The 67,331-nt window shown below is 37.8% G+C and overlaps 1 long non-coding RNA gene and 2 pseudogenes across 4 annotated transcripts; 2 read left to right on the plus strand and 1 right to left on the minus strand.

The window, feature by feature from the left end:
• The first annotated feature begins 6,828 nt into the window (after positions 1 to 6,828).
• On the plus strand, positions 6,829 to 12,594 carry LOC132630633 (uncharacterized; annotated as a pseudogene).
• A 16,064-nt stretch (positions 12,595 to 28,658) lies between these two features.
• LOC132630437 (F-box/FBD/LRR-repeat protein At3g52680-like) lies at positions 28,659 to 41,005 on the minus strand (annotated as a pseudogene).
• A 1,447-nt stretch (positions 41,006 to 42,452) lies between these two features.
• On the plus strand, positions 42,453 to 48,162 carry LOC132633787 (uncharacterized). Of its 4 annotated transcripts, none has more exons than XR_009579807.1 (5): positions 42,453 to 42,750; positions 42,995 to 43,041; positions 44,746 to 47,408; positions 47,509 to 47,592; positions 47,694 to 48,162. It is a non-coding gene; the product is annotated as an uncharacterized LOC132633787 (long non-coding RNA). The 4 variants fall into 4 exon arrangements; XR_009579809.1 differs by having other exon boundaries at positions 47,744 to 48,162; XR_009579808.1 differs by having other exon boundaries at positions 44,746 to 47,592.
• The last annotated feature ends 19,169 nt before the right edge of the window (positions 48,163 to 67,331 follow it).

A 67,331-nucleotide genomic window follows, 5' to 3' on the forward strand; every position in this document is an offset into this window, starting at 1 on the left:
GCTACACTATGACTTTACTCTCTACTTTATCATTCACTTTACCAACTTTAACGACCTTACCCTGAACTTTACAGGAATTATCATTAAGTCCCCGAAGACAACCGGAGACATCATCCACTTTACGACTTTACCCCGGACTTTACGGGAATCTGCATCAAAGCCTCCGAAGACAACTAGAAACATCACATGGCTACACGGCCTCATCTGCATAAGCCAAACGGCTACACTTTTACTTTACTCTCTACTTTATTACTTTACTTTACCATCCACTTTACCTACTTTAACGACTTTACCCTTAAAATTCCACAAACATCGTTTATCATCGAGTCCCGGAAGACAGCCGGTGGCCTTATTATTATCATTAAAGTCTCCAAATACAACTGGAGATATTATTGCATACTCGGCATACACATCACACATTCATTCAAGTCCCTGAAGACAACCAGAGACAACATTTGACCACACTGCCTCATTATAAGCCACACGGCTTCGTCCTCACTCTCACACTCATATTTACTATCATTTTACACTCTTTATAATTTTACACTTTCAACTTTATTACTAATTTTTACATGAATTTTGGTTTTGACAGAAAGTACAATCTACATACAGAGACGCAGCGCAACATGGAACTTTATCTTACGCAGTGAACTGGGGCAACTTTGCTGAAGAGGAATATCAAACTCACAAGCAAGGGTCACGGATCTACTCTCGAACTCAATTCCGCCTACGTCCACAAACATGTGATGCGTAGGTTATCCAAAATTTTTCTTTCATATCCACCGCTAAAACTCTACTCAATCAACTCCTTTCACAATCTTGCAAGCCTTTTCTACATCCGGTCTCACTATAATTCAACACTAGGGCAAAAAGCGTAGCGTCAGAATCGACCTGTTTCTTTCAATCTTCACACAGCTTGATTCTCGTGGAACCCAAGATATATAGGCAACTCGAAACAGGTCCGACCGTAATCCCTTATGTCCCCGTAATATTTTCCACCAATTCTTCTAACCCATATTTTCGCAAGTTCTTCCAAGTTCGTATTTGTTGGTCGAAACAAAATTGGCTACTACGTCAACTTCTTCGCCCGAAAACTCTTACATCGTCTCCGGTCGAAGAGGGGCATCTGTTGACACCCAATTTTTTCCATCCTTTATTCCAATTTATTTCCTTGGGCTTTTAAATTTATTAACGAGCTAAATGCTTTGTTTTCACTACTATTTTGATTACTATTAACATCGTCACTTTCTTTACTTTGTTACAAATTTTAAATGGTTCGTCATCGTTTCATTTTAGGATTTGTATTCATTAAATTAATTACAAGACAACATTTTGATTAAATCCTTATTTTTCTACATATCAATTATTAATTGGCTTCATATAGTATATATGGTGCTAGTTATTAAATTAGAAGCCCAAAGAATGATTAAAATAGGGGAGAAAAGATTAACATTTTTTAGCCAAAACAGGCCCAATTCGTGACTACCCTTTCAAAATCCGCAGCCCACTTATTTAATTACCCATTTCCCCTCCTACCCAAACTAACCAGCCCAACACCTTATCACACCAGATCAGCCCACACTCCAACACCCGACCCGGCCTACCTTTTTTCCTAAAAACTTATCAACGCTGAACCCTAATCAAAAAAAGATCAGCTGAGCAGCCTCCCTCTCTCTCTTGCCTCTCTCTTGTCTCTCTCCTCTCTCTCTCTTCCATTTTCGACCAAAGCTCAGGCCCTTTCAATCATGGCAAATTTGTTTTGCCATTTCCATACAAGTCTCCTTTCTCTCTCATATTTCAACGAGTCAAGACAAAAACTTGTTTCAGAAGGTCAGATTCTGTTTGCTCTGCATCAAAACATATTTCAATGTTTGTTTTCATTCAAAATTCAAACGGTTAGTTTCATTTTTCCCGCTCTAGATTTAAATCCTAAAGAAGCCCTAATTTTCGCCTACTATAAAAGGACCTTAAGTCCATAGCCGAAGGGGAAAAAAAAGATACGAATCCCTACTCTCTGTTTTTTTAAGTATCCGGTTCAATTAATCAAAAACAGAGATTAGAATACCCGAGCATTTTTCGTTACAAAGTCTTTCCTTTTTAATCTGGTCGAGGACCCAGATTTTTACCACTTTCAATACTTTTCTACTACTACTTTAATCTTGGGTTTGCCCAAATTCCATTCGGTTTCGGGTTTAGTGATTATTTGTGCTTCGAAATTATTCGAAAAAAATCAAACCAAACTTCCTTTAAAAGAGCATTCTGTACTATCGGGATTTCGATTCGAAAGATTGTTCGAGTTTTGAGTTTGTCGTTTTCGAAACGTAGATTCGAGACCCCAACGACCCCACTTCACCGCACCCACAAAAGTTGCTTTTGTCTGCCTCCTGCATATGGCGTGCTGTTTGAATTCAATTTCATGACTACATATTGGTTCCTGCGTTAGTCATCCTACTTGAATGTGGCATTGTTGTTGAATTCATTTCCATGGCTAGAGATTGGTTTTTGCTTTACTGAATATGGTATGTAGTTCGGAGTTCATTTCCCTGACTATGTATTGGTTCTTTCTTCACTTATCTCATCTGAATGTGGCCTGCAGTTTTATGTATATCATAGAAATTATACCATCGCACTAATTCCTTTTTTTTTCTTTTCTTTTGCATGACCATCGCACACGAGTCCGAGAGACTCGCTCATCTCCCGCATTCGGTGTTGGGCTAAAAGCCCAACGCAATCTATCTTCTCTGTCCAGTTCTGCCCGCAGCAGTGTAAACTTTGCTGGGCCGAAGCCCATCAGTCCATCCGCAGCAGTCCAAAAAATGACTGGGCCAAAACCCAACAGTAGCTTAGTCACAGCAGTCCTAAAATGGGCTGAGCCCATTTAACTTCTTTGCTCTTCTATTTTATTTTTGTGCATTTAATTTGTGTTGTATGACTAACGCTTTTGTTTGTTAATCTAGATGAACTTTAGCAAATTAGTGGAGTTTAGTTTAATAATGGGTAGTTAATTTAAGGAAAACTAATAACAATCAATTCCACAAAGTTTCATTTTCTTTTTTTTATATTAAAATTATTTATAGTATCTATAATATTTACTTTTAGAATAATTGATTTTCAATAGCGTAAATTCATATTTTTGAGTTAAGGGAATCATATTTTACTCTTATTATCTTAGAAATTTAAACGTCACAAATTTTACACTAACGTTAGTTTATTTTGAGAAATAAAAAGATAAACTAGTTTTATGGATAACTTTTTCACTTTAGCTCTTTTCCAACACTTACAAATACGTATTTGTTAAAACAACCTTTACATAATCTATATTGAACTAATGGTCTTTTCTATAAAAACTTTAAACTTTACCAATATTAATCTTACAATAACGCTTTTAAATTTGTTAGTCGGCATAATCTACTTTCTTCAAATATTTATAAAATGTTGTACAAACCCATAAGTCCCTTGGTTTATTTATAACTAAAGTCTTTTTATACAAACTATTATCCTTTTCACAAATTCTATTTAAAACAGCATGTTCATATTTTTTACTATAACCTTAGCAGCACCCACAAGATATTTTCTTAAATATGTAAAATATTATATTTGTATTCTTAGCCTAATTAAATTTTAGTCCGGTCGGTTAACCATTATTAATGGAATTTAGAGGATGCCTAATACCTTCCCTCTAGATTAGTTGAACCCGTACCTAGAATCTTTTTGGTTTCGTAGACTTTAACATAAAATCAACTTTAGATAATTACTTTAATTAACCTTAGGTGCCCTAATTCACCATAAATAATTAGGTGGCGACTCCTTAACTTTAATTAACCCCGGAATTATCGGGATGTTGTAAACTATTTTGACTCCGGTTAAAGTAGGGTATAACACATACGATGGAGACACAATAACGTTAGACAACTACTCTCTAGTGGTGTTATTACTATTGACTATGTAAAGTCTAGAGGTAACATCACAGATCCGCTTACAAAAGGCTTAACTACAGAGGTAGTTGAAAGATCATCGAAGGGAATGGGTTTAAGGCTTAGGACAAGTCATCATGGTGGTAACTCTATCTAATAGACTGGAGATCCCAAGAACTAGATTCAAAGAGATCAAACAAAGTTATGAATGACGGTTCGATATTGTCAAATAACTCAATCCATTCTCGTGATGAAGACAATATTCTGGAACAAGGATACAACATTAAGTTTTTTTAACGAGTTAATAAAGCTTAAGTTGTTTAATGGTTTCTAAATTTGGTAGGTATGACCAAACAGTGTATTACGTGATGATACGTTTTAGGAATCACCTATGCGAGTGTGAAGTGTAAGCCATTTCAAAGAGAATGATAAAACGAACACAACCGTAAAACCAGGCAGTGTTCATGGTTGAAACGAACACAACCATGAGAACCATAGACGGTAAAGGGTTGATTGTGTGACATGTGGTTGTCTAGGTATACATCAAAGCTCGACAGTTCAAAGATATCAAATCTACCGATTGACCGACTATACCCGATATATGTTCACTACGGAAAGTTCAAAGGGAAACTTACTTATTCAGATGCAATTAATCCTTGCTTGTAAATCACACACTTGTCCGTGCATTCCTTTTCCTTATAGTCATTCCCCATTCATGTGGGGGATTATTGGATTTAGTTAAGTTGAATGAGAAATATTTCTGAAAAGATGCAACTAAACTGAAAAGTTGCAACTTTTGAGTTGCACCTTTTCACTAAACCAGATCAATGGCTATATAAATCTGTTAAGTCCTTCAGATATTCCTTAAGAAATTTTCTGAACTTTTAAATTCTTCTTCTTCTGCACAATAAAATATTCCAGTTTTATTGCCCTCGAATGGTTCGCTGTTCGCCAGAGTTTTAGGTACCGATACACCGGTGAGTAAAGTCGTTCTATCCTGGGAGGATATATTCCATAACCTCGAGTACTTGAGGAGAATAATTTCCTTCAGGACACACTGTGCATTCAGTGGGCTCGATTTGTTCCTTAAAAATATTTTCATATACTGGTTCTGATAATTTCTAGTTTCTGGTTTTACTTTCTGTTTTTCCAAGTTTTATTGTTCCTGAAAATTTTCTAAGTTACTGTTTCAAAGTATTTTGCTAATACAGATTACTTACACTTCCTCCAGCAATTGTGAATCCTTTTTTTTTTTTTTTAATAGCATTTCTAATTACAAACGCTCCAGCAACATCATCTTTCAACCAACTGAATCCGAGATTCATGGGCGTGCGTGAAGTACTTATTAATCCTTAACAACCAAATCAATGCTCGTCATCTTCGTACAGTATGTATATCGTCCATCAACAAATAGGCAAATCACATCTTTTTTAATGGGAATGAAATGCAAGCACTATGATGAGAGGGAAAATACGACTATAACAATTCAATGAACAAACTGGATTATAAGACCACAGTCAATTAGTCACAAAGTAATATCCTTGACAAATAAAAAACTCAAGAACTAATACAAAATGCTTGGCAGAAAATGAAGAAAAGAAAATGCTTAACTAGTTAGCAGGATAGACTGGGGATTAGGTGAGGGTAAAATTGTGGAGTAAATATATCCTAAGGTCATTCCACTCATCGAATTATGTAGGCTTAATGCATATCCGGCCCCCTAAACTTGTCCCTTTTTTCCATTTTGGCACCTCAACTAAGTGTTGTTTCTATTGAACCCCTGAACTTGATCTCAAGTGTATCTATCAAACACAATCCAACCTACATACATATATGGTGAGATTTTTTTTATATTTTTTTTTAGCCTTGCGCGTGAATATAAATCGCATCCTACGTGTTATGTATTTAATGTAAACTTTGATGTAAATACATTCCGAGTGTTAGCAAATCTGAGTGTCAATTCAATAATGCGCAATAGAATAATTTGGGACACATTTACATTAAATTTTACTCTGTTGATAGGCTAGAATGGAACAACCTGGAAGCTCAAGGCAACGAGCAAGCTCAGATTGTATTACATTAGATTTTACATTAAATACATTCCATGTAGGATGCGATTGACATTCACACGCAAGACTGAAAAAGTGAAACTCACCATATATACTATGTAAGTGAGACTGTGTTTGATAGACACACTTGATGCCAAGTTCAAGGGTTCAATAGCAACAACACTTAGTTGAAGTGTCAAAATGGAAAAAAGGGACAAGTTTAGGGGGCTGCATATGCATTAAGCCAATTAGCCAATTATGTAACTCATTCAATTTTACATTGTATCAATAAAATTATTCAATTTACAGCTTTTTTCAATTACTCAGCCAAATTTGTCATAAGAAAATATGACATGACAAAATAATTTTATTTTATTTTATTATGTCATGTATACATATACCCCACAAATAAACAAAACTAAAGAAACCCATATCTTATTAGTAATGTTTTTTATCTAATTAAAACAAAATTAATATGACATGTCTGATTTTTTTTTTTTTTTTTTTTTTTTTTTTTTTTTTTGTGTCTTTGCTCGATAACACAAAGATGAATTAGAGCCCATTTGGATTGACTTATAAGTTGCTAAAAACAGCTTATGGTGTTTGGTTAACCAGCTTATAAGCCATTTTGTGTGTATATAAACTGTTTTCAGCTTATAAACTATTTTTTTAAATTAAGCCAAATGACCCCTTACTTTGCTACATAATTCCTCATGTTTGAATGACTTTTAACGATAAAATGAGTACATAACCTTTTATAATTTGAAATGATGGACAGTAATTTTCTAAGTGTTTTAGTTTTTTTTTTTTTATGTAATTCTATAAAACTGTTTTGTTGTATTTTTTATTTGACAAAATAGTAGGAGTATAAAGTTTAAATTAAATTTATTAAAAAATGGGGGAGACATTGTAGAACGTGAGAAAATCATTACCAAGTCTTCCACCTTGCGCCAGCAAAGCTCTAGAACCCACAACAAATGGCGTGTGAAAGGATAAGTTAAATCTCCTACATATCTTACAGTACTTGACTATCTAATTTCTTCTTCGTTAAGGCAAATTGGTTTATGTATTATCTGAGACTAATGGTAAAATTCACAATTTGAAGTGTGATCCTTCACTCACAGAGTTCTGAATTCATTAGGAACAATGGAGCAGCCACTGTTGACAGGTTAATCTTGTTCCATTTTCATTAAAGCTTTAAGGTTGATTTTTTTTTTGTAAAATAGTTATACCCTTTTATTGCTTTCCCATTTTATATATAGCTAAATTACTTAAAGATTGAATCTTTCCTGTTAAATTGTATACCCTTTATTGCTTTTACCATTGTACATAGCTTAGTTGCTTAGAGCTTGAACCTTTTTTGTCAATTTTTATGACCTTTTCTTGTTTTAACATTTTTGTATAGCTTTTTTTTTGGTTTCCCGGGTACCCACGTTGAAGCCCGATTATATTTGAACATTTAAGGGCAGTGCTCCCGTCAAGGATTTTTCCATACCTATGACATTTATGCATAGCTTCATTGCTTAAAGCTTGAATCTTTTATGCCAGTTTCTATGCCCTTTTCTTGGTTTTCCTATTTTGTATATCTTAATTGCTTAAAGGTTGAATCTTTTCTGTTAATCTTCATACCCTTTCTTGCTTTTTGTTAGTTTAGTTGCTTTGACCTTTCATCTTTTCAGTCAAATTTTATGCCTGTTTGCTATTTTGCATAGCTTCATTCCTTAAAGCTTGAGGCTTTTCAGATAAATTCTTAAACCCTTTAATTGTTTGCTCTTTTTGCATTCCTTAATTGCTTGAAGCTTGAATCTTTTTGGGATAAGGCACTATTAGCCTCCGAACTGTACCCGAAGTTGCTACGACACACCTTATCTTTTCCTGGATCTTATTACCCCTAAATTTATTTAAAACAGAATATTTACCCCCTAAACGCTAATGCCAACTCTCATATGGGAAAGTGACATACACTCCCTTTGCCATATGTGTATTTATTTGTTTCTTTTCTTTTCTTTAAATTTTTTCAGCTTACGTGTCAATATTTTTTTTTTAAAACTGAATTTTCTTTTTTTAAATTATTTTTAAAAGTCATTTTTTTTAAAAAAATTTAAAATTTGATTTTTTTAAAACCCGTTTTTTTTTTTTTTTTTTTTGAAAAAAAAACCAGCACTAAAAACATGAATTTTTTTAAAATATGGAAGACTTGATTATTTTTTTAAGATGTCTTAAAAAATCTTGATTTTCATGATTTCATTTTCTTAGGACACCTTTATTTTTCAATTTCTTGTCAAAATGCAAAAAAACTGAATTTTTATAAAATTTTGGAAAAATTATTTTTTTAAAATGTGGAAAACCCTTTTTTTAAAACTAAATTTAGATAACTAGATTTATTTTCATATATAGAAAAAAATAATCAGTTTTCCAAATTTAAAAAATGTCCAAATTTTTTAATAAGAAGACTCAGTTTTCCAAATTTATTTCCTAAAAAAACGGATTTTTCATATTTTTTAAAAAAACAATATAGTTTTTCATATTTTAAGAAAATACGGATTTTTAAGAAAAAAAATAAGTTTTCCCCCTTTTTTATGTTTCTCACACTCTCAAAGAGAGTGAAACACACTCTCAAAGAGAGTGAAACACACTCTCCTTGCCACGTCAGCACTTAGGAGGGTAAATATTTTATTTTAAATAAGTTTAGGGGTAATAGAACCTAGAAAAAGATAAGTTGTGTCATAGCAACTTCTGGTATAGTTCAAGGGGTAATAGTGCCTTATCCCAATCTTGTTTTGTAAAATATTTATACCCATTCATTGCTTTCCCATTTTATCAATATTTTAAGTGTCTTAGTTTAGTTGGGCATAAAGTTTAAGGAATAAAAGAGACTTTTGAATCTTGTGGTCCTAAATTAAAAATAGGCGTACTGTACTAAAATGCCTTTTGAATCTTGTGGTTTTAAACGTGCCACGTAAGATGTCTGAATTGTCTACTTACTGAATATAGAAAGAGGCACTCTCTTTGGGACAGATCAAAAAGGAAAGTAGGACACTTAAATTAGGACGGGCTCAAAGATTAGACCTTTCCAGTTAATTTGTATACCCTTTATTTCTTTTACCATTGTGCATAGCTTAGTTGCTCGCAGCTTGACCTTTTCTGTCAATTTTTATGCCCTTTTCTTGTTATAACAATTTTGCATAGCTTCATTGCTTATAACTTGAATCTTTTCTGTGAACTTTTTAAACCCTTTTCTTGCTTTGCCTTTTCGCATAGCTTATAATCTGAAGCTTGAATTGTTCTAATAAAATTTGTATACCCTTTATTGCTTTTTCCATTTTTGCACAGCTTCATTGCTTAAAGCTTGATAATTTTCTCTAAAAATCCTATGCCCTTTCATTGCTAGTCCTATTTTGCATAGCTCCATTGCTTAAAGCTTGAATTTTTTCTGTGAGTTTTTTAACCCTCTTCTTGCTTTGCCCTTTTCGCATGCCTTAAAGGGTTGTTTGGTTTCTGGTTAAGAGGTAAATTTTTCAAGTATTAAAATCAATATGACTTGTATTATGTTTGGTAGCATTTTGGTTGCTGTGTATAAAATTCAGCATACCAAGTATCGTGTTTGGTTACGAGTTTACAATCTCGCATTAATGAGGGAATCTATGTATAATTTTATGCAAGATTTAATATGGAATAGCTAATACTGCCTGCATGACCAAGTAACTAATACCTGCATAATTAAATCGTGCATGACTAGTACCTGCATAACTCTAACCAGCAACCGAACAGCCCCTAATTGCTTTAAGTTTGAATCTTTTTTTTCAATTCTTTCTTGCTTTTTCCTTTTTGCATGACTTAATTTTGGGTTCATGTGACTTTCAAAAAGGAGGGAAAGCAGCAAGCGAAACAGGTCAAAGAGGGAGTGAGGGAGTGAGAGATGGGGTTCTTATGAGAATGTGGGAAGGGCGGGCTCTGTGATACCCACGACTTCCTTGGCTGGATCAGAAGTCAGTGTCGATGAGATTCGGTCTGCTGCTTCTATGTCAGTTCCCCACTCTCCTTCTCTCCATGCCTCAGTGATCAGCTCTCCCCAATCCCAATCTCAGCCACAATATTATGGTAAGTTCCCCACAGACTCATCATTTCATATTGGCTTTTTCTATGTTGAGTTCTGTATGCCCCCTCCATTTTATGTCATATGGTAGTATTTGATTGAACACGAATTTTCTATAAAGAAAAAGAACTTTGGTATACCAAAATACTGTACGCCATTAAGGTTAAACTTAAAGAGTTTAAGGTTAAAGAGTTTCCAAATATAAAAAGGTGTTGTTCTGTTTTGGAACAGACTAAGAAGGGATGAGTAATATATAAAATGAAACGGATGGAGTAACTCTTACTTTGCTGAGCACAAAAGGTCCTTAAGCCTTACTACTAGCTTGGCGCTATTACAATTTCACTTGATTTGCTCGGTTTGATTAAAATATACAACAATTTTAAATTGTTTTCTAGCTTTGGGGCTTTTCAGTTTAATGAACATAGATGAAGAGGTAATAATCGTACCTTCACCTTTGAGTTACGAGCTTCTGATGATAGAATAACAAGATGGAGCTAAATGCATCTTCTTTAATAGGGCTTGACAACCTATTTTTTTTCCCTTCTTCTGTATAAACCCATACCCATATGGTGCTTTCTTATTCATGGTTGCCTGTTGGTTAGTAGTTACTACCAGAATTATTTGGTCTTATGACTTGCATTAAGTTTCAACGCCATGGTTTTAACGAATTTCGTGAGTACATTAAAGCTGTCTGGATACATATTTGCTGTCTGATCTTGGTGGTTGATAGGATGTTTGTGCCCTTTTGTTTTTCCTTGGTAAAGTTTACAGCTGTGAGTAGATTACTTGCACGGCGCAAGTGCTTTAACGCATATGACTTCCTTGCAGTATCATCACTATGTCTTATTTGTAATATCATGTGATAAATGATATTCTCTCTTGTTGCAGAGCAAGGAATTGTTTGTAAGGGTGGGTACTATGGAGATACTGGTGGAACTACCGGTGATCAACGGAGGTAATTACGTAGCATTCTTCTTACCACGGGTCTTTCTTGGGTTACGTAGGCTATATTGAGCATTTGAAATCATTACCACCATTGGTTACACTAGTTTCCTCTTCTGCTGACTTCAAGACACCAATTAAAGTTCTGAAACTAGTAACGAGAAATACAATGAGCTTCCAATATTTGAAGAGTCACAATATGAAGATAATTTCCATATGTTTCTTGATAGTTTTTGTAGTTTTATGCATGTGTGTTTATATTTTATTCCTGTTTGGTTCCTTGAATTTTGCTTTATGGTTGTTTTTGCAACTGCATCTTGATTAACAAAATTTTTGGCAGGCAAGTGCTAGACTAGGTGGAAGTACGAGAGTTGCTTATAGATCATGTTGGCCATCGCTGCTGTTGGGGAAGTCGTCCAGCTCGGACCTGGAAGATTCATGCAATTGAAGACTGCAGCGTCTATGTGGGAACTCTAGAAACTTTCACAGGAGAGAGAGATACAGTTGTAGAGAAGGAGCTGTACCCCGGTGGCAGCATTGATGGAAAGGACAAGGGTCCTGAAATGGGAATATGAGAGCTGGATTTAAGGTCTGAGTTTCCTGTTTTATTTGTACCTGATAAGGAATCAAGGCTGAGAATTCTTCATTCAGAAACTATTGAGAAATGTTCAGGTAATAGGCGTGGTTGGCGGGATAGTCATTTTGCATTGTTAATAGTACAATAACAAAATAATCGCTTGTATAATAAAATGTACTTGATTCTTTATATCATCCTCTCCTCGCGCGTTACTGTTGAACTACTGTCTATGTAATCTTTAACATTTTTCTTTTCATGATTTTGCTTATTTGCTTCACAGTTTGTGATGGTCGAGGAAATATAGTTTGTCCTACTTGCAATGCAGATCAAGAGCCAGGGTTTCACAAGGAGGGTCAAAAGGCCCAGTGTCCGACTTGCTATGGAAGGGGTCTAATTGCTCATAAGGACGGATCTTTTGACTTATAGTTAACTGTTGCACTAATTTTTGGCGTTTTCTGGTCTAGCTTATTCTGTTCTCCTTGACTAACTATAAGATAAAATTCTCGTAAATCTTGTGCTATTTCGCATATAAATTTCCTTCTCTTTCATGGTTTCTGCTGGTAGCATTTCTGGAAACAAATGCAAATCGTGAGGTGGCCGATTTGTGTAAGCGGTTTACTGAAGACATTCTTTTTTTCCTCTCCTTTTGCAGATGCCTGAAGTGTAAAGGTAATGGAAAAATTCCTTGTGCGACTTGTGAGTCTCGTGGCCTCATTAAATGCCAAACATGTGAAGGTGGTGGTTCTCTTTTGACACGGAAAGTAGCTGTTGTTAGATGGTAATCCATCTTTACTTTTTATTTTATTTTAACTCCACTAGTCATACATATTAAAGTTAAGGAAATCACGAGGCTGTCAACTGACGTCTGATCCGTACAAAATACCCAGTCTTTGGATATTAACAAATGCTGTGTACATAAGCTAATTGTTTCTGTCTTCATAGAATGCACTAATCAATCGGTGTAAACTACTGAAACTTTTAAGAGAAGTTTAGTGGCTTTGGCTTGTGAATGATAAAGGCGTACTCTATTTCTTTAGCTAGCCTCGTTGTATGCCCTTTGTTGTACTCCTGTCTAGAGAAAATAAAACAATAGCCTACCAGTACCTTCATGAACTGAAAACTTTGGAGCAAAAAATTAATACCTTGGTGGATCCGTAATAATTAAGTCCAGAACTGATGTCAGTAAATCACTTGCTTAGTTTGACATAACTGTATGCCATGAAGCATGAACGACGAGGACTTTGGTCCTGCAAACAGTGTCTTATCCAATATGATTTGAGGTATCTTGTAGGTTCTTTTGTTCTGGTGTAGAGGGCATGGATTAATGTAATGTGCAAACTGACTTGTTTTTGTACACGGAAAGTACGCTACAAGTGGAGCAGTGGTCAATCTTAATTTAACTAAAATAAAACAACCCTTTCAACTACGGTTAACTCCCATAATTATGTGAGACTCCTTTCCTTATTGGCAGCATCTATTTAGGCACAAAATTTTGGTGCTCCGGTAGACTTGCAAGCAAAAAACAAACGTTATGATTTTAAAACTTGATTTTTTTCATGCTAATTACCTTTCTTAACATTGAAATACTTCCAGTAAATCTTAATCAATCAAAGTGGTTCTGAAATTCAATACAGTAACTTTAAACGCTCCAATATATTTATTATATAGAGATTGATCTTTCATGACAGCAAAAAACTATATACAGTGTGTGTATATATATAGATATATAATAAAAATAATAAAACGAAGAAAAAGATGTGCAAAGACAAGTTAATTAACTATCTAGATTAAGTTTGTTTCAACTGATACGATCTTTAGCTGTTGTTTGTGCTATCAAGATGATTTAATCCTGTGTTTTTGCTGATCCTGGCTCCTTTCCTCCATGATTTCCATGGTAAGAAAATACTTCTCTAAACAGAAAGATTTTTTCAGTAATATTTTCATATACTTATTTTATTTTCCAAAATAGTACTGATCCGGGAAACAATTAGGGGGGTTAGCCGTGGTTAGAAGGGTTATTTTAGTTAAATAAACATTGACCACTATATTAAAAAAATAGACACATCACTAAATTAAAAGTGCACTGGAGGAACTGGACGGATGATGTGCTGGAGGTGAGCTGGAATTTTTCTAGTCATGTACTATTCTAAAAGATAAGGGGACATGAGTTTTTGGCTTGATTTTTCTCCTTGATATTCTCATTCCTGATCAATTGTCCCCAACTGAGGCTTCACTAGGATACACTTATATGGTCTACTAAACAAGGGTGAGGACACCACTAAGGTTGCCAGCTTTGTTCCCAATGGCCTCTAGAGCCTCAATTCCCTTTCATTCCAGTTACCACCAGCAGTGGCGTAGCCAGGAATTCTAACAAGGGGATAGTTCTTATATCAAGGGCATCCAACAACTTTTATATATATATATATATATATATATATATATATATATATATTAAAAAAAAATCATTTTCGCCCTATTTTGGCACGCCTTTGCCTCCGCCCCTGACCACCATAGCTTGCTGATATATGGAGCCTCAACAATGATAACATTTTCTCCACTAGAAGTGCCTATCATTTCCTTGATCTTGAGCGAAGAGGCAGTAAGTACAATGATAACAGAAGCTACAAATGGACTTGGAACGTAGGCGCCCCCTAATAAGATAAAAACATTCAGTTGGTTGCTCTACCGTAGCAGACTCCATTCTAGCCACTATCTCCACAATATTGACCCCATTTTAAGCACTGTTGGCTAGAGAGAGAGGACATCCCTCGCATCTTCTTCAATTGCACCGATGCAAAAAAAAACGTCTGGCAAGAACTGTTCCTTAAAAGCAATGATGAGAAGTATAAGGCCATCCAAGCCCTTGTACCTTAGAAATTGGCAAGGAAACTTAGGACACTATCAAAAGGAAACACTTTAACAACACAATCACTTGGGGATAGTGTTATTCCAATTTGTTGCTGACATACTTGGCTTTTCAGGAACCAAAATCTCTTCAACAATACCACATATCACTAGCCAACATCATTGCCGGGGCCACCGAACTCTCCATCGATCTACTAGTTGGGAAGCATGCTCCAACACGCAACATCACCACCATCAACATCAAACGGGAACCTCCTAATATAGGATACCCTAAACTCAACACAGATGGTCCTTGCATGGGAAATCCTGGTATAGGGGGACTGGGAGGGATTTTCAGAAACGATATGGCGGAATGGGTCATAAACTATATGAAAGGATCTTCCCAAAACTACCAACAGCCTTTTAGGGCTGATTGCACTGTTACAGGACTGCAAATTACTATGAACCAAAACTTATGGCCTCTTGAAATTGCAACAAATCCAACGGCGGTTGTAAAAATGATTAACAATGAACTTTCTTTATAGCAATATTATTTTTAAATACATGCAGAGGCTGGGAGCTCCAGCCACACCTACAGGGAGCAGAATAGAGTCGTTGACGAGATGGCCAAGGAGGGGGCAAAGTTAAAAGCTTTTTTATAAAATGAGAATTTTGCCGGTTCCTCGGGTGTTTGCCTCAGAAGCTGTTTAGACAGATATTCTAGGAACTATGTTTGATAAGAATATTCCGGTTTGTAATAGTACTCCCTCCGTTTGTATACGGTAAAAATCGGGTACGAGGCAAACCGGTGGAACGAGGAACCGGAGGAAGGAGTAAGAGCGTGCCGGATACTATTCGCCTTTGACCGGGGTAATGCTAGGGCCGGAGCTAAGCAAAGAGACCGACGGATCTGCCTTCTGCATCGTTGGAACGGCCAAGCCCGAGGACTCGGGCTTTCGTAGCCGTTGGTCCGATAGGCCGGTGATAAGAGTGGCCGTTATCCCGAGCGGCCGTTTATCCCGAGTGGTCGTTTGTCCGTGTGGCCGTTGCAGACAAGCCGCACGCCAGTAACGTCAAATCATGGTCAACTACCTACCATGCGAGTGTCAGACGGCGCCGTCACTCCAATCCCACCAAATCCGTGCAGAGCAGTCCTTGTTATTATTATTATTTTATTACCTCATATTGTAAGAGAACCATGGGAGTGCCACTATAAATAGAGCACATCCCCCTCCTTGGAGGGGATTGGCTCCTCTTATTTCTTCAAGAACACATGCAATAAAAGAATCATATATATACAATCTCTCTCATTATTCGATTCGGCCAAGGCTACTCCCTTCTCATTATTATTGCATTTCCTCCATCAAGTATCATATATTGTTCATAAACGTTCATATCCTCGGCAAACTCGCATCATTAGCCGCTTTATTAAGGAGCCCTCAAACATTCATTTTCTCTATCTAATATATATCAAGGACAAAGCACATATCCTATACCCGCTTACAAATTTAATTGATTATCCGAATCCGGGGTAAACAGTTTGGCACCCACCGTGGGGCTAGGATAATAGTGGTCTTTGGCCTTGATTTCTACCATATTCACCAAAACCAAAAGCGTCCCTACCCATCTCTGTGAAAACGGTCCAAATGGCTGACGTCGAACAATCCGGTCATATCAATAATACCGAGATCGTGGCGGAAAACGAAGGGAGCGGACTGCGGGCATTGCCGAACCCCGCTGATCCGAACCCCGTTGATTCAAGGGAAGGACTCAACCGGCAAAATACCGTAGATCAAGAGAACGCCGTCCCACCGGCCACCGATCCTCTAAACACTCACCATTCCGTTACGTTGTCCCGGGATCGGGGACAGAGAGAACCGGACGCACCAAACGACGGCGTTAACTTACGTTTAATCTTCGAAATGTTGCAGGAACAGAGGGCGGCAATCGCCGAGCAAGGATTAGCAATTGCCTAACTGCAGAGTGGAAAGGGTGAAGCAGGGCCGGTAAAGGCAAAGGGTACAATTGAAACCGGAAGAAACGAAGCACGGATGGTCGAGAGCGATGGCTCCGGAGCCGGCTCCTCAACTGAGGTCCTAAAGATGCTCGAAACCTTGGCGGAACGGGTGGATTCGACCGAAAAGAGGGTCGAGACATACAATTCTCGGGTGGACCAGATACCGGGGGCTCCACCTTTACTGAAGGGGCCGAATTCGAAAAGGTACATCCAAAGGCCTTTCCCACCGAGTGCGGCCCCGAAACTGATCCCGAAAAGGTTCAAAATGCCCGACATACAGAAATATGACGGCACCACGGACCCGCACGAGCACATGACCTCATATACTTGTGCCATAAAAGGCAATGATATGGAAGAAGATGAGATCGAGTCGGTATTGCTGAAGAAATTTGGGGAAACTCTATCGAAGGGAGCGTTGACGTGGTATGACCATCTACCCGAGCACTCGATCACTTCTTTCGAAATGCTCGCTGATGCGTTCGTGAAAGCACATGCCGGTGCGATAAAGGTTCAGGCCCGTAAGGCCGATATCTTCTGGATAACTCAGAGGGACGGTGAACTGCTACAGGAGTTCGTTACCCGGTTTCAGAGGGAACGGATGGAACTCCCCCCGGTGCTAGAAGAATGGGCCGCACAAGCTTTCACAAAAGGGCTCAACATGCTAAGTTCAGTTGCCTCGGCCAAATTGAAAGAAAATTTGCTGGAATACGAGGCCGTGACATGGGCCGATGTCCACAATCGGTATGAGTCAAAGATTCGGGTAGAGGATGACCAGTACGAGCTCTCTTCGGTAAAGTTAAGAGTGGATAGAGGGTTCGAGAAGTCGAGAAAAGGTTATGAAGCGAAGTCTGAAGCATTAAAAGAAAGGTTTCGGCCGTACTCCCACTTGGAGAGACCAAATTTCAGGTCGGAAAGGTCAAGGGAAAGCCCAAACCACCTCTCCGGTCAGGGTAGCAAGCGGGTTGAGCGCTCGTCAAACAGCCGGGAACTCTCTTTCAGAAGCGACGCCGGAAGTTCCGTCAACAATAAGGGTCCACCGAAAATTTTGGAGTACAACTTCAACATCAACACCTCGGGCCTTGTATCGGCCATCGGCCGCGTCCCGGATGTGCGATGGCCGAAACCACTAAGGTCGGACCCGGGACAGCGGGATCCGAGCTTGATATGCGAATATCACGGGACCCATGGTCACAAAACGGAGGATTGCCGCCAGTTGAGAGAAGAGGTAGCCCGGTTATTAAAGAACGGTCACCTCCAAGATCTATTGAGCGAGCGTGCCAAAAATCACTACAAAGAAAGGGAAGCTCATCGAAGGGTCGAACCGGTTGAACACCAGCATACAATCAATACGATAGTTGGGGGTATCGACGTCCCTCGGGGACCGGTAATGAAACGGACCAAGGTCTCAATTGTTCGCGAAAAATGCATCCGAGACCATTCGACCAGGGGCTCCATCTTCTTCGATGACGAAGACGCGGAAGGCATCGTTCAACCGCACAACAATGCACTGGTAATTTCTGTACTTGTCTTTAAAACTAAGGTTAAACGTATTTTGGTTGATCCAGGTAGCTCGGCCAACATCATCCGATGGAGAGTGGTCGAACAGCTAGGGTTGCTCGATAGGATTGCACCGGTGGCTCGGGTACTCAGCGGGTTCAATATGGCCAGTGAAACCACGAAGGGGGAAATCTCGTTGCCCGTGAACGTGGATGGCACCATTCAGCAAACAATGTTCTATGTGATCGAAGGGGACATGAAATATAATGCGTTATTGGGCAGGCCTTGGATACATAGTATGAAGGCAGTTCCCTCAACACTGCATCAGTTGCTGAAATTCCCCACTCCGGAGGGGGTGAAGACCATCCGAGGCGAGCAGCTCGCAGCAAAGGAAATGTTCGCAGTAGAAAAGGCGGTTCCCCACCCCGAGGGGCCAGCTCGGGAAGAGAAGGGTACAACCGGAGGAGAGGTCCCCCAATAGCAGCTAAAGTATACTGGGCCGGATCCAGTGCATGAAGGGGATGACTTCGGGATGCCCAGATCCTTTGTTATGCCGGATGACTCGGACGCGACCAAGTCAACCGTAGAGGAGCTGGAGCAGATCATCTTGTTCGAGTTCTTACCGGACAGAAAGGTATACCTAGGCACGGGGCTTACCCCGGAGCTCAGGCGTAAATTAATTGAGTTTCTTCAAGCTAACGCCGATTGCTTTGCATGGTCGTATATAGACATGACAGGTATATCACTGGAAATAGCGTCACACAAGCTCAGCTTGGACGGGAAATTTCCCCCGATGAAGCAAAAAAGAAGGCCCATGTCAGAGCAAAAACACGCCTTCGTGAAAGACGAGGTAACGAAGCTTTTAAATATAGGTTCCATCCGGGAGGTGAAATACCCGGACTGGCTTGCTAACGTGGTGGTGGTGCCCAAAAAAGGTAATAAATTTCGAATGTGTGTCGATTATAAGGATTTAAACAAGGCATGCCCGAAGGATTCATTTCCATTACCTCACATCGACAGAATGATCGATGCGATGGCCGGGCATGAAATGTTAAGTTTTCTCGATGCTTACTCCGGGTACAACCAAATCCGGATGCACCCGGAGGACCAAGAGAAAACATACTTCATCACTCGCTATGAGACTTACTGTTATAACGTCATGCCCTTCGGATTAAAAAATGTCGGTGCAACTTATCAACGCCTAGTTAATGGGATGTTCGAAGAACAAATAGGGAAAACAATGGAAGTTTATGTTGACGATATGGTTGTTAAGTCCCTGGAAACAGAGGACCATTTAAAGCATTTGCAGGAAACCTTCGATGTACTCCGCAGATACAACATGAAACTCAACCCGGAGAAGTGTGCCTTCGGCGTTAGGTCTGGTAAATTTCTGGGGTTCATGGTGTCAAACCGGGGAATTGAAATCAATCCGGACAAGATCAAGGCCATCGAGGACATCGAGGTCGTGAACAACATAAAGGGGGTACAGAAGCTCACCGGGCGGATAGCGGCGCTAAGTCGCTTCATTTCGAGGTCTTCGGACAGGAGTCACCGTTTCTTCTCTTTGCTTAGAAAGAAGAACGACTTCGTTTGGACACCGGAGTGCCAAAAAGCCCTAAGGGAGTTGAAGAAGTATTTATCTAGCCCCCCGTTGCTGCACACACCGAGGACCGATGAGCCACTCTTCCTCTACCTAGCAGTCTCCGAAATGGCGGTAAGCGGCGTTTTGGTCCGAGAAGAATCAGGTACGCAATTCCCTATCTATTATGTAAGTAGAACTTTGGGGGATGCAGAGACCCGTTATCCCCATTTGGAAAAACTGACATTAGCATTGGTAAGCGCTTCCAGAAAACTCAACCCTATTTTCAATGCCACCTCATATGTGTAGTAACCACTTACCCTTTAAAAAATATCATGCATAAACCTGAGTTATCCGGTAGATTAACAAAATGGGTTGTAGAAATTAGCGGTTACGATATCGAGTACAAGCCTCGGACGGCCATCAAATCCCAAATCTTGTCCGACTTTGTGGCAGACTTTACCCCGGCCATGGTCCCCGAGGTCGAGAAGGAACTTTTGCTGACCTCGGGAAAGACCACGGGCATTTGGTCTCTACATACGGACGGGGCCTCGAATCTTAGAGGTTCCGTCCTAGGGATTGTCCTTAGGACCCCGGCCGGAGAGGTCATTCGACAGTCCGTTAGAACTGCTAGATTGACTAACAATGAAGCCGAGTATGAGGCTATGATTGCAGGTTTGGAATTGGCTCGAAGCATGGGAGCTGAAACAATCGAGGCAAAGTGTGACTCGCTTTTGGTCGTGAACCAGGTGAACGGCGTATTCGAGGTAAAGGACGAACGGATGCAGCGGCACCTCGAAAAAACACAGGTGGTACTTCATCAATTTAAAGAATGGCCCATGCAGCACATACCGAGGGAGCAGAACAGCGAAGCCGATGCATTAGCAAACTTGGGATCCTCGGTTGAGGGGGAGGAGATCAACCTCGGGGCAACGGTGCACTTATCAAACACGGCCATAGAAACCGGGCACGCCGAAATATACACAATGGGCTTGACCTGGGATTGGCGCAATAAGTACATCGACTACTTGCGTGATGGTAAGCTCCCAAATGACCCGAAGGAGTCACGATCACTACGGACCAAGGCTGCCCGCTTTTGCTTGGTGGACGGTCAACTGTATCGACGCTCTTTCCTCGGTCCTCTAGCTAAGTGTTTGGGCCCCGGTGAAACGGAATATGTGATAAGAGAGGTACACGAGGGAACCTGCGGCAACCACTCCGGTGCAGAAGCTTTGGTTCGGAAAATTGTCAGGCCGGTTATTACTGGAACCGGATGGACGAGGACACGAAAAGTTTTGTCCAAAAATGTGACGGGTGTCAAAAGCATGCTCCGATGATTCACCAGCCCGGGGAGTTGCTGCATTCGGTCATCTCACCTTGTCCTTTCATGAAGTGGGGAATGGACATTGTTGGCCCGTTACCTCGGGCACCAGGAAGACAAGAGTGGGACAAAATTAGAACCCAGATCTGAAAACACGTGTTGCACTCTTTTCCTTAGTCCGGTTTTTTCCCAAAATGGGTTTTCCGACAAGGTTTTTAACGAGGCAACGAGTACAACGTGTTACTTGACGAATATGAAGGGCAAGTACCCGAATAACCGGTGTCTCACCCTCCGATGGGGGACATAATAACACTCACCTGACCTTGAAGATCGGATAAGTGCTATGGGAGTACTATGCTACACCAAAGATGACACCGATTAAAACAAACGGAGAAGCTCGACATTTGCTACGGCAAAACTAAGGCCCGGCCACCGGCCATAGCCTCCGATGTAAGGACCAAACGATCATAATGAATCGTGTCCTATTCAACATTTGCTACGGCAAAACTAAGGCCCGGCCACCGGCCATAGCCTCCGATGTAAGGACCAAACGATCATAATGAATCGTGTCCCATTCAACATTTGCTACGGCAAAACTAAGGCCCAGCCACCGGCCATATGTAAGGACCAAACGATCATAATGAATCGTGTCCCATTTTACATTTGCTACGGCTAAGCAAGAAAGGGTTAAAATTCTCATGTGTACAAACATTTTGCGAACACAAGTTATCAAAAGTTGGGAAAAACTGCTCTCTGTTAAATATACTTTGTCCAGTCGGTAACCGTCGTATCTCGACGCTGCCTCATTCGCATGCCCTACGCCGGGTACCTTGGTCGAAATTCGACAAAGGCAACGAGATCACCATGATCCAAGCCAAAATATGGTAAAGTCACCGGCCCTAAAATTTCGGATAAAACCGGCGGGCACAATGAATTAACGACTATGAGTCGACCGGTCCTAGAACGGATCAACAGCTATAGCAAAAGCAGTAAGCAAACATTCAAACGAAGAAGCAAGAAAGATGCACTTTTCATTTATACAACAGACGTCTCTTACATCAAAAGAAACACAAAGTCCTACAAAGGCAAAAAGCAAAAACAAAAAGCAAGGCACAAGCCCCATACTATCCGGCATGACTAGAGGTGGTTGAATGCTCGGACTCGTTCCGCTCGGAGTCGTCTGACTCGGACCCGATGGCTCGGTTGGCTTCTTCCTCCATCCTCTTGGCCTCGAGTATCAGGACCGGAAGGTCCGAGAGACCATGCTCGGCTTGCTCGAGGGTGATCCGCCGAGACTTCCACTTCTCATACTCGGCAACAATAGCAGTATGAGCCTCGGCCGCCTCAACACTTCTCCATGTTTCTTCCAAGTCGGCCTCAGCCTTGGCCAGTTTTGCTTCCAGATCAGTCCGGTCCCCTTCAAGGACACTTATCTACCAGTGGCTTCATAGAGCTCGGCCTTAAGGGCATCGTTGGCGATAGCCGCCTCCTCGAGCTCGGTTCTTAGGCCTTGGCACACCCGAGATCGCTCCTCTGTTTTCTATTCGAGCACCCTCCTGCATTCGTCGGACAAAGCGGCCTTGGAATCGAGCCGCCGGTTCCTCTCAGTCAGGGTTGTTGCATCAGCATTCACCGAGTCCAGCTCCCCCCGGAGTTGGGAAACCGTGGTCTCCAACTCATCTAGCCTCGAAGAAAACTGGGCTTTATCCCGGCTAAGGCCGATCTTTTCAGCCTCGAGGCTCCGGTTATAGTCGGTCATAGCGGCCAGCTCACTCTTCAAACGATGGTTTTCGTCCTTAGCCGCATCGAGCTCGGTATGAAGGTTGGCCAATACGGCCGTCCGATGCAACTCTTTCTCCTTCTCCTGAAGGAGATGCCGATATTTCTCCGTTTCCTGGCCTTGGGCGTCCAAGTGGCCTCGAAGATCATCTATCTCATGTTGGGCACGGATGAAAGCTTCATTAACCAGCACCACACTCTACAGGTAAAACAAGTCAGAAGGCTTAGGCGAAGTAAGGGTAAAATCCACAAATAAATTGAACAAGGATGACAGAAGGGCTTACCCGGTTGCTTGCATGCATAACCTCGTTAATGAGGCACTGCCAGGTGAGCCCGGTCATTTTGCGCTTGTCCGATTCAGAGATAAGGGGCCGCAAATAGCTCGCTACGCCCACCGGGCGCGACAGAAAGCTGCAGTCCTCGGGTACGGTGACTACGGCAGATCTAGTTCTCCTTGGCTCCACGCTCGGGGCCGGGAAGATATTTACCAAGCTGTCTCTGGCCCCTGAATCGGAGACCCGGTTAGCCGGCCTTGTGACCCGAGGAATAGGCAGATGACCAAAGCCCGCTGCTTCTCCGGTAGCGGGGGGGAGGGAGGGGTGCTCGAGAACATATCGTCAAAGTCATCCACCCGCAGAACCGGGGTAGATGAACTTGGAGCAGCTTCAATATTTTCGGCAAAGGCCGAGGGCTCCACAAGTGTAGCAGGCTCGTGCTCGGGGGACGGGTGAGCGCCCGTGGGGGCTTCGCTCTCCGGTACCGGGGCTACCCCTTTATCGGCTTCAACGGCAACCGCATCCCCGGGCCTCTTTCTTTGCAGGGGAGCGTCTTCCGAAGAAGTTTCACCTGAAATGTCGACAAAGTCAATCGACCGAAGAGGAGCTGGTGAAAGTATTTCTTCCGCACCTGAACGTGGAGCAGGAATCAAGAGACCCTCGCCGATGGAAGGAAGGGGCGGAACGGATACCGCCTCCTCCGGTATTGAAGCCACGGTGGGAACGGAGCTGACTCTCCGAACAATGATGTCGGGTTCTGTCTCTTCCCTCGAAGGGCGAGCAACACTCCTTGCCTTCTTCCTTTTCGGCGTCTGCATCTTTTCGGAGGGCCGCTTTCTCTTTGCAGCTTCGGAGAGGACCCGAGAAGAACCCGCTGTGTCGAATTCGCGCACCAGTGCCGGAGGGGCGGTCCCCGACTCCGATCTGGTTGCCACCGAGCCCTTAGGCAAACCTAAAAGGACAAGATGTTAGCAAAGATCAAAGGATGAAACGAATAAAGGGGAATGCAGCGGAATAAAAATAGAAAGTTACCGTGGTTTTGGGCGACCCATCGGCCACGGGACAGGTGAGCCCATGTCCGGTCGTCGTAGGGATGTTGAGCGAGGAGCACGGTGACCCAATCGCTCAGATTCCGGATGACCGGAGGAACGTACCCATTGGCTGGCAAAAATAAGAAAGAAACGGTGAGAAAGCAGAATTAAAATTCGACGAGGCAATACTAACGCAATTGTTCGAGACTTCGGGCTTACGCTTGTTATTCCACTTCTCCGGGAAAGGCATGTGCTCGGCTGGAATTATGTCCTCGGTTTTCATCCGGACGTATCGCTCCAACCATCCCCGGTCTCGATCTTCATCCATTTTTTAGAAGAATTGATTCCGGCTCCGTTTGGCCAGTTTCATTACACCACCCCGGAATAGCCTCGGGGAGTAAAGGCGTATCAGATGGGCCAGTGTGAACTCCTCCTCGGCGTTGTTGGCCAACATCCGGAGACACGCTACGACCCTCCAAACGTTTGGGCCGATTTGAGCCACTGTAACGCCGTAAACCCGACACATGTCGAGAATGACCGGGTCAACCGGGGGTCGAGTTTGAGAGTGAAGGGGTATGTATAAACATACAAAAACCCTTCACGATGGTCGGTAACGGATTCTTCTGGCCCGGGGACGAACACCCGAACCGGACGGGTGTCCCACCCGCAGTCGGCCCGGACTATGTCGAGCCTCTCCTCGGTGATAGATGAGGGATACCGCCTCACGTCAAATCCCCTGTCTGAAACGGAGGAAGGCTTCTCGACCTCAAGGTCCTTGTTAAAGTTGAATTTAACCGGTATGATATCCGAGGCCGTGGGCTCGAATTTAACCGGAGTCGCAGGCTCAGCACCCGAGGAGGATATCGGTGGAGCATCATGAGAAGTGGATTCGGACATCGTGGTAGCAGGAAAAAGGGGAAGGCCCAAGAGAGGGATTTAAGAAAGATGAAGAGACTGGTGGTGACTAAAAGAAAGGGAAACAAACTTGTTTCTTTTGGACGCTAAGTGAATCACTGAACCAGCTGCAGATCAAATGGGAAGTCGATTGTGTGTAGTAGAGATGAAAAAGTGCAGAAAATGGGGTGGAGTTGAGGAAGAGAAAAACGTGAAAATGGTAAAGTGAAGGGGTAGAAGGCCTTATATAGGCATGGGAGAGGAACGGTTACCGAGGGTGACCAATCAGACGGCGCCACGTGCCCCATCATTAATGCAAAGCGACTTGAAACGACGTGCAAAGGACGGTTGGCAGGAGCAGACCACCCGGGGTGTGCCACGTGGCCGATAAAAGGGGAGGCGTTATGCAGCCGTTCCCGCCAAAATGAGAAGATAACGACGAGCTGACAGATCCACCGGTTTTCGAAAGTTATCCACTCCCCGTTACTCCGATAGATCGGAGATCCGGGAAGTGTGGGGCTATCTGTATACGGTAAAAACCGGGTACGAGGCAAACCGGTGGAACGAGGAACCGGAGGAAGGAGTTAGGGCCGGAGCTAAGCAAAGAGACCGACGGATCTGCCTTCTGCATCGTTGGAACGGCCAAGCCCGAGGACTCGGGCTTTCGTAGCCATTGGTCCGATAGGCCGGTGATCCGAGTGGCCGTTATCCCGAGCGGCCGTTTATCCCGAGTGGCCGTTTATCCGTGTGGCCGTTGCAGACAAGCCACACGCCAGTAACGTCAAATCATGGTCAACTACCTACCATGCGTGTGTCAGACGGCGCCGTCAGTCCAATCCCACCAAATCCGTGCAGAGCAGTCTTTGTTATTATTATTTTATTACCTCATATTGTAAGAGAACCGTGGGAGTGCCACTATAAATAGAGCACATCCCCCTCCTTGGAGGGGGTTGGCTCCTCTTATTTCTTCAAGAACACATGTAATAAAAGAATCATATATATACAATCTCTCTCATTATTCGATTCGGCCAAGGCTACTCCCTCCTCATTATTATTGCATTTCCTCCATCAAGTATCATATATTGTTCATAAACGTTCATATCCTCGGCAAACTCGCATCATTAGCCGCTTTATTAAGGAGCCCTCAAACATTCATTTTCTCTATCTAATATATATCAAGGACAAAGCACATATCCTATACCCGCTTACAAATTTAATTGATTATCCGAATCCGGGGTAAACACCGTTCACCTTTACTTGTCCACTTTGGATTTTTTTACATTGTTTAAGAAATAATAAATGAAGTGCATAATCTATCAATGTACTCATATTAATTGGTGCATATTTGCATTGGATTTCAAAAATAATTTGGAGTAATTAATACTATGGGTAAGACAGAAAAAAATAAATTGTTTTATTTTGATATGCTAAAAGCGACAAGTAAAAGTGAAAAATTATTTTTAAAATACCGGATAAATAAAAGTAAATGGAGAGATTAATATGGTAGGTAGTACATTGCAAGGTCCTACCTTGCCCCTGATATGCCAAAAAAATTTCTTTTGTTAATATTTATGAACGCATCCGATTAACAAATTTTTCTTTTTACAATATTCCTAAAATTGCCCAAGTTTCTAATTGTACGAAGCACCTAAGGTGTGATTGATTCAAATTTCCAAGTGATGCCCCATCGCCTCTCAATTGCCCTGCTTTATATAGATATATAGATATAGATTTCACTCTTTATTTATTTAGTATGATGATAATAGGAAATGAGTTTAAATGTATAAATGGACGTAGATGACTGACCCCAGTAAAATTGGGACTGAGGCATAATTGTTATTGTGTCATACTCCTATTTAGTATAGTAGAAGTTAGAAGGTTTTGTGTGAAGGATTTTAGAATTTTAAGCCTTTAATTAGTTATAGATTGATTATTATTATTTTTACTATTATAGAAACATGAGTTTGGAGGAGGATCGTAGTCCGTCCTCCAACTCATGCACAAAAAAAAAAAAAGTAGACCCTACCACCTCCAAACTCACGTAAAAAAAAAGAAAAAAGTGGATCCCATATTAAAAAAAACAAGCAATACATTAAAAAAAACATGAACCCGATATTAAAAAATCAAACAATATTCGTGTAATTCCCAAAGTATCCTTATTAAGTCAACAATAATGGATTCATTGCCACATGCGTATCAACCCATTAGTGAGAGCAAATGAAATCATTACACAGCAAAAAATGTGGACCCTATATTATTGCTTTTCTTCATAAGGTTAAGTAGCCAAACCACACAATTTTCTTTCTTTTCTTATATTAGACTGAGATCTAATCTAGATATTTAACTGTTGTATTTGCTATTCTGCCATGTCATTTATTTGTTATGTTTACTAAAATAAATATACTTAAAATATTTATATTTTAAAATAAGATAGAATTTAATTACTTTTTAATTTTTATTCTCACTCTAATAAATGTGAAAAAAGATTAATATCGTAAAAGCAAAAATAATATTAAATGGAGATCAAATAATAAATAAGGTAAATTAGTCAAATTATAATTCTAATTGACATTTCCTTAAAAAAACATGCAAAAGACAACACGACAAGTAAAATGAGCTAAACAAAGAATATTCACCAAAAATTAAAAAATAGTAGTTCTTCTTTTAAATAGAAAATCAAATTTCTATTTTGTTTTGTTTTAAACATGTAAAATTAATTTAATAATTTGAATTAGAATTATCCAAATCAAAATTTGATAAAAAAAATAATAAGTATTGTTTAGGTCCAATCTACATACATTAATAATAGAATATTTTACGCCTTTAAATTAATCGAATTAAAATTCAAAGTATCAATTGATGATTAAATATTGCTATTGTTTTGTCTCAAAAAGAGGAAAATAGTTTCCTTTTAAACAAGTCTTCTCTTTTAAAAAGTATTAATAAATTTTTGCAAACTTTGTATTCGTAGCAAACACTAATATAATAAAGTTTTGGATACGGAACGCAAACTATAATGTTATATTAATCGTGTTTTGAACATAGTGTGTGTGTATATATATGTGTGTGTGTGTGTATATATTAGCGCAAACTTATATATGTTTATTAGTAATATAAAATATATATATATATTATCATTACTCAAACACAATTACATACACATAGATACACTATAATCCAAAGTGTTGGACCCGTGAGTAGCACGAACATACGCCATCTAGTATTATTATATACATAATAATAAAATATAAATATGGATTGTATATGTAGTTAAACATTTTGTTACGGATAACGAATAACGAATTCCGCACCGAATATCGAATAATTTTTAAAATGCATATCAAATACTACCATATTGAATATGGAAATACTAAAACCAAAGTACCAAATTTTAGTTTGGAAGTGTAATTTGATATTTCCCAAAGTACGCAGGATGCGACCATCTGTCTTAAATCCACTGTTTTCAATTGTAATAACTGCAGGGACACAAATGAAAATGAAAAGCCAAGAAAACCTGAAGTAGCATCCACTCGTCCATCATAAGCAGTGACGGAGTCAGGATTCATATTAAGAGGTGTCAAAAAATATAAATATATCGTAGCCCAGGTTCGAAACACATGACCTTAGGAACTTTTTGCAGCCCCTTAACTTGAATAAGAAATTTGAAGTATCTAAAGATTATGCCTAGGTAATGGGTTTTATAATTTTATATGGGTTAAGGGGTTTTATGTCTAAAAATAGGTTATTTACTTTATTGAAAACAAGAACATAGTTTGATGACTTTATTGTCCAAAAAATTTCAAAAATTACTTTAATAGAACTTTTCTACGAGTTTAATGACCATTTAAGGAATTAATCTCTCAGCATAGCCAGGCCAAACAATTGTCAGTTTTTCTAACACTTGTGCATTCTTTAGGAAAAATCTTAGTAGCCTAGAGCCCCGCACTTTTCTAACCCAAAAAGAAAAAAAAAATTGGAACCAAACTAACCCATTAAAAAAAAACCCCCAGACTAGGCTTCACGCACAGAATCTGTGCGTGAAAGGACCAAACTGTAACTTTTTTAGTTTGTTCCTTTCACGCACAGATTCTGTGTGTGAAAGGGGCATTTTATTTTTTTTCCCTTTTTTTAAGCTATCAAAAATCACTTTTTTTTTCATACTTAGGGCAAAGATTAGTTATGTTTCAAAACTCCGAAATATCAATATTTTATATAGAACTTAATATATTTTTTTGCGTACAATAAATTCGGCTCATTACATCAAGTATACCTAAACGTTTGGATCGTCGTTTTAGGGGTTGTAGAGTGCCCCGAAGTAAGTTTTGTTTGCTTGAAAATTTTGTTCTTTGGAAATCAAACTCAAAATTAAGTTTTTTTCAGTACTTTGACCGAAGATTAGTCACGCTTCAAAATACTGGAATATAAATATTTTATATAGAATTTCATATTTTTTTAGTGTAAAATAATGTCGGCTCATTACATCAAGTATACATATATGTTTGGATCGTCATTTTAGGGGTTGTAAAGTGTCTCGAAGTAAGTTTGGAAACTTGTTATCTTTAAGTTTTTTTTTTCATACTTTGACCGAAGATTAGTCACGTTTCAAAATGTTGGAATATAAATATTTTATATAGAACTTAATATTTTTTTTAGCGTACAATAATATCGGCTCATTACATCAAGTATACATATGCCTCTTCACTCACGTAAATAAAAAATAAGGACCGGAGCATAGGTGGAAAACTAGTTGTAAATTGTTGAAACTTTAAATGGTCATAACTTTGCGCTCGGATGTCCGATTTACGCGTTTGTTTTTTTGATTCAGGGTATATTTTAGGCGGTTTAGCCGAGCCGATTTTCCAAAAAACACCCGTTATCCCATTCAATTTGAATTTTCCCCCAAATTTGTGCAAAAATTTCATTCTTTAGTAAAAATCTAATGATAAAAAATCCATTTCGAGATGCTAATCCCGTGGTAATGATGTTTTGAATGTCAAGTTCGAGGTTCAAAATTCAATTTATGAAAACGAGGTAGATAGCATTAGTGAACAATATAAAAAATAAAAAGTGTCTACTTTGCAACATTCACCAATTTGGCTTGGTGGTTTAGCCTCTCTTTTTTACTCACTTCTTTTTTATGCTAACAACATGGGATCAAATCTTGATGGGAGCATTGAATGAGATATATTATACCTTGGTTGAACCTCTCGTATTGGAAGAATTATTTTTTAATATAATATTTTTATTTCAAAACATTTAAATCAAAATCCTATAAAATATGACACTTAGATCTAAAGATGACAAGTTTCCAAGCAAACAAAACTTACTTCGGGGCACTCTACAACCCCTAAAACGACGATCTAAACGTTTAGATATACTTGATGTAATGAGCCGATGTTATTGTACGCAAAAAAATATATTAAGTTCTGTATAAAATATTGATATTTCGGGGTTTTGAAACATAACTAATCTTTGCTCAAAATATGAAAAAAAAAACGTGATTTTTGATAGCTTAAAAAAAGGGAAATAAAATAAAATGTCCCTTTCACGCACAGAAATCTATGCGTGAAGTCTAGTTTGGTTTTTTTTTTAATGGGTTAGTTTGATTCCAATTTTTTTTTTTTTTTTTTGGGTTACAAAAGTGCCAAGTCCATAGCCCCATCTCATTTGTTTCATATTTGAAACCAGCCAACTGAGCCAACCTCATATGAGATTCCAATGCTTTCACTAAGGTCATGCAGCTTCCAGTTCTCATTCCAGCCGAAATTTTCATCAGAAAATAATTTAAGAACCTCCAAGTTCGGAGAATGCTTGAGCAATAGCATCATGACTTGCATCCAGGCTTCATTAATTCTCACTGTCAATTTTAAAGACTTGAGCTTATAAAACATGACCGGAAAGTTTCTTACTTGATGAGATACACTATATATACAGACTCGAAATGGAACTCATGCATAATTTCAAAGCTGATGTAGAAGGGACATTCTTGATCATCTTATGCACAAGCATGCCAATTTTTTGAATTGGGCAATCTGCATCAAAAAAGAAGATGTGAACAACTTCTATAGGCAAGAGATTCTCTATATTTATATTTCAATACCTTGAGATTTGGGCAAGAAATCTTGACATTACAATTGTTGTAACTTTCTCCATTGCTATCATAGTTTAGTAGAGACATAAAACCCGAGACGTTGAAGCAATATGAAGCACAATCATAGTTCCAAAAGTACAATCTCCCGATATCAATTTTTCTAAGAGATGACATCTTGAGAATAAACAACTCGTCAAATGCTCGTTTGATAACTCAGCTTCCACAAGATCAAGAATTTGAGCTGACAGAAAAACATATGATCAAGATACTCAAGTATAGCCCCGGGCAACTATAATTTCTCAACTCTTAAAGATCCGCAAGTCGCAACATAATAAGGCAACTCAAATGACTCCACAGGACAAAAACTTAACATGAGTTCTCGAACATTTTGCCTTGTTGCAACACGAACCCAACGAAAAATAGTCACTTTATTGAAAATATTGCCATAATAGAGCTTAAACCAAATAATACTACTCGGCGCATTGGGAAATAAAGACCCAATTGATAAAATCTTTAAATTTCTCCGTCATAACCAAATCCCGCGGTTGTTTAACTCTTTCATAACCAAAGCGATTAATATCGAAATGCAAGTAAGGCATTATCCTCCATATATAGTGTTACACCCCACACTTTCAGAGAAGCACTTATCAAATTCTAACGTAAGTATGTTGAGCTATGGCTAAATAAAACAACTTTGGAATATAAGGAGCGGAGTATTATTGAGTATATTCTAGGAATAAAGAATGCACATAAGGAATGCGGGGAGGTTCTATAAGGAAATGAGTTGAAGAAATTGAGTTAATATGACTTTGGAAGAAGATGAGTGCTACTTTGAGCGACAAAGACTGAGCCAACTTGGGGAAAGAATATCTTCTAGCATATGAAGAATTTTGAAGTGAAACAAAAGCCTAAATTAAAGTTCATGAAGTCTAGTTTCCAACGCAACAAACCGCTTGTCGATACAACATCGGAGTAAAGAGTTATGGATGTTACAATCTAGCTAGTAGGCCAGGGATTTGATCTGCGTGAACGCGCAGAAGGGTGCCAGACAACTCAACGCGCCACCTCCCAGCGCGAACGCGTAGGGTTAATTCCTAAGTCGGTGGAACTGACTTTGGCAAGTATAAAAGAACCCTTTTGGTCATTTTTCGGGTCATTTTCAAACTCTAGACCATTCCACAACATACATGCATGTTCCTACAAGTCCATATGCCAATTGTGGTCATAAAGTGTTTAAGTTAGCCATCAATGAGGCTCGGGAAGCGTATAGGTTTTTGTAGTTCTTATTCTAACCATCAAATCTTGACGAGACGAAGGAATCTATCAAAGATAAATAAGATTTAAAGCTCTTCCGACCTTGATTGAGGTAAGGATATTCTTTTCTATTGGTATTATGAATTGTATTATGGGGATTTAGTTGATAAAGCTTCGTAAAGTCGATTGATGGTTGAGAAATTAGGTAAACATCGTGTGGGATGTTTTGTTGAGTATATTGGTATTGATGATGATGTTGTTGATATTAGTGCTGCTATTGTTGTTGTTTTATTGGTATCGTGATTTCGGGTTAGGGATATAAACAGAGGAGATGATGCCCGAATTTCGGCAGATTCTAAGAGGATTTAATTTGAGGCTTAAGACAGGCATATGACGATGAGTCTAACACTAGTATGAATTCTCTTAAATGTAGATTTACAAGCTTTAGAGGATAAGCGTTAAGTAGTTAAGGAGACCAAAAAGCTATGTTAAGGCTAATCCCTTTCTCTCAAAAGGCATGATTCTCTTCTTATGAACCTGTACATGTCTTCCATAATATCCTTATTCCCAACAAGCTAAAAGTTCATGGTTCTCAAAGTTCTTATGATGTTAAAGATAATGTTTTCTCTGATGATAATGATGATGATGATGATGATGATAATAATCCCATTCTAGAGATTTCAAAGATTATGTTTTGATGCTATTATGAGATTATTGAGCTTATTTCATGATTCTTTGATTTTATTCATTGTTGTTGATCTCACCTTGTGTTACTTGTTTCTTCAAGGTGGGATATAGCGATGATGATTGTTTCATAATATAAATCAGAGGTTACCGACCTTACGTCACTCCGATAGAGTAGAAATGTTTATTGGGCTCTCATGCATGCTTTATATATTATATATATGTATGATAATACCGTGCCTACATGGCCGAGCAGCACCACTACGGTGGGAGGCTTATGAATGATGATGTATGATATTATCGTGCCTACATGGTCGGGCAACACCACTAGTGGGCAGCATGAGATGATTACCCCGGACGCGGGCTAATGATGATAACACCGTGCCTATATGGTCAGGAAGTTTACTTACTTATATATATATATATATATATATATATATATATATATATATATGATGTTGTTTAAAAAAAAATATAAAAGTTAGCATGCATGGTATCCGCCTTGCAAGGCAATTAGATGTACAAGTTATCTCTTTATCACATGTTATGTTCCATATCTCGTGTTATGTTGTTATTCATGCCTTACTCAATACAGTATTCGTACTGACGTCCTTTCTTGTGGACACTGCGTTCATGCCCGCAGGTTCAGGTAGCCAGACTTGCGATCCTGCTTGGTAGGTCTTCCACTCAGCTGCAGTCAGTGCACTCCACCTGGTTTAGAGCTACAATTCCTTTTTGGTATGCTATTTTGACATGTATATATAGGTATAATAGGGTCTTGTCCGGTCCCTTCTACAGCTCGTGTTCCATAGAGGTCGGTAGACAGTTGCATGTAGTTGGGATGTTATGTAGCTTTGTCGGCTCTTATTTTGTTGTACAACTAATGTAGCGGCCTAGTCGGCTTGCACCGTTATCCTCAGCATATATATACGCGGATTGTGAGTTCTTGATGCATGCAGGAGTTAGTTTAGCTCAGTTATAAACTATATATGGGCCACCATGTTGCTCAGTGAGATGCAATTACAAGTTTAGGGGTGCTTGGTCAGTAGTGGTCGGGCACTCGTCACGACTCATCGGCTTGGGTCGTGACAAAATGGTATCAGAGCAGTTCTGCCCTAGGATTGTCTACAGACCATGTCTAGTAGAGTCTTCTTTATGGGTGTGAAGCACGCCACACTTATAAATAAGAGGCTGCGAGGCATTTAGGAATGAATTACCTTTCTTTCTATCTTAGTTCGTACAATATAGCCAGTGTCTAGGAAAGATCGTTAACCCTCTTTTCCTGTAGGTAAGTGCAGATTGATATAGATGAAAAGGACGGTTTCTGACAGTGGGGGTGCAAGGAAGGCCCTAGGGTGGACTCCGGACCATGGGAACCTGGACAGATTAGGAGGAGTCTTAGTTACTCTACTGAGTCTGATCCTTCTGAAGAGATGACTAAGATGACTCTCCCGGAGCCTGTGACTTCTATAGAGGAGGATCCGTCAGAGGATAACTATGAGACAGACTCGTCTGAGGGTTCGTATGAGACACCAGTGGAGTAGGAGGCTCCTGAGGCTGCACAGATTTGGTCCCTCCAGTTTCTCCTATGATTGAGCATTACGTTAGAGCAGCTATGAGTGTAAGTGTTACGAAATATTCTAGCCCTCTGTCTTGTACTTCAATCAATCAGGAGCTGCCAGAGTATTTGTATCCATCGGACTATGATGGGGAAAATGAGGATGGTCAAACAAGTGGATGGTGGGAGAATGATAAAAGAGATATTTCACTTCACAGTTCACAAGACCAGGACCAGGACAGGCCGTCTACAGGTATATGGGTCTTTTTACTGAAATTCCTTATGTTATGTGTGATTATTATAGGATATCATCTAATAGTTGACGAATGGGAATTTTAAAGAAACCGATAACTGATGTATTTACGGGTAATTATTACTAAGACATTTCTGCTACCATTAGGAACCCCGGGACTAGGAATGAAAGGCAGTCGCGTGTGTGCACTTATGGTTATGAAAGTTTTCTAGATATTAGAAGTTTCAAAGGTTACGATAGTATTTATCCAACCAGGGAAGTAAGGAACTTTTCCAAACATGAAGGGAATGCATTACAGGGTTTTATGTGGATGCTCCACTAGAACTTTAATTTTTTTTTTAAAGACATGCGATAAAAGACCATACAACAATAAAAAGGACGGATGTGACCCTTATAAGAAGGTTACCTTGATTTTTCAGACAGAGGTGGTAAAGACTACTTGACGATAGAAGAATAAGAGCGGTGTCAGCTTATGAGTAAAAAGGAAAGAAAAGTAAGTGTTTGAGTGGATATCATTCATTAAGTCTATATTGCCAGAGGCTCATAATCAGGGCTTAGAAAATATGCTAAGAAGTCCTACAGATTCAGACATGTGAGAAATATGAGGAACCAGAATAGCCCAAGGGAAATTAGGAGCATATGAGTCTTACAATTAGAATCTTAAATGATCGTGGGGTATGAGTCTGGCTAATTAGGCCAAAAAGAGGGGAGATGTATTAAAGTCACAGATTCAGGATAATTTTAAATAGCATTGATATGTTTCGTAAATGAGGTATTAATAAGCGATGTAAACGATAACTCGTGCGTGGCCATATCAAATATTATGCGTGCCCTTACGATCGATCTTACGATATGTTAAAGGTATTGATTGAGCTGGGTATTGAAGTTAAGGTAGCAAGTGCTACAGGGTAGATTGATATTGCTTTTCCCGAATGTTAAAGTTGGGTAACCATGATGCAACAATATTAGGGAGAAGAAGAATATGTGACCTAAGAGTACGAAGATTATGATGCCATGAGAAGAAGAGAAGTGTAAGCAAGGGAAGTATGTTGCTAGTAAAGGTCAAGAAAAGTTTCCGAGAAAAGGGTTAAGGCGGCGTTAGAGGCGAAGATCCATTCGAATAAATTTTTAAAGTAAGTAGGCAGGAAGGATAAAGTATGGCAATATGTGATAAAGGACGAATGCAAAGATCCCAGAAATAGATCTTGATAAACAGGGTTGAAGTATAATAACTATGGGTATGGATATACCCTGAGAAGGATAACCAGGTTTATGAAAGGTGTCAAGGGATTTCTGACTCTTAAACTACTTTCGAAAGGATAAATATGAAGCCATATTGATACGTTCACCTAGAAAAAGGAAAGCCCCCCCTCCCTCCCCCTCCCCAAAAAGACGATTTTAGTAATAGAAAATATTCATACCTCTAATAGGATATTTTACGAATTCTAGGGCCAATGCTATAGAATGGCAAGTGGGGGCAGAGCACTTTATGAGCAACGGAAGTCAAGAATGACCCTAAGAGCGAAAGTAAGGAAAGTGTACTAATGAACTGGTTAAAGGAAGTTGTGTAACCATCAAGGACAAAAGGAAGGATAATAAGCTAACAAGTCTAGCCAAGAGGCAAAACATCGATAGCATGGGACAAGAGTCTTGATAAGGAGTACAAAAATTTGATCATAAAGGAAATAGGATGAATGTACGAGGGATATGTATAAATACAAACAAGTTATGGTATTGAAAGGGAAGCTAAGAAAGGGACAAGGGTTGACAAGATATTGGAATAACTATGACGCCTGACTATGGTACAACCACCTAGTAAAGAAAGACTACCGAACAACATGAGTTGGGCAAATGAAAGAGCGGGTCGTGAAAAATAGATGCGATAGTACATCGACTTACGATAGTATTAAAAGAAGAAACCAGCTTTGGTTGGCTAAAAGATAAGGTCAGTATAGAAGAGGGAACAAACAAAAGTCTCCAATCGCAAAAAGGTAAATAGAGGAAATGAGTATTAAAGACTTCGAATATCTGTGTGACTGATAAACTCAAAAACAAATAGGGCATGCCGGATTATAGGGGAGATTTATCAGGCAAGAATCAAGCAAAGGCCAAGAGTCCAAGAAGAATCTCAAAGGTGGTAATAAAGGAATGGCACGTCTAAATGGAACAAAGCTGGTGGCAATGAAACCTCATGGAACAAGCAAAGTAATCGTTCTGCTAGGTATCTATGATTGAAAAACTGTAGGTAAAAGGAAGAGTGAAATAATTTGAATTCGCTGCAAGGTAAGGAACCTGGTTCATATTTTGGCAAATTTCCAAATTTATCCCTAATTTATCAGCCGGACTAAAGGATTAGAAACTTCAAGGATAAATTGAAAGAAGAGGATCACTGAAGAGGAGTTTCATGATATTCTTGATGTAAGCACAAGAATTACCGATAGCCCAGACCGAGCATAAGAAGCTTTATTAAAAGACAGAGAATCAAGTAAAATGTATGGTGAAAGGAAATTTTGGTGTTATATTAGCTAGAAGATAAAGTACCGCAAGGATCGATTTAGTCGCTACAAGAAAGCAAGGGATACTATATTACCAGTTTCTGAGGTTATCCTTTAAGGGGAAAGAATAAGTTAAACTCCAGGAAGATGAAGGCATGGATATCTGTGAAGCTTAAGAAGGATACATAAAGGTCAAAGGAGTAAGAATTTCTGACATACTAAAAGGAAATAAAAAGGAGAATGGGACCAAAAGTGGAGAAAGGTATGTAATGAGTACTGAGTAAATGAACATTTAACGGTGTAAATGATAAGGGTCGAAAAGACAACGAGGATGGTAAAGGATGAAGAACTAGTGGACAGAAGGGTGATGAGAAAAAGGGATAATTGTGAATACAAGCATAAATTGTAGCCACAAGAGAAGGAGGATAATATTCAAGAATCACTTGGGCAAGAAATTCAGCGAACTCGAGAGTACACACATTGGTGGTAACCCACGATAATCCAAGAATACCAGAGGAATTGTGAAACCATGAATATAGAGTCTACATATACGTAAGGACGATGAGCTAGAAATTACATGAGGAAGAACTGTATATGTTAAGAAGAAACCATGTTATTGCTCATATAAAGAAACCAAGGAATCCAAGAAAGATTAACTGTCAAAAATTGAGGCGCGCTCTAGTGTAAACGATCATCAAATACTAGCGCAGTAAGACTGGGAATGCCAAATATCTAGTGTCAGAAAATCCAAAAAGGGTTAAGGAAAATATTAACTAGTTGAGTAGAATCAATCAGTACCGATACAACTGAACGGTATGCAGACAAGAGATTGAGTAACATTTCAGCAGAAGAGCTCCAGATATAATTATTAATCAATTAAGAAATAGAGGGTAGAGCTCATATGGGTAAAAAGGAAGGAAAGAATTAAATATCAAGTTGATCACTATTCATATGAATGATGAGGTTAATGGATAAGTTCTCAGAAATCGCCAGCAGAATATAAGGAAAGATTGAATGGACTATAAATATAAAGGTTTAGTCCCTAAAAATGGACAGGAGAATATTGTCACTGCAACAAATCTATATAACATCAAAAGTCAGCAAGTTATGGTTATGGTTTATCAACTTAAGGTGTATCGCCTTCAAGGGGCCGCAAGGAGGATCATAAGTTGCGTAGTTTGAATAAGTTCGGTTCTGAATACGTGAGCAAGACTGCAAGTAAGTAAAATAATAATAGCAGATGCAGGTGAGGATATTGATATTAACGTTGAAACGAGTTCTACTTTAATATTCGAGGACGAATGTTCCTAAGGGGGGAGGAATGTTACACCCTGTACTTTTGGAGAAGCACTTATCAAATTCTAACGTAAGTATGTTGAGCTATGGCTAAGTAAAACAACTTTGAAATATGAGGAGCGGAGTATTATTGAGTATATTCTAGGAGTAAAGAATGCACATATGAATGCCAAGAGGTCCTATAAGGAAATGAGTTGAAGAAATTGAGTTAGTATAACTTTGGAAGAAGATGAGTGCCACTTTGAACGACAAAGTATGAGCCAACTTGGGGAAAAATATCTTCTAGCATATGAAGAGTTTTGAAGTGAAACAAAATCCTAAATTGAAGTCCATGAAGTCCAGTTTCCAACGCAATAAATCGCTCGTTGATATGGCATCGGAGTAAAGAGTTATGCACGTTACAAGTCTAGCTAGCAGGCCAGGGATTTGGTCTGCGCGAACGCACCACCACTGGGTGTAAACGATCAGAAGGGTACCAACCAGCTCAAATGCGCTACCTCCCAGCGTGAAGGACGCGCAAGGTTAATTCTTAAGTCGGTGGAACCGACTTTGGCAAGTATAAAAGGACCCTTTTGGTCATTTTTCTGCTCATTTTCCAACTCTAGACCTTGATTGAGGTAAGAATATTTTTTTCTATTGGTATTATGAATTGTATTATGGGGATTTAGTTGATAAAGCTTCGTAAAGTCGATTGATTGGTTGAGAAATTGGGTAAACATCGTGTGGGATATTTTGTTGAGTATATTGGTATTGATGATGATATTGTTGTTGATATTAGTGTTGCTATTGTTGTTGTTTTATTGGTATTGTGATTTCGGGTTAGGGATATAAACAGAGGAAATGCTGCCCGAATATGGGCAGATTCTAAGAGGATTTAATTTGAGGCTTAAGACAAGCATATGACGTTGAGTCTAACACTAGTATGAATTAACTTGAATGTAGATTTACGAGCTTGGGAGGATAAGCATTAAGTAGTTAAGGAGACCAAAAAGGTATGTTAAGGCTAATCCATTTCTTTCTAAAGGCATGATTCTCTTCTTATGAACCCATACATGTCTTTCATAATATCCTTATTCCCAACAAGCTAGAAGTTCATGGTTCTCAAAGTTCATATGATGTTAAAGATAGATGTTTTCTATTATGATAATGATGATGATGATGATCCCATTCTAGAGATTCCAAAGCTTATGTTTTGATGCTGTTATAAGATTGTTGAGCTTATTTCATGATTTTCTTGATTTTATTCATTGTTGTTGATCTCACCTTATGTTACTTGTTCCTTCAAGGTGGGATATAGCGATGATAATTGTTCCATAATATAAATTGGAGGTTACCGACCTTACGTCACTCGATAGAGCAGAAATGTTTCATTGGGCTCTCATGCTATATATATATATATATATATATATATATATATATATATATATATATATATGTGTGTGTGTGTGTGTGTGTGTGTGTGTGTGTGTGTGTGTGTATGATTATACCGTGCCTACATGGCCGGGCAGCACCACTACGGTAGGTGGCTTATGGATGATGATGTATGATATTACCGTGCCTACATGGGCAGGCAGAACCACTAGTGGGTGGCGTGAGATGATTACCCCAAACACGGGAGGCCCGGCGGGCTAATGATGATAACACCGTGCCTATATGGCCGAGTAGTCTGACACCGTACCTATATGATCGGGCAGTTTACTTATATATATATATATATATATATATATGATGTTGTTTAAAAAAAAATATGAAAGTTAGCATGCATGGTATCCGCTTTACGAGGCAATCAGATGTACAGGTTATCTCTTTATCACATGTTATGTTCCATATCTCGTGTTATGTTGTTATTCACGCCTTACATACTCAGTACATTATTCGTACTGATGCCCTTTCTTGTGGACACTGCGTTCATGCCCGCAGGTTCAGGTAGACAGACCAGCGATCCAGGTTAGTAGGCCTTCCACTCAGCTGCAGTCAGTGCGCTTCACTTGGTTCGGAGCTGCAGTTCCTTTTTGGTATGCTATTTTGACATGTATATATAGGTATGACGGGGCATTGTCCCGTCTCTTCTACAGCTCGTGTTCCATAGAGGTTGGTAGACAGTTGCATGTAGTTGGGATGTTATGTAGCTTTGTCGGCTCTTATTTTGTTGTACAGCTTATGTAGCAGCTTAGTCGGCTTGCACTGTTATCCTCAGCACTTATGTTTATATATATACGCAGATTGTGAGTTCTTGATGCATATAGGAGTTAGTATAGCTCAGTTATAAACTATGTATGGGCCACCATGTTGCTCAGTGAGATGCAATTACAAGTTTAGGGGTGCATGGTCAGTAGTGGTCGGGCACTCGTCACGACTCATCGGCTTGGGTCGTGACATATAGTTCCATTTTTTAGACAAAATACTTAACTGAGCAACATCAAAGATGTAAAGAAATGAAAGGATATTGGACATGTAGAGCATCATCTGGTAGATAGCTAATTTTGTCTATCACTTTACTTGTAGCACTGTTAGCTAGAAATTTGGGTTTTAGTGATGATGTTTGCATCAAATCTTTCATTTTTATTTAACATTAAAAAGTAGAATACAGTAGTGATTTTCACTGAATAGTAACTTTGCCTTGCATTGGAAGAGTTATCAGTCGAATTTTGAATCAGGTGGCTGCCAGTCTTTCTTGTGGGTGTGTGTAGGGGTTTACCAAATTATATTTTGGCTTAGGTCCCATTTAGACATAATTTGAGATCAGGTTGATATGAAGTTGATTTTTTTTTTTTGACATGCAATTTGAATTTTTAAAGTTTTATTTTTCTCATAAACATGAAAATCCCACAATTTGTAAAAATTATTAAAACTTTCTCAACTCTTATACAATATAATCTTACCAACTAATCAAATCATAGTTCATAATCAAGGTATCGAAATATCCTAAGGTGCTACATTAAAATTTATAGATCTCCATATTCCTTTTATAACTAAACAAGTGTACGTGCGTGCTTTAATTTGTGTGGTTGTAAAAATAACAAATTAAATTTGTAACATATCTTTTGTGAACGTAGTCAAGATTAGGGAGATAAAAAAATTCTCTTTATGATCTTTTAAGTCCTGGATTAATTAAATTACCCTTATATCACGAAAAAGATACAAAATAAATTTTATAAATTGATTAAATCACAAGTATATATAGTTTATCTTTCATATGAGAAACTTGGAGAATTTACCAAAGGAAGTTATTACTTCCATTATTGTGGAGTAATTGAGCTTTGGATTACCGGTGGTACTGGATCCTTTTATCTCCTCAATAAGCTATATCAAAAGGTTGCCCTTTTTTTAACTTGTTTCTCAGGAGCTCTCCCTTTTTGCTCTCTTGATGGCTTGAATCACAGCATTCGGATTTGAAGTTGAGGAAGCTTAGATTTGAGCAACCCTTGTTGTCAAAAGGTTGCCGCGATTACATTGCTTAAATATGTTTTAATATTTTAGATGTATTTAGAGACAACTGAATAATACTCGGGAAATAAGTTATACTCTAAATTTTGAATCAAATCACTACTTTAGGAGTACCAAATTTCACGAAGCCTGGACAAATGAAGACAATTTATCTTGGTCACTATCACTAGTGAATTTATCCCCATTTCATGCGGTAGGGATTAGTGCATTTTAGAAATATTATTTTTTATAAATTTATAAATCCAGTAGCCGCAAAAAGAAAAAGGAAACTATCATGTATATGCATATAAAATCTGTTTTGATTCTATAAATTATTAAAAAAAAGTTTCTCACATTTTGAGCTTATATGAATTGCATTCTTCTTTATCATATATTCCTTTAAATGAAAAAGAAAGATTGTCGAGGAAAATTTTGAGAAAAACATTTTCGACGAACATTAACTTCTACGTATATGTGTGTGGGTGTGCGTTGGTTTAATATATACTAAAATCTGTATAAATATATAAAGCAGGGCATAGACCCTGCTGATGTGGCAGGCCTCACAGTCCAGGAAAATTATTTTTCTATTTTCTCAGATTTTTGCCATTTTACTCAAATATTGCCTTCTTAAAATTAATTAATATTTTCCCATCAAAACCGCTCCCTAATTGCAATTGTAACGGTTCACTCATTCTTTCCAACTCCCCGCGCCTCTTTGTCTTACAAACTACACCTCTTATTTTGACGTGTCCTCTTAATTAGGGTTTTGCTTCATCTCTTTTTACAATGAAATTCAACTATCCAGCACAGAGAAGAAACAAGACGAACTTCTTGACCCAGTTGATCAAAGGCTGCACAGATTTCAGTGAAAACACAAAGGTAATAAGTGAATTCGTTGGATCAATTTTCAAAATCTTTTCTAAAATTGACCAGAAGTTTTGATTCGTTACACCTGTGGAAAATTTCCTTCTCAAATTCCCACTGTTGAAAATTTACACTCTAAAGTTTGCATAATGGGTGTCGAAGAAGTTGATTTATTCGTCTCTTTTACATCTCTATTTGAGTATTCGTGAAGATGATTAATGCCCTAATTGCCAATTTTACATTGATTTTTTTCTTGCAGATGTGATGATACGTGGTGCACATCTTTCCCCTTTTCTTAACTTTAAGGTAGTACTAAATTTATCCTCAACTAATCAGTTGATATTTTTTTTTGTATATACAAATTGAGAATTCACCTGTTTCTTTCAATTTATTTTGCGCCTCTTATGTGCTATTTGTTGGTTTACTGGGATTAACTCTGTATTTGTCTATTATGATAAGCTACAGATGGTGTTTTTCCCCCAGTTTTGGGTTTACTTGCATTGTGGGTAAAATATACTCCTATTTTAATTTGTTGATTTAATAGTGTCTTACTTTATAAGTCTACCAGGGAGTTAGCTAATTTAGTATAACCAGTCTATATCAATGCATTAGAAATTGGCAAAAAAATAAATTATTTTGGTATTTCTAAATTTAGTATTGTTGAAGAATTTGCGTTTTAGTTTTGAGAACGTGTCTCTTAAATCTATTTTTTTTTTTTATCTTGCAGTATTGAAAATGAAAACCCCATTGCACGAATTGTTAGCTTTTATAGGATTTTGTTTAAGTTTTCACTATAAAGGTTGATGGTTATCTCCGTTGGTTCAATTGTTGTTTAGTACATCTAATTCTAAACAAAAAATACATGCATATGACGTAGTGCAAGGGTCTGCAAGCAATTTCCTCTTTTTTTTTTTTTTTAATCATTGAACCCTCTTTTCGGAAATGAATTTAGTTAAAAAAAAACTCTTTTCAAAATAAAAGTGTAAATATCTTATCATAGTTGCGTAATTAATAACAATCAACAATGTTGTTAAGAATGAAAGGTTCGTACAATGGTTATTCTTCTTAAAAACAATAATTTTGTTCTTAAATCCAGGAAAAAGGGCCTTTTAAAAGTTGAACAATTATTCTTCTTCAAAAACTATAACTTTTTCTAAGTTACAGGAAAAAGAGCCTTTTGAAGTTGAATTTTCATTTTTTTTTCCGGGCTTTTATTCCTTTAAGCCAAGAGTGTTTAGATACAACTCTAATTACATTTCAGTTCTTTTCTCCCTTCCTCTATATAATAAAGTTCTTAGACATTTCAAGCTAAGTTTGAATAACAAAAGTCGAATTAATTCTGATAGCTTATAACTTTGTGTTCATGTTACTGTGCAGACAAGATTCAAGAAAACTGAATTGCTTTCTTTCTCCATAAAGGGGCTCTATATAAAGTTTTTTTTTTCTTTTTTTTATCTTTCTAGGTATCCATTGTTTATTTTCTATTTATTCTGCTTGGTGCCTCCTCTTCAGATTTGGTCATCTAATTAACATAATGCATGACATAGAGTAGTACTACGCTCATTTGCTCTTTCAGTGATTTAGGGGAGAAATATTTTTATTGTTTGCTGCGTTTTGTTATATTCTAATCTTAGGGGTTTTGTATTACATGTATGGCGCATTGATTATCTATTGTTTGGTATATTGAATAATTATAAGCAGAGAAGAAATGGTCAGAAGAAGCCAACGTCAAATAACTCTTCCCACAAAGAAGAAGGCGAAGGCTGTGAAGAAGCTCCCCGTTCCTATTTTTAGACTACTATATGTTAATTTTCCATTAAGTGAACTTTCAAATAATATGTATGCTAACTATGAGAGTATAGATAATACCGATCTTTTACCTTCCAAGAAAAAAATATAGCAGTTTGTACTCTAAAGGTTAACTGAAAGTGATTTCTTTAATTCTATAACTACTGAAAATATATAAATTTACGGATGTTGATTGATATGTAGGATACGTGGTTTTTGCAGGTTGAATCCTGAGGAAATATTGGCTGAAGCAGAATTCCTACAAGCTTTCATTGTTATATTTGGAGGTTTGACTTTCATTGCAAGTTCTTATAGATGACATATTAATTTGTATACACTATCATCAAAAATATAAAAGATGAATGTATCACTATTAATGTATTTTTACCGGTTGTAATATGCTAATATTTTATTTACCTATTAAATGCATATATATTCAAAGAGAAAGCCTGGCAGTCTATACCTTACAACCATTTTAGTTATAGATGGCCTCCAAGTAACTTTGATTTTCTGTAGTAAATTTGGAAAGCATATAGGAAATGACATCAATTAGTCTCCATATCCTTTTGTTATGTCTAAATCTAGGATCTAGATTTTGCAAACATATTTACGGCTTTTCTTGGTTTAAATATTTTAAAAGTGAATTTTGTCTTTGGTATTTATTTGACTAACACACATCATCTTCATTGTGAAGAAAAATGATGAAATTTCTACCTTTTATGCAACAACTACATTCATCGGCTACAGTGATCTGGTGAAATGTGCTTCCATCTAGGTACATGGAGAATGGAATTCTTAAGTATCATCTTATGGACGTTCTGAATCTGGATTGGACATAAGGGCATGAAATTTGCATAAGATCAACAAAAGTACTTTACTATCTTCATACTGGTTTTCATAAGGCAATTATCTACTGATATGTCAAGTCGTTGAACATACTTCTTGACGAAAATCTCCGGGCTAAAGTTTCTGATTTTGAATTATAAAAAATTGGTCCGGAAATTGATGAAACACATGTTAGTATTGCAGTGAAAGAAAGTTTCAGATATCTTTATCAGGAGTATTTGACAAGGCAACAAAATGTGTATATATATATATATATATATATATAGACTGGGAATAGCACAGGCTGAGTTGGCACCTCTCTAAGGCCTGGATTCCTATTTATCTTTTTTGTGGTTTTTTTGCATTTTCCCTTAAATATTTCATTCTCCTTAATACACACCAAAGGTCAACAGTCACGACTAATTAAAGCCACTAACAGTCGTTTCAGTCCCCTAATCCATCAATTGGAAAACCCAAAGACCTCTTTAACTTGCCTGCATTTCCAACACAACGACGAAGAAGAAATCAATGGTTCTGCAAGAGTTCTTTCCATTCTCTCTCGGTCGAAGCCGCTGCAAGAGTTTTCTCTCCACTGATACGCAAATAGTTTCATCCCCGTGTCCTAATCTAATAGAATGAAAGTTTTTTCTCTTTAACCTTCTTGGTTCATCTTCTTTGAATAGTTATATACTCCATTGGTTGCGCCAAATAAGTGACTAATTTAGATTCACTTAGTTGATCTTGAATTTGGTAACTTCTACTTTTAATTCGATCAAGAACTAACAAGTGTATTACTTAGAATTCCTGGAATCTGATATTCTCACTTTGTGTGTAGGGAAAATGACTTTGAAAAGTGGTTAATTTATGGGAATAATTGCAGGTATCATAGACATCTTTGTAATTTCGCTGCAAGTTTTTACACTTGAAGATTGGAGTTTACTTCCTCGGTCCGGTTGTTATATTATTAGCTTTTAAATTGCATTCATATGATCCAATGCAAGGTTCTGCAAATAATTTCTTGTTTTTTAAGTTTTTTATCCTTCTTTTTGCTCTTTTCTCTTTGCATAGTGTCAGTTTGTATTTTTGTATTGTTCAATGTTCTTATTTCATTTTCTTGGCAGAAAGTTGAAATAAAATATAATGAAATGTTAACTGAACTTAGAATTGGATCTGCGCAAGAACCCAGTATATGATTTGGGAGTTAGAGTTCAAACTCCCAAAAAATATGAGGAAAACGATGTTTACGGGCAATTATTACACAACTTAATAATTCAAGGTTTATTGGTAGAACCTTTCATTTTCTTAATATTATTCAGCCTATTTGAACTATTTTAGGGAAATTATTGTTTGCTGGGCAGCTTGGGCTATTATTTTCATTCATTTATAGTATGAGAAAATAAAAGTAGGAGTTACAGTGATCCACATAAATACATAGATGAATATGGTCCTGTTTAATTCAGTAATGCCTTTGTATTTTAGCCTGTATATGCACATTTATGTGGCTCACTGATAAATTATGATTTCACTTTTTCTCCCCTGTGTCAAGTTTAGATATTCTTTAAGATTTGGTTAGCATGATCTGATGCTCCTTTCTCAAAATATCCTCCAATTCAATGAAGGTACATTAATTAGGATAGCTGCAGCCACATTTTTGTTTCTGGTGGAGCCACTTTAAAGTTTAATCATACTTACATTACACATTTTATATTTCTCAGCTGTTGCTAATGATATTGCAAGATGCAACTCCCAGCCTTGATTACGATAGACTATGAGAGGAACAAAGCATTCTCTAAGGCACTTTTTAAATACTTGACTCTTGACTGATAATGTTGTTGACGTTAGTGTTTCCATTACTTTTACTCCTTGCTTCAATTTTGTTGCTTGTGGAAATCCTAGCATTTATCAGAGAGTTTAATTAAGTATTCAACTGCTATTCGACGGTTCATCTAATAGAAACAATTTCCATTTGATATGTGTTGCTTTCTGATGTTTTTTGTCGAATACTTCAGCAAAAGAAGGCATAGGATGACTACAATGTTATGAGATGCGGTTAAACAGAGGTTATTTTCATACTTCTTAAATTTCTTTGCATTGTGCTTATGGAGTTGTAATAGAACATCAGAACGATCACCTCCAAGAAGTAAATTGCCAAATTTACAGCTACCGATGAAGTTTCATGGCCATGTGAAGAGCAAAATTAGTAGCTAATCAAGAATTTTGATTTTTTCAGAAACCTTCCAAGTAGTAAGTCGCTTTATTTCCTTCCATTCCTACAGAATGCATCTGCTGACTATTGTTTGCTATCCAGAAAAATTTGACTTGTGTATTTTTTTTATACCCACAAGTTTGGACTCCCGGGACAAAGATTAAAGATACATTCTCTTTCTAATTAAAGGGGGGAAAAGCACGAAGTTGGGCTTCATTGGAAGAGTTTACCTTGAAATGTGATCCTACATTAACTCTTCAACAATGGTCGTAGGCTGAGTAAGGTTTCAAATAGACCATGGTTTCATCAAGAAAAGGCCAAACCACGATGCCGGGGGGAAGATTTAGGATATTCTGTTGAATAAGTACAACGAAGATTTGGAAAACAAGAATAGCAAGAGATTCAGACATGGGGACCGGCTAATGACTTCACTAGCTCGATGTATCCTTTCTTCCTCTCTGTTGCTGGAGCAGATAGGGAATGAGATAAAAGTTATAGCAAGTTAATATGTAGTTTAAGTATCTTCCTGTTGTAGTCAATTTGAAACTAAAGTTGAACAAGAATTGTGTTTTAGAGCAAATTACAAACATGCAAGTACTTTTAAGACATCAAACATAGGATGCCAAATTTCGAAAAAGTATCGCCTTAGATCTGTTATACAAATTGCATTTCTTTTTAACAGGATTAGCCAAATTGCTTTAAGTTAAACATCTTATAATATGACATGAAAGCGTTGTAGACTATTTATGGGAAATGCCTACATTGAGAATTTTGGAGCTAATTATTGGACCAAAGATCATACTTAACATGCTGATTTCTTCAAACATCACTTGATGTTTAATTTTATGACCGCGCGAAGCGCGGACAAATTTACTAGTTAATATATAAAATTAAGTTAGGAATAGACATTCCTATGTGACACCTCTCTATTGCCTCTATTGACATTTATTGTTTTTGGCCTTTTTCGGCCTTTTTCCTATTTTTGTCCATTCATGTGCTATATTTAAAAGCTAATAAAAGAGAAAGCCATTTAAGAATATTAAAACTTATTAATTATCTAATAAACATGATTAAATATCATTCCGCTAACGTTGAGAAGTGCAAGAGTCATCTTTAGCAACTAATTCTGGCACCTCTTCGTAATGTATTTAATTTCTAATAATGTTATACATTGAATTGCCTACTTAATTTCTCCTTATGACCTTGAGACGTTTTCCTTTTCTATATTTTCCCCAATTTATCATTTGGTGATGTTTAAATGGTGCCTCTATCATCCATTCTTCTTTTATACTCTGATCGTTTTGTGTTTAATGTGTCAATATACAGACATGAGTTTGCTATTCAGGTACTATTGCTTTGGCTTAAACAAAATTCAGCTGCAAATACTTTTAATCTTTTGTTACGTAATTCAGCAAATATTCGTTCTTCCTTTTCTCTGGCTGAGTTTCCTTCAATTATTTTTGTGATTTGTAGAAACTTATTTACGTGGTACTGATGAACTTATGTTTCCAGATTGTGTCGATAATTTTATGGAAAACTTGCAAAAATTGTTTGACATGAGTTACGTCCCGATATAGGTAGGAAAAAGACGTCTTTGTTTTCTTGGGTCTTGTATAGCTATTCTATAAATTAGAATTTACATTAACATCTTTTTCTAATGGAATAAAGATAATATATCAGTTGTTTTTTGTGTTCTAAGCAGCAAGACAACGGACAATTACAACACTATTGGTAGGCCGGTCATATGTTTAATTGTATGTACCACCAACATAACAATGTGCAAGTAAATTAATTGTCTGCTCCATTATTTGTTTCATTCATGCACACGGTGAGTGTTTATCCTCCGATTTATCCTTCAAGTATGTTATTCCCCTAATGATACTTTTGGCCATTTGATATTATAGTAGAGTTTTCAAGAAATTAAACGGATGGGTACGGAAAATCTAGGATCTTCCTCGCATGACTATGAATTTTAGTTGTTAACTATAATATTTTTGTATATGATAATTACGGGGGTGTCAGATAATATTCACAATATCTTTGTATATGCATGGAATTCATTTAAAATTTGTGAATGATAATTTAATAAAGGTGGCTTGACACCTTTCTTTAACCAAAAAACCTGTTTATCTTTTTTTTATTCTTCAATTTTACCGTTCTCCTAATTATAGTATGCCAAAAAGAGTATAAATATTTTGGATCTTTTCCGCGTCTTTACAAAATGTAACTACTCCGTTAATTAATCATAAAATGTCATAAAGACTAAATGTTGTGGGTCTTTTCCCTACTTAATGTCTTTACAGATTACTCATAATTACTTCATTAATTAATTATTGTGGGACAGCCGGATTTGAATTTATAAATTGCATTAATCTATTAAATTGCTTCAGATTCTTGCCATGGAGATCAACTCGGAAAACTAGCTATTATGAGTTTAATCATCTAATAATTGAGAAGACGGTTAGCTCACAAAATTGAGTTTAGAGAAGGTCATGCTCGCTTGCCTTTGTTGATCAAGGGTTTTGATGAAATGAATTATTATTTAATGAGCTTTATGTGACGCGAACTTAAATAAATCAACAATTCTCAGCAGGTACCTACGGAAAATTAAAAGAAAACATGAGAGGGAATTATGTTACTTGAGTTCCCTTCCCCAATTGATAAGACTATTTCACAAAAACTCCTCCTTAGACCTACAAAAAGATGTGTGGTATTTTTGTTTGAATTTGCTTTTCTGTTATACTTTCTTTTTTATATATTTTCCTTATGTATTTGATCTATAATTTCTTTTTACTTGTATGTCTCACCTTATCTGTTTTTTTAGGTGTTCCAAAATTAATTATTTTCTATATTAATTAAATAAAAAAGAGATACGTTTCCCGCAGTTCAGTTAACTAGTATGTATATGAGGTGCTTCGATTTTGAATGCATGTATTTAGGTACTTTGATTTCACACACTACGTAAAGTGACGAAGAAGCCAAAAATTTGCGGGAGTGGACACCAACCTCGGTGGTCAATAATTCCCATTATATATTTTGACCAATGTATGATCTTTGCTTTCATAAGGTGCAGATCATATGAACCAAAAGAAATGAAACAATAATAATAAGCGACTTTTGTTGGCTAATATTAACGTTTAGTCATCACAACTCGCATCAATCAATAGAACTCAGTCTTGGGTATGAAAAATCACAAATAATACAGTCAAATCTCTTTATAATAACATTGTTGGGTTCAAAATATTTTATTAATTGTTATAGATAATGGTTGTTATACATATATAACATCATTGACCTTCAAATAATATTTCACTGTTATAGGCAAAAAAGAATGCATGAAGTCTTGAGATAATTACACTCTATATTAATTAGGATAATAATGCTATCAAAATTGACTCAATTTTTCAAATTTCACAAAAAATGATTCACTCCCTCCTCCTCCTCCTCCCTCTCTCCACCCACTGCCTCCTCCTCGTCTTTCTCTTTCTACACACACACATGAACTCCATCTCTTTTTCCACCAGACAACCTATGTGTGACAGTGCCTTTAGTACAATTTCAACAATTCAGAGAAAATAATGAAATACACAAGTATTAGCAACAATACTTGGAGTAATTAACTTTTTTAAAGTACAAGCCAAGTACATGACAAAGCTCAATTTTGGCATTTATAGATTTTGAAGTTGTCTTTAATTTGATTCAAGGAGTTCAGATTTGTTGAATAGAATCTGTTGTTTGAAGCTGAAAAACATGATTATCTATTGATTTAACATGAACAAGAAACAAAAACTCCATAAGCGGCCATTATTGAAGCTCGAAGCTTCAAAGTTTGAAATCAGGTTTCCATAAATAAGCTCCATTTTAAGTGGGTATTGTTGTAAAAGATGGGGTACGTATTGAGGAACCTAAATATGAAATTTAGGATGATGTGATGTAGCTTTTGAGGTGTTTTGGATGGATTTGGTGCTTGGATTCAAGTAAGAAGATGACGTTAGTTTGAAGTTAGTTTTTGTATAATAGTGTATAATATTGTATAATAGCGTATATGAGTAAATACACATCTCTTATAATTTTGTATAACATTGACAATATTGTATAATAGAGTATATGAGGATATAAACTCCTTATATAATTTTGTATAATGCTTGTATATTGAATGTATAATATTGTATCTCGAGTTTTTAAACATTGTTGTAAAGAAAATCGGAGTTTGTATAATGTTGTATATCATGTGTTTAATAATGTATACCAGATTTTTGAATAATTTTGTATACATTCATATATTCGTGTATAATATTGTATAATTATATTTTTTTAGTGTATATATGTCACACCCCACCCTTGGCAAGGCGTGACTGGCACCTAGCACCCTATGGGAACCGAGCGAAACAACTTATAACTTGCATCCTTCTTGCCTCGAATGGTAAAAATATGGCTAAGGGCTAAATATGAACAAAATATCATGCATAAATATATGTACAATGGACCCATGACGCCAACATAACAACCGGCATAATATAACTAAGCTGTACACAGGAACTGTCTACAAAGCCTCTATGAACATGACTGAAATATACAAGTCGGGACAGGGCCCTCGGCATACCCTTAACGCAATTCATATATATATATAGACTTAGGCTAGGCAATGCTCCAGGAAGAAGTGAAGCCACCAAACGTAACTAGTATCTGAAGGCAACCTATGGTGGAAGATCCTCATCTCGTCTATCTACATCTGCGGGCATGAACGCAACGTCTACAAGAAGGGACGTCAGTACGAATAATGTACTGAGTATGTAAGGAATGAATAGTAGCATGCTATAAGACTGAAGATAACATAAGATAAAGTGAGCAATTATACCTCGTACACTTCCTGAGATTTCTGTCATGTCAATTAACTTGTCTATAGGAAAAACATTTCATACACATCCATACACAATATACACACATTTGCATTCACATACATTTACTATACATACTTCTATCATATCGGTACCCGACCCTGTCGGGACTCCGTGTCATCCGTACCCGGCCCTTTCGGGACTCAGTGTCATCCGTACCTGGACTTTTTGAGACTCGGTGTCATCCGTACCCGGCCTTTTCAGGACTCAGTGTCATCCGTACTCAGCCCTGTCGGGACTCGGTGTTATTTGTACCCGACCCTTTTGGGACTCAGTGTTATCCGCATCCGGCACTGTCGGGACTCGGTGTTATCCGTACCAGGCCTTATCGGGACTTGGTGTTATCCGTACCCTTCCCTTTCGAGACTCGGTGTTATCCCAACTGATCAGTGGGAGTGCAATGCATACATACATACATCCATTTATAAACATAAAAAAAAATACATAAATGAAATCAACATCATAACTAGCATCATCATTATCACTATATCATTCCTTGAAGGATCAACCATCGTAAGATGAAATCGATAATGTCATGAGAGTATCGAGAATCATGAACCTAGATAGCATTAGAAATAGAATCGTTATCCCTACATCTCACCTCGAAAGAACCAGCATTACGAGGTGAGATTAATCTCAAAGAATAGTATCAAGATCATGAATAAGCTCAATAATATCATAAGGATCATGAGATTCATAGACTTCTAGCATTTGGGGAAGCAAGGATGTTATGGATATGGCACAAACGTTTATAACAAAAGAATCATGCCTTTAGAAAGAAAGGGTTTAGCCTTAACATACCTTAACCTTCCTGCGTCCTTAATATTTCTTGAGCAATCCATCAAACCATTCAATTCCAATCTACATAACATAAGGAGGCTTCTAATCAAGGCTAAGTTTAACTCACATATTAAACTAGTAGCTTGTCTATGAGAATTTGGACAACATCTCCCTTGTAACATTCACTTCCACTCAACTCAACTCAATCCAATACAACAACGTCACATCAATCCTAGTGCATATTCACGTTGTCACTAAGTTAAATCAAAAGGCATCTGAGAGATTCGTCCAAAACAGCCCGCATGCATAACATCTTATTCTATATATATATATATTCTATTTCAAGTTTACTTCCAAGTTATTCCATTAAATTTCCAGCCATAAATTACCCCAAGAACGCAAACCCAAAACAGTCCACAATATACACAACATCATCAACAGCCACAAGGACAGTATACAATATTATAAACAAGTGAAAATCTCTTCAAATTCCATCCAAAATCAGTCCATAAGATAACCATACCAACAACACACTTTATGTCTTGCAAAACATATTTTCTTCACCTTAAAACCAACAATTCTTTTACACATAACTTAATAACAAAGTTAAGATCATATTTTTACCTTGAACACCCAAGACTTCCAGGAAAAATCCTCAGGTTTCAACTCAAATGAGCAGCCATGCAACAATCATCACACTTACTATGTTACCCTGTACTAGCCTTTTGATTTTAGGAAGGTTTGTTGTCCAACTTTGATGGAAATAAATTAGGGTCACTTAGAGAATATTTGGAAGAGTCTAGATAGAGTTTTGGGATGAGAGAGGGGTAGGAATAGTGAAAAAAAATGCAGATTTCCCCTTTTAATTTTCTAGTCATCACTATTTACCCGAGTACTGTTCACCCGAGTTACTGTTCATTCGCGTTACTGCTCATCCGCGGGAATTATGTCGGGACCTCAAACTTTTATACACCAATCTCTTTATTTGCATACTTGGATATAACCAAAATTCCATACAGTCTGTATAACTTGTTCAACATCCCAAACTACAAAACTTATTTTTTTTCTCCGATTTGTTTTAACATCCAACCTTCACGACACTCGCTTATCACTTGTTAAACATGACATAAATACTTATAAGTTCAAACATAATCCTGTCCTTTGAGCTTATATGACTAACTTACGATGCAACTTAATGTAAGAAAATACGGGATGTAACAATATACCTACACATTATACAATATTTGTATAATTGTGTATAAATGTGTATACGTTCGTACTTCGTGTATAATATTTTATAATTATATTTTGTAATGTATATACCTACGCATTATACACCTTCAAAACTTATATACATAATGTACCTGTCTTTCGTATATAAGTGTATAACACTGTATAAAAGTGTTTTCTGGGCTAAAGCTTTGCAAGGTAAATTTTGGGCTATTTTTTGCAATGTAAGTGAGCAAATTGTATATTTCTAAAATTTTCCATAAAATATGATATTTCATTTTTAATTATAAAATGCTAAGCTTAATATAATCACACTTTGTTTAATGAAGAATTTTTTTTTAATGATGAAAATATATGTATTCATATGATACTTTGTCATAAATAGTGTCAGAATCTCTACATGTATTATTGATAATCATAGATATTCTATTTTTGTAAAGATGATTAATTATTATATTATCGAAAAAAAGAAGATGGATGTTATATGATGGTAATTACAAAGAGCGTATTGTTATAAAGTTGGCTGGTACTGTTATAGGAAAAATATTGTTATAGAAAAGTAAAATATAGCATAAGAAATCGATTCCGAAATTTTTTGACTGTTATAGAGAGATGTTGTTATGTACGGATGTTGTTATAGAGATGTCTGTCTGTATCACATAAAAATTGATGCAAAAAAGAGGTATATGGTTTTACTGGAATAGATGGTCACAAATCAGGCAAAAATAATCAAATAAATATTGGAGCAAGATTTCTTTATTTAGGGATGAAAATTTAGACTTTTAGGGATCATTAATTCTGTGGCTGTTAACCATTATTTCTGTGTAGTGGCTGGTTGGCAGCGATCTCTAAGGTTGTAGAGTTTTTCCTTGATGGTTACTTCACCGTAGAAAAAAAGGGCAGTTTCATGCAAAAAAAAATATCCCGCATTAGCAGAGTTCGGGAAAATACCTTACCTAATATTTGAGATATTTAAGCATACTCTTAACCAATTATTTGAAACTCGTCTAGTACCCATCTGCTTATCAAAGAAAAAGATTACATGCAAAAAAGAAATACAATGTAGCAGTGCCAATTAAAATATAAAACACAAAGGTAGCATACCTGCTAACAAAATATAAAGGTACTTCATGGTCCCATTCCTGAGGAACGAAAAAGTTTTCTCCGCAAACTTAGAGTCATTTTGATGCCCTTCATCCCACGGCTTATTCAACTTCTCAAAATTCATAACGTGTTTTTCATAAAATAAAATATTCCTTTCCTTATTATATCCTTTCAGTTATGTTCTCATTTTTTTTTTAATGGACATGTTTAATTGTGAGGTATTAATATTTACAGTTGTGATGGGTTAGTTACGAACTTTAGGCCTTATTCAGTTAAGTAAATGGTGGATATTGTCCATGGTAAGATAGACAAAGAATAAGAAGAAAAATGAGAAAATAAATAAATATGATCCTTGGTCAAAAAGAGATGTGAATGATAATACACAATCTACAAGAACACATAGTTCTCTCAGGATTCTCCAATATTTATTTCACTAGTCGATAGTGTAATCACATATTAAGAATATGAACTACACCATAAATATTCACAGTCTATGACGTATCTGAGTTACAGAGAAGAAGATTGCTCCTTGAACAAAGTAGAAATCTTTTGTTGACACCTAATTTTTGACCTCCCATAATTTATTTTAATTGCTCAAAATACTTGAATATTATATGGGGTAATAGATGTTTATATTTAAAAAAATCAGGATGATTTTATAAGCTATGCAGATAATATTTTACCTTTATTGTTTAATAAAATAATTTCTATGATAAACCATTTGGAAATTATTCTACAGCAATTAGTGATGCATTTTAATAATTTCAACCAGAAAATAGTTGTTTGTTCAAATTATCAGAAATTAATCAGCAAATATTTAACCCATTTTAATTCAAGAAAATTGATCAATTGAAATGAATAATCATTTTTACCCCCAAATTTTAATTTCTGCATGTTAGATCGTGTCCTATCAACGCTAGAAATCCTAGTGTCGTAAGTCTTCATAGTGATAAGGGTTAATCTAGATAGGCTTGAAAATCAATTTCACTGCAACTAGAATTCCTCAATGTATGTATAACTTTGTGTATATAACACTCATTGTATCACACAATTGCAAAGTGAAGGAAAATCAATATAACCTGGCAGCAAGCAGTTTATTTCTAACATGGTATCAGACCATTCAACGGACAAATCGTCCACTTCCGGTCCTCCGCCAGCGACCACCGTGACTCCTCCCCTTTCTTCTTCTACATCTCTTAACCATGCCCATCACTTCATCTCCCTTAAGTTAACATCTACCAACCACCTGGAAAACGCAGCTTATACCATTTCTTAGAGGCCAAAACCTACACGGCTATATTGAGGGAAACAAAAAATGCCCTCCGTCTCACTTTTCATCAACCGATGACAATGTTTCTGTCCCTAACCCGGCCTACTCAACCTGGAGTCAACAAGATCAACTAATCTTGAGCCTTCTTATCTCCTCTCTTTCCGAAGAAACTCTTCCCATAGTTATAGGCTTAGAAACGTCTACGGCGGTTTGGGATGCTCTCGAATCAGCCCTTTCTCCCCCCTCTAATACAAGAATCCTTAACCTTCATATGCAGCTTCAAAATCTGAAAAAAGACGATCTCACCGTCACCCAATACCTTCACAAAGCCAAACTCTATGATGAGTTAGCCGCCGTAGGTCGTCCTCTTTGTCTGCCTGACCAAAACATCTATATTTTTAAGGCTCCTCGTAGTGAATTCAAGGACATAGTTACCACACTTTCTTCCTGCCAGGAACGCGTCACCTTTAGCAAACTTCACAGTCTATTGTTGAATAATGAGTTCATAAATAGTTCCTCCTCCCCATCCTTGACCCTCCCTGCCGTGTCCAACCAAGATTCGCACCACACCCTTTCGGCCAATTTTAGTCAGTGTAGTAACCAAACAACTCCAACTCTTATTCCGGTAGGGGTCGTGGTCATAATGGATGAGGGCGAGGGAGCAACCGCGGTGGCCCTCGTTATGGCTCTCCTAAAAATAATTCCAATATTAGAAATCAGTGGCTTAGTCAGGATACCCGTTCTCGATGTCAAATTTGTAATGGCTTCAATCATCTTGCTCCGAACTACTTTCAAAGGTACAATCACACTATAAATCATGTTGCATATTTCGCACATCAGTCACAACCATCTCAGAACCAGTCATAGTTTTCGGACACTGGAGCTATTCATCATATCACCCCTGATCTTGCTAGCCTTCATCACGTGCAAGACTATAAGGGCATGGATCAAGTTCATGTAGGTAATGGTCATAGTCTTCCGATACAACATATTGGTAATTCCCTCTTACACTATACTTCCCGTAGTTTCACTCTTAAGGATATTCTTCATGTTCCCTCTATTACTAAGTACCTTCTTTCAGTTCAAAAATTTGCTCGAGATAATAATGTGTTTTGGGAATTTCATCCCTTTCATTTTCTTGTAAAGGATCGAGCATCCAGGACAACGCTTCTTTCAGGTTCGAGTAGCAACGGTCTCTACTCTCTTCCTTTTCCGTCGTCATCCAGCAAAGTTTCATCAACTCAGCCCTTAGCTTATCTCTCAGCCAAGACTTCTTCATCTAATCGGCATCTCCGGCTAGGTCATCCTAATAATCATGTTCTCTATCAAGTTCTCCGAGCACATGAACTACCATGTTCTAGTTTTAATTTTAATCATCTTTGTAGTGCTTGCCAACTCGGCAAGTCACAAAAATTACATCTTCCAGCTTAAAGTAATAAAAGTACTTCTTTATTGCAATTACTTTTCGTTGATGTTTGGGGTCCTGCTCCTCACCTTTCGTCTGAGGGTCATCGCTTTTTTTTTTTGTATTTGTTGACGATTATTCAAAATATACTTGGGGATTTCCCATGAAACAAAAATCTGAGGTTGTTAATATTTTTCAAGAATTCAAAGTCTTAATGGAAAATCAGTTCAATGCTCAAATTAAATTGATTCAATCTGATTGGGGCGGTGAATTCCGCCCTCTATCCCCCATTTTAGCAAAGTATAGTATCTCTCATCGAATTTCATGTCCTCATGCTCATGAGCGACAATGCAAAGTCGAACGAAAACATCGTCACATTTTTTAAATCGGTCTTAGTCTCATGGCTCATAGTTCCACTCCGCCTCGCTATTGGCACTTTGCATTTGAAACTGCCGTCTATCTAATAAATCATCTACATTCTCCTGTAAATAACGAATCTTCCTCATTTGAACATGCCTTTCACAAAGCCCCGGACTATTCTATCCTTCATGTCTTCGAGCGTCTCTGCTTTCTGTACATTCTTCCCTACAACAAACACAAACTTGACTATAAAAGTGTCCCTTGTGTCTTTCTTGGCTATAGCTCTAAAATCTCGAGCACAGATATTTAGTTAGGGTATCTGGATGTATCTAGATTGCTCGTCACATTCGTTTTGATGAAGCAGCCTTTCGCTTTGCTAACTCGTCCATTTTGGGCCCTGACCCGTCGGCACTGTCTAGCCCATCACCATGGGTGTCCTCACCAGTCGCTTTGCTTCCCTCGCCGTCACTCCCGGCTCCGACACTTTCTCCCTCACTATCACCTTCTATCTAGACCTCATCTCTCTTTCAAACAGCCCCACTTCCAGCCCTCCATCACCCCAAGGTCTTCCCTTAGCGGTCGATTTCAAACCACACTCTGTAGTTCCCAAGCCATCCCCAACTACTCTCACTTTGCTGCCTCCACCTCTAGTTTCTCATCTAACAGCCCCTCCGCAACGCACTCAACATATGCGACTCTTTCATATGCCTCCAACCTCTCATCTATCCACGGTCACTAGCTCCAATGACTTTTTTTCTCTGACTATCGAACCCACTTGTTTCTCTGAAGCCAACAAGCACAAAGCCTGGCGAGACGCCATGGCAAGTGAAATGAATGCTCTACTTAGCAATGGTACTTGGATCTTAGTCCCTTATAAATCTTCCATGAATGTCTTGGGTAGCAAGTGGGTATTTCGGATCAAAAGAAATTCCTCTAGTCATATTGAGCGCTACAAGGCTCGGTTGGTGACAAAACTTTTTCATTAACTTGAAGGACATAATTATTTCAAAACTTTCAGGCCTGTGGTTAAACTGTCCACCATTAGAGTGGTACTTTCCATTGTGGCCTCAAAAGATTGGCAACTCCGGCAACTCAATGTGCAAAATGCTTTTCTACATGGACATCTTCAGGAGGAGGTTTTCATGGCTCAACCTCCTAGTTTCGTCCACTCATCTTATCCCAACCATGTTTGCTTGCTGTGGAAGTCCCTCTATGGCCTTAAGTAGGCTCCTAGAGCCTGTTATATGCACCTTCATCAGTTTTTTGTGGCTATCGGGTTCTCGCCCTCGAAGACATATACCTCTATGTTTGTGTTTCAGGCTTATGGTATGGTTGCTTACCTACTCGTCTATGTTGACGACATTATTCTCACCGGGAGTCATCCAAAATTTCTTGAATTTGTTATCTCCGAACTTGGTGTTGAGTTCTCCATCCGTGACTTCGGTCCTCTAGGTTTCTTCCTCGAAGTTGAGGTAAAATACTCCCTCACAGGTATTTCTCTCTCACAACAAACTTACATAGAAAACCTGTTGTCCAAGAATGGTATGAACAAATGCAAACTAGTCCGCACTCCGATGGCACCGACCTCTAAGCTTTATGTTGGTGACAGCCCATTATTTGATGATCCCTCTTTGTATCAGACTATTGTTGGGGATTGCAGTATGTCACTCTTACTAGGCTGGACCTTGCATTCACAGTCAACAAAGTTTGTCAATTTATGCACTCTCCTAGTATAAATCATTGGGCCACCGTAAAGCGCATACTTCGCTATCTCAAGCACACGGTTAGCCATTGCTTCCTTCTTTCATGGATATGCCATTTTTCTTGGAAATGCATTAGTCTCATGGTCCTCTAAGAAGCAATGAGCAGTTGCGCGATCCTCAACTGAACCGGAATATAAGGCTCTCGCAGATGCTGCCGCTGAACTAACGTGGCTGCAGTCCCTGCTTTTCGAGCTTGGCCTTTACATCCATGCACCTCCAGTTCTTTGGTGCGACAATATTGGCGCTGCCCACTTGTCCATTAATCTGGTTTTCCATGCTCGCACAAAGCATGTGGAAATTGATTTTCATTTTGTGCGTGATAAAGTAGCTCGTAAAGACCTCTCGGTGCAATTCTTATCTACCAAAGACCAGCTTGCGGATGTGTTCACCAAGCCACTCGCCTCAGCCAGATTTGAATTTCTCTGCTCCAAATTGAATGTCGCTTCGGCACCTTCAGCTTGCGGCTCGGAGAGGGGGGGGGGGGGGGGGGCGGTGTTAGATCGTGTCTTATCGACGCTAGAAATCCTAGATAATTAATTAGTGCATAATCAATTTATATGGACAATTCCCAATTAATTATATTTAATTTAGATAATTAATTATGGTTATGTTGGTAAATTGCTTATTATATGTTTAATTATGGCTACAATTGAAAAAATCAATTAGTTAGCTAAATGAGGCCATAATTCAAATTACAAAATTCATTATTTTAATTCAATTAGGGCCATACTTGTAAATCCTTTATTTTGTGAAAATCAGTCGTGCTTTTTAAATCAATTAAATATTATTTTTAATTAATTTGTTTAGTAATCAATCTTTTTTTTACCTATTCATTAATTTGCACTTTTGTCCCTTTTTACATGTATATGCATTAATTTATATTCGTTTATCATGTGTGTACACACACACACAGATATATATATATATATATATATATATATATATATATATATATATATATCGGGCCCCTTCTCTCCCTCTTATTTTGTTGGCCGAGCCCAGTCTGTGGACTTGACCCGGCCCAAACACCTCTTAAAGAGGTAAGATCCTCACCCTTTACCATTTTTCAGCAACCAAACAAAACCTTAATGTTTTCCTCTTTCAAAGAGAGGCGAACCCTAGCCGCCACCTCTTCCCCACCCTCTCTCCTCGTCGCCATTGCCTAAAATGGCGAAATGGCAGGTGAGTACTCACTTTTACAGTGTGGGTTCTATCATTTGAGGCAACAATTAATGCCTCATCTCCTAATCTTACCAAACTCTACCTTAGCACGGTAAAATCCTCTTCTCTCTCTTACTTTTACGATGTTTCAACGGTCTATGACTGATTTTCTTTAATTACATTTGTTGTTTTGTGAATTTTGAATCCTTGAACGTAATTGGTTCAATGGTGATCACGAGGATCTGTTGAGGTTGGGTGAAATCTGACCCTTTCTTTGTTTTTCATACTCAATCCCCACCGCACAATGACGATTGTGAGGGAACAAGTCCAAAAAATGGACTTGTCCCACATCGATGCGATTCGGGTTTGAAAGATTTGGGAGTTTTCTATATAAATGGACTCCAAGTTACATTTGAAGAGGGGGGGGGGGGGGGGGGGGGGGGAAGCAAGATATTCGTATAAAACTCGATACTAGGTTTTTTAATGAGTGACCAACATTAGAATCGGACATTTAGTTGAATTTTCTCAGTTTTGATCGAGTGCAAGTTTAAATCTTAGTTTTGTATTCCTTCTTGTGGTTGAGTTTGTGTTGTGGAGGAGCAAAAAGATCTCTAAATTCATTCTCGACAAAGGGTTGTGCCTAGAAGAGGTAATTGTCATATCCCTTCTATTTTTTCCTGTCTTGTTATTCATGAGCGGTTTGTAGTAGATATTATTTTTCTTTTATGGTTTGACTCAGTGTAATCTCTGTCTAGTGATGTGTTTATTCTAGCCTAGATGTAGGCCTGGGTATATGATTATTCATGTTTGAGTTCTTGCCTAGTTCCATATTAGCCTTGATTATTTGCAAATATGTAATGATTTGCTTGGTTGGGTTAAATTAGTTTCTTGTGTGGTGTGAACCTGTTGTTCCTTAGTTAGTAGATATGTTAACATAATACTGGGATTAGCTTAACCTGGGATTAGTTCCCAAGCCATCCCCAACTACTCTCACTTTGCTGCCTCCACCTCTAGTTTCTCATCTAACAGCCCCTCCGCAACGCACTCAACATATGCGACTCTTTCATATGCCTCCAACCTCTCATCTATCCACGGTCACTAGCTCCAATGACTTTTTTTCTCTGACTATCGAACCCACTTGTTTCTCTGAAGCCAACAAGCACAAAGCCTGGCGAGACGCCATGGCAAGTGAAATGAATGCTCTACTTAGCAATGGTACTTGGATCTTAGTCCCTTATAAATCTTCCATGAATGTCTTGGGTAGCAAGTGGGTATTTCGGATCAAAAGAAATTCCTCTAGTCATATTGAGCGCTACAAGGCTCGGTTGGTGACAAAACTTTTTCATTAACTTGAAGGACATAATTATTTCAAAACTTTCAGGCCTGTGGTTAAACTGTCCACCATTAGAGTGGTACTTTCCATTGTGGCCTCAAAAGATTGGCAACTCCGGCAACTCAATGTGCAAAATGCTTTTCTACATGGACATCTTCAGGAGGAGGTTTTCATGGCTCAACCTCCTAGTTTCGTCCACTCATCTTATCCCAACCATGTTTGCTTGCTGTGGAAGTCCCTCTATGGCCTTAAGTAGGCTCCTAGAGCCTGTTATATGCACCTTCATCAGTTTTTTGTGGCTATCGGGTTCTCGCCCTCGAAGACATATACCTCTATGTTTGTGTTCCAGGCTTATGGTATGGTTGCTTACCTACTCGTCTATGTTGACGACATTATTCTCACCGGGAGTCATCCAAAATTTCTTGAATTTGTTATCTCCGAACTTGGTGTTGAGTTCTCCATCCGTGACTTCGGTCCTCTAGGTTTCTTCCTCGAAGTTGAGGTAAAATACTCCCTCACAGGTATTTCTCTCTCACAACAAACTTACATAGAAAACCTGTTGTCCAAGAATGGTATGAACAAATGCAAACTAGTCCGCACTCCGATGGCACCGACCTCTAAGCTTTATGTTGGTGACAGTCCATTATTTGATGATCCCTCTTTGTATCAGACTATTGTTGGGGATTGCAGTATGTCACTCTTACTAGGCTGGACCTTGCATTCACAGTCAACAAAGTTTGTCAATTTATGCACTCTCCTAGTATAAATCATTGGGCCACCGTAAAGCGCATACTTCGCTATCTCAAGCACACGGTTAGCCATTGCTTCCTTCTTTCATGGATATGCCATTTTTCTTGGAAATGCATTAGTCTCATGGTCCTCTAAGAAGCAATGAGCAGTTGCGCGATCCTCAACTGAACCGGAATATAAGGCTCTCGCAGATGCTGCCGCTGAACTAACGTGGCTGCAGTCCCTGCTTTTCGAGCTTGGCCTTTACATCCATGCACCTCCAGTTCTTTGGTGCGACAATATTGGCGCTGCCCACTTGTCCATTAATCTGGTTTTCCATGCTCGCACAAAGCATGTGGAAATTGATTTTCATTTTGTGCGTGATAAAGTAGCTCGTAAAGACCTCTCGGTGCAATTCTTATCTACCAAAGACCAGCTTGCGGATGTGTTCACCAAGCCACTCGCCTCAGCCAGATTTGAATTTCTCTGCTCCAAATTGAATGTCGCTTCGGCACCTTCAGCTTGCGGCTCGGAGAGGGGGGGGGGGGGGGGGGGGCGGTGTTAGATCGTGTCTTATCGACGCTAGAAATCCTAGATAATTAATTAGTGCATAATCAATTTATATGGACAATTCCCAATTAATTATATTTAATTTAGATAATTAATTATGGTTATGTTGGTAAATTGCTTATTATATGTTTAATTATGGCTACAATTGAAAAAATCAATTAGTTAGCTAAATGAGGCCATAATTCAAATTACAAAATTCATTATTTTAATTCAATTAGGGCCATACTTGTAAATCCTTTATTTTGTGAAAATCAGTCGTGCTTTTTAAATCAATTAAATATTATTTTTAATTAATTTGTTTAGTAATCAATCTTTTTTTTACCTATTCATTAATTTGCACTTTTGTCCCTTTTTACATGTATATGCATTAATTTATATTCGTTTATCATGTGTGTACACACACACACAGATATATATATATATATATATATATATATATATATATATATATATATATATATATATATATATATATCGGGCCCCTTCTCTCCCTCTTATTTTGTTGGCCGAGCCCAGTCTGTGGACTTGACCCGGCCCAAACACCTCTTAAAGAGGTAAGATCCTCACCCTTTACCATTTTTCAGCAACCAAACAAAACCTTAATGTTTTCCTCTTTCAAAGAGAGGCGAACCCTAGCCGCCACCTCTTCCCCACCCTCTCTCCTCGTCGCCATTGCCTAAAATGGCGAAATGGCAGGTGAGTACTCACTTTTACAGTGTGGGTTCTATCATTTGAGGCAACAATTAATGCCTCATCTCCTAATCTTACCAAACTCTACCTTAGCACGGTAAAATCTTCTTCTCTCTCTTACTTTTACGATGTTTCAACGGTCTATGACTGATTTTCTTTAATTACATTTGTTGTTTTGTGAATTTTGAATCCTTGAACGTAATTGGTTCAATGGTGATCACGAGGATCTGTTGAGGTTGGGTGAAATCTGACCCTTTCTTTGTTTTTCATACTCAATCCCCACCGCACAATGACGATTGTGAGGGAACAAGTCCAAAAAATGGACTTGTCCCACATCGATGCGATTCGGGTTTGAAAGATTTGGGAGTTTTCTATATAAATGGACTCCAAGTTACATTTGAAGAGGGGGGGGGGGGGGGGGGGGGGAGCAAGATATTCGTATAAAACTCGATACTAGGTTTTTTAATGAGTGACCAACATTAGAATCGGACATTTAGTTGAATTTTCTCAGTTTTGATCGAGTGCAAGTTTAAATCTTAGTTTTGTATTCCTTCTTGTGGTTGAGTTTGTGTTGTGGAGGAGCAAAAAGATCTCTAAATTCATTCTCGACAAAGGGTTGTGCCTAGAAGAGGTAATTGTCATATCCCTTCTATTTTTTCCTGTCTTGTTATTCATGAGCGGTTTGTAGTAGATATTATTTTTCTTTTATGGTTTGACTCAGTGTAATCTCTGTCTAGTGATCTGTTTATTCTAGCCTAGATGTAGGCCTGGGTATATGATTATTCATGTTTGAGTTCTTGCCTAGTTCCATATTAGCCTTGATTATTTGCAAATATGTAATGATTTGCTTGGTTGGGTTAAATTAGTTTCTTGTGTGGTGTGAACCTGTTGTTCCTTAGTTAGTAGATATGTTAACATAATACTGGGATTAGCTTAACTTGGTGATTAAAGAGATTAATATGTATTAGTATGCATCTAAAGGTGTTTTTTTGAATGCTTGATTGGTTGAAGTATCACATTAGTTCATCATTTGAGCAATTTTTGAGTAGCTGAGTCCAAGAAAATAGAATAAAAAGGTGAGGTCTCAACTGATTATGTGGAGTCTTTATGTGTAGGCTAAACTTAAGTAGCATTAAAAAGCTTAAACAGGGTTATTTGAACTTGTTCCCATTTAATTTGGCATAAAAACCTTTTTTTCGGCTGCTCTGAATAAATCAACATATTTTATCTTCAATGAGCACCTTTTATCTGTTTTCATGGTCAATCTAGGGGTAGTATAATATAGCTAGGATCCTAATCTCAAAAATGGTGGATTTAGCTGATAAACATTTGTAGATCTGTCTAAGTACTCTGTATAATCTTTGGTGTAATAGTAAAGGTGAGTTGTTGTGTTATTCCCATGTATTGTCTGATAAAAGAGCAAGGATCATCAAGACAGGATTCAGTGTATGAATAGACAGTCTATGTGATATCATGTTTGTTTAGCCCTTTTTCTTTGGATAAAACTGTGTCCTGCTGTCATTTGCTTGAATTTATCTTTGCTATCTTAAGACCCTAAGAGTAGCTATCTTGAGCCCTGTTTATTTGAGTATGGTGCTTGATAAGTTTTACTGGTGTTGTGAAAAAGACTTTGAGAGCTATGTTGTGTGCCTACTAACTAGGCTTACACATGTGAACCTTCTGAGGTTTACCTGCCTACCGCCTACATTATTTAAATCCTACCACTAATATGCTACATAAAATTCTTGGAAGGTCTGAAGTAAGTTTGTTTTATGTTGTTTAGTTTTAGTTTTAGCTTGTTGAGTCTGTGATTCTCTTAATTCTAAAGACTATGGCTTAAACCCCCTATATTGTCCCCTGTTTGCTATGGGCATGTAGTGTACTAAGCAATTTTAAGATGGTCTATCCCTATTTTTCTTATCTGGTATTAAAACCAGTTATAGTTGTGAAGCTTGTCTGATTAAGTTAAACCATTATCTATTACCCTAAACTATGGCTCTGTGGTTAAATGTTGTATGACAAGGCTTTTTATTTAATCAAAGAGTGTAATTGTAACAATCCCTGACTGAATCTAAATTTGTTTGAACCTTTTGGTCTTTAAAATCTCAAAATGACACTTCCTATCTTTTAAGTGATTAGTTTTGGCAATTTTAAAACTGATGAGGGTGGCTAGAAACTTATGCGCACATGTAGTTTTCTCTTAATACCTGCTTTGATATTATGTGGCTATGGTCACATGTGGCCTTATTTAAAGGTAGTTTTGAATTGAACCTAATGTACCAGACCCTTATATGCTCCTATGATGTCTACTCTAAGTTAAAAGACTTGCATTCTTTTGATGATTCAGTACCTTAAGTTTTCAAAGATAAAAAATGGCAGGCAAGAAAGGTTTGATAAATCCTGAATTTAGCAACTGTGGACGTGGTTAATGATCTGGGGAATCCTGCTATTTTCTTTGGAAGTATCCTGATGGGAAAACTTGGA

This window comes from Lycium barbarum, chromosome 3 (assembly GCF_019175385.1).
Source record: "Lycium barbarum isolate Lr01 chromosome 3, ASM1917538v2, whole genome shotgun sequence".
NCBI lineage: Eukaryota > Viridiplantae > Streptophyta > Magnoliopsida > Solanales > Solanaceae > Lycium > Lycium barbarum.